The sequence below is a fragment of the Diospyros lotus genome, chromosome 13 (genome assembly GCF_014633365.1).
Source record: "Diospyros lotus cultivar Yz01 chromosome 13, ASM1463336v1, whole genome shotgun sequence".
Classification (NCBI taxonomy): Eukaryota; Viridiplantae; Streptophyta; class Magnoliopsida; order Ericales; family Ebenaceae; genus Diospyros; species Diospyros lotus.
Window position 1 is genome coordinate 28,926,081 of NC_068350.1, and position 60,991 is coordinate 28,987,071.

A 60,991-nucleotide genomic window follows, 5' to 3' on the forward strand; every position below is an offset into this window, starting at 1 on the left:
AGTTTCAATTTACTTGATTTAAATTATAATTTTTACTTGATTTAGCATTGATTGCATAAGTAAATCAAGACAAACAAGTAATTAATTAATGGACCACCAAACCCCAAATCGGGATTTTACTTGATTTAATCAATGTTAAATCAAGAAAAAAATGCAACATAAATCTAATGGAAGACATTGAAAGAATCCTCTAAAGAATTTTAAGCTATATTTTACCTCTAAATTGCCTATACCAACCTGCTAGTTTTTGAGCTATATTTTGGAAGTATCATCTTTTGAACTATAATAAGAAATAATCAGATTATTAAAAGATATTAATTCATTTTCTACAAAATTATGTTATTATAAACATATATTTACAAAAATTGAAGGGTATTTTTAATTATCTCTAAAATCCTACGATTTTACGATCCAATTTTATGGACACTTTTTCGATCCCACTTAAAATCCCAATTTTAACAACCTTGATCAACTGGTGGATGAGACATTAGGATACGTGTAACACCCAAGAAATTGGGATTATTTGAGAATAAGTGTTTTATTTAAAAAATGAAATTTCGAGAAAGATTGGTATCTTAATAGCCCAAAAAATTGACCGAATCAACTACAAGGAGTGCCCTGGAGCTGAGATGCCAAAGAAAAATGATATCGCAGTGAAGAGTATTTCGAGGCATGATTTATGGCATCGAAAGAAATTGGATCAAGAATGATTTTCGGTACAGCTAAAATACAACTATGATTTGGGCTACAAAATCGAATTATCGTAGAGGGCTTCCGAGAAGTCAATGAAATCTTGAGGGGGCTCATATTCAATATGTAGGACAACCCTTCAGTGGTTACAAGAAGAAACAAAAGGGTTTGCGGCAAAAATAAAGATTCAAGCCTAAATATAATTTCTCGAAATTGTCGAAGGGAGGCCGAAATGACGTATTTTCGGAATCTTCAGGGATGCAATGGAAATTACAGAACTTGTAGGTCGTATAGCACTATTGGGAAGCTCAAGGGCATCAAGGAAATGACCAAAAGTACAAAATGGGAAGAAGTTGGGGTCAAAGTGCAATTTTACAAAATTACCCAAAAAGCAATTCTGCCATGGCCAACCAAGCTTCCTCCACCACCTCCCATCACTAAATTCGGTGGCGAAAGACTTGAGGAAAGTATTCTAGGATGCTCTTAGGTCGAGCCTAGGCCAGCAATCGGCCTTGGCTTAGTTGAAAATGGCCAAACATTCGACTAAAAGAAACCACATTTTTACCCACTATAAATTGATTTTTAAGGCAACTTTCGGTGGGTTTTGGGCTCATTAAGAGCAAGAGGAGACATCAGAGCCCTTGGGTTGCTCAAGACCTGTTGTTTTGGGGTTCGAATTTAACTATAAATAGAAGATATGGTGGCCGAGGGTTTTGCAAAATTTGAGCTTCAAATCAACCTTGTTTTTGAAGAAATTGAGGCACCAAACCATAGGGATTTTGTTGCCCATGAGGTAAGGATCATTTCTGAAAATTTTTAGAAATTTTGGAGTTTATTTGAGGGGTGATTGGAGGTTCACTGGAAAAATCGAATCTTGTCGGAATCGTACTGATTTTTGCTCGAATGGAGATCTTCCGAGTGTTGTTTCAAGCTCAAATTTAGTCAGTTTGATTTTCCAGCATGCCGGCACCGAAAAAGATAATTGAAGGTAATTTTTATTATTTTTAAATACTAAAAATAAAGAAAAATAGAGTAAAAATAGTAATAAGAGGGATAAAATTCTGGAAAAATGTCTAGAAATACAGAAAAAATGAATAGTTTGCGTTTATGAATTTTTATTTAGTAAATTTCATGAGAAGATAATTATTTTCAATTTTTGAAAGTAAACTTAATTAGAAATAAATAGGAAGAGATTTTGGAAAATTCCCAAAAAAATGTCTAGAGATTAGAAATGTTATTTTGGGAATTTTTATGAAGAAAATGTCAAGAAATTACTTTATAAGGTATTTATTTTGAATTTTGGAAGAAATTATGACTATTAAAAATAGAGAAAATAGAGAAAAAATAAGAAAAAGTCTGGAAAAATTAGATTATTGATTTTTCCTTGGAAATGATTGGCCAGGAAGTGATTTAGCCAAGGATCTTGACAATTTGCATTATTTTCGATGTTGATATGCAAATCGAGACGATGCACGTTTTTTGAGGTATTCCAAATTTTGTGCTAAGGTGAGTAATTTTATTCCAATAACTTATATTTATGATATGATTGTTTTTATATGCATGATATTTATGAATGTTATGATCATTTTGTCATATTACATGGAAGGTCGTGATGTTGCATGACACGATATTATTGGCATATTGATATTTGTACATGGAAATGGGATGTCGTCTCAATAGTGTAGCCATAATTCCCCAAGGACAATTGATGGAGTAACGTTAGGATTATCGTGCCAAAGGTGCCAAGATTCTGCCTAGGATACCGTGCCGAGCTTATGGGCCAGGGAAGTTACACTAGGGCAAATGGTTGTTCATGTTATTGCATCATGCATTCATATATATGTTTTTGGACCCTCGCTAGAAGTTTCATCTTCTAATGGATTATGCCCCTAGAACATTCAAAAGTTCTAGTTGAAACTTGCAGTTTAGGCAAGGAGCAGGTTAAGATATGACGGCACGGGGTGACGTGTCCGATGATTTAGTAGGTGGTTCCAGTAATTTGTTTATCTGGATATGTTTTAGATGAGTTAGGAAATGGTTATGTATTTGAGATATCATTTGATTGCACCTAGGGTGTTTAGATGTTGTCTCGGGAATCTAGTCTCCATGAATTTATGTATTAAGGCTTTTGAAGATATGATGTAATGGTACGGATTCTTATATTGTTATAAAGTGAATTGATTATGTACCATATCAGGTTTCGATTTTAAGCTTTTGCATTTATGATGATTACCTGTCTTAGCTTATTGATTCTTGTTTAGTATACTGGGAAGGTAGAATGGAATTATCGGGAACTGATTTTATATTGAGGAAAAAAAAATATTTTCAAAATTCCTAAATTATTTAACTCTCAGAAAAGCGGGGAAGGTAGATGAATCACATGATAGATCTATGATTCAAATATAAGGACCTTAGTTTTAATGATAAAAACATCTCTCGCTTTTGCAAAATCCTTATTCAAAAGGTCGTAGGTGTCGTTTGTCAAAATAGGTTCCAAAAGAAGCATTTTCTCCAAAATTAGTAAGGTCATCTGTCGACTGGTCAATATAACCTATCGACCATTTTTCAAATTTTGACCCAGTTGTCGACCGATGCTTATGCCATCTGTCGACCGGCAGAATGGGTGTCTTTCGAAAGATATCCATCTGTCGATAGATCGCTTACTATCTGTCGACCAGTCCTTTGTATAGATTTTCATCTATCAACCGATGCCTATGCATCTGTCAACTGGAAGTATGTGTCTTCTGAAGGATAGCTTCATCTGTAGGTAGATATATCATCATCTGTCGATCGATTTTATGTTTTCGCAAGAATCTATCGACCGACAGAATGTCTATCCTTGGTGCTTCTATGGTGGGAAAGCCATCTGTCAATTGATGCATATGCATCCGTCAATCAAATTTTGAAATTTTACTAATCTATTGATCGATGCCTTGCATCTGTCTACTATTTGCTTCGCAGAAACACATAATGGCTAGTTCATCATTTGCACTCAAGTGCTCTCTCCACTAACAACGGTTTGATTCAAACATGGGCTTTCAAGAGGCTATAAAGGGTGTAACCGGTGTTAAGAAAATAGGAAAGGAAGTAAGTATACTTCCAAAAATGCCCTTGAGGAAGTGATGATCCTTGAGATTGAGAATGCCCATGAGAAGGGTATTTCGGTAATTTGGATAGAGAAATCCAATAAAGGGTATTTTGATAAATTAAAAATAATTCCTATGTGGAATTAGGTGTATAAGTGAATAAAAATCCCAATTTGGTATTTATGAGGAGATATGTGGGATTAATAAATTCACAAATAGTATTTGGGAATTTTGGAGTGATTCTATGAAGGAAATTAATTTTGGAAATAGGGAAAATGGTGGATATTAAATTATTTGAGGAGAATAATTATATTTTCCCTAAGTTGGTGAATTAATGTGGTAATGCCACATGGATGTCCAAGATAAAGAATTGAAGCCAAGTTAGTATCTTAGAGTGACACTTGGCATAATCTTGGAAATTAGAGAGAAATATATATATTAGAAATGTGGGAGCATATATATATATGTGTGGATTTATGAGTTGGAGAATGATTAAATTAAATGCAAAAAAGAAATGATAATTTGTCTTTCAAGCATTTAATGAGAGGCATGATTATTTGGATTAAAGGAAAATCCAAAAGAAAATGGTAAATGGTCACCATTAATGCCTTGGAAAATATGAGAATTAAATAAATCAAATGGAAAATGAGAAAATGGTCACCCATTAATGCTTGGAAAATGGTGGGATTTATTTAAATGGAAAATGAGGGATTTATGTCTCTCAAATGTGATGTTGTGAAAATGGTCTCAATTAAATAAATGAGAATTAAATGGGAAATTCAAGATCTAATGGATGAGATGTATTCTTGAAATAGAGAATAAATCCAATGGTGGGGATTTAAAGAGAAGAAATGGCATGGATTGCCATCCTATTAAAAGTGTGCTTTCTTTTAATGGTGGAGATGAAGTCTTGTAAAGGCGAAGGTGATCCAATGGTGGATTTCAAGCAAGACTTAAGGCCATGGATTGTGTTAGTTTGGAGGGTGAGGATTTGTTCTCACCAAAAGAATGGCTAGGATGCATTCTTGAATTTGAAAAATGCTAGTATAAAAGGGGAAGTGTAGGAGACTTGTCTCCCTTTTGGCCATTTGTAGAAATGAAGAAGGAAGAAAGAAGAGAGATAGAAGAAAGTCTCTCATGGAGGAAGGAAATGGAGAAGAAAAGAAGAAGAAGTTAAGGTAAGCCTTATTCTTTCTTTTCTCCATTTTAGTATGCTTGTATGCAAAATAAAATTCTTTTGGAATGCCATCTTAGATGGAAGAAATTGAAGATGGAAGCTCTCTTGAAATGGAGATTTAATATTCAAGAAGAGGTAAGGGTTGGCCCCATGGGAGGGTGGCCTTGCAATGAGTTTTAAATATGTTTCATAAATGTATATGTTGCATTTGGCATGTTCTTTTATGTTCATGAGACTTATGGCCATAGGTTAGTTTGAGAATATTGATGAAATGGTGGGTTGATGCCTCTAACCTTGGAGGGTTGTGAGGGCAAAGAAACCTAGCCACACTTGCATGCATTTGGCATCATATAACTTGTTATGTTCATATTTATTTGGCATTGCACCCTTATTGAGCTTAATAGCTCATGAGGTTTTTATCCTCACATATAGGTTGTGAAAGCATGGAAAAATCAATACAAGGTAGAATGGCATGGGAAAGCATGGGAATGAAGACCCAAGAGCTTGCTATGGCTTATGGAAGCATTGTTGTTGTGTTGATTTAATTATTGTATTTGGTTGGTAATGGCTTTTCTTTTAAGCCTAAAAATTATGGGATGTAATTTCTTTTGTTTGATGATGGCTTGTTAAAGCCCAAGAACATGTGTGTTTGTTATATCTTGGAATGTATGTTTCATTTAGAAGGTGGGTTATTGGATTATAGCTTATGGCATGAGGAAGCCTAAGTCTTGGTGAAATGTTATTTGGAAGGTTTGGAAGCATTAAGAGTGTGGTTTAAGCCTAAATTTTGGAGAAAAATAGGCTAATATTGATGATAAGTGAAGTTTATTTATTGATATAAATTCTGGAAGAAAATTTGGGGTTTTATAGCCCAAAGTAAATATAAAAAAAAAAAAAAAAGGGGAGTGAAAGGGGGGCAGCTGCAGGCTGCTGGAGGCAGCAGCCTGCAGCCCGCGCGCGCGGGCAGGCGCGCAGCCGCGCGCGCCAGTAGGTGGCCGCGCGCGGGCGACCGTGCCAGCGCGCGGGCGTGCGCGGGCAGGCGCGGCCAGGCCGCGCGGCCAGCGCCTAGCGGGGCCCCGGGCGGGCCCCGCCGGCCAAATATTTTTTAAAAAATTGGAATTTTTGGGAGAAATTGGGGCATTTCTTAATTGAATTTGGGCCCCGGAGGAATTTTCAAAATAAATGGATTTTTCGGGTATTTAGGAGAAAATACCAAAAATTTGGAAAATTGAAAATGATGAGTTTTTCCTCCAAAAATTGGTGATCCATCAATGGATTGGTTCAAATGGTGATTTTTTTTTAGAGCCCGGTAAAATTCTTCGATGAAAAAGAATTAACGAGAAAATGGTGATTGGGCGCCTAAAGGAGATTTTCCCTATAGCCAATGCAGTGTGGCTAAAGCCCATTTCCTCTAACGAATCCTGGGATTCAGCGAAGGGAAGGACGAGCCTAGATCCCACCTAGGGCGTTTCATCTTGAAACACGATCCACCCTTTGCCTAAGGCCGGGCAGGTGGACAATTCGGGTGATTGTTCACGAGTAACACCCGTAAGTGGGAGCGGGGCGTTACAGTTTGGTATCAGAGCATGGTTGGAGCATCAAGTAGAGGATGCTTGGAGAAATGTGGTTGAAGGTTGATCGGAAGGCCTTGGAGGTAGAACCACAAGTGACCGAGGACCCTAGGGGTTGGGTCGAGTCATGGAGGACTGTAGTGATGCGAATGGAATGCTCGGATATTTCTGCTATGGGAATAGGGAAAATATCATGTTTGAGATGATATGCCGTAAAAGATATACGGGTCGAGCAGTGAGGAGTGAAATGCCAAAGTGTGGGTATTGGTATTAAGAACCCGAATGTGGAAATTTGGGTGTTCATGAAGCATTTTAAGGATGAGATTTCCTTATGAGTGGAGTGTTGAGGCTTGTGTGGGGACACGAAGCCGAATCATGACAAGAGCCATGAAAGGGCCTGGAGGCTCGAGGTATAACTAATCCGTGAATGGGTTAGCGGAGTATCCCTATGTTGGGGATATGGTCAAGCATGTGTAAGGGAATGGAGTTGTTCCCGTATGGATGGCGTGTTAAGGGTTGTGTGCTTGAACTAGGGTGAGCTAAGGTTGAAATTAGCTTGAAACCCAAAGAAAGAAATTGTCAACAGGTCGTGTGATGAACTCCGGGAATGGAGCAAGCTAAAGTTGCTTGTGAAGAGGCTCGAGGCGAAGCAAGCATGTGAGGTGTATGCCAGTCATGGCCAGAGTGGGGTGACGTTGGTGGCTTGCAAAAAGACTCCGAGGGGAGTCGGGTGTGTGTTATGCATGAGGGATGCATATGGTCCGAGGTGATCGTATGGTTATGGAGATCCTGGATGGGACGTGCCTAGGGTGTGAGTGGACCCTAGTTGGTTTCATGATGAAACAGTATATATCCTAAGAAAGGATAGCAGTGTGGCAAATGGACCCTAACGGGTGCTTGTGTGAAATGGAAATCCCAAGTGAGTCGAGCTGGAATCCAAGGGAATCCAGAATTGGGATAAAGGAGTTGGGCATGTATAGATATGCGTGTGGGAGCCATGACTCCTAATTGTGAAAGGCCAAGTGACCGTTCATGTGAATGATGGATGATGGGCTAATTAAAACTCTCATTGACGCTTGGGGTCAGGCGAGACGCCTAAGGTCGGAAGATGAGAGGTGAATAGACCCTCGTCATGATGCCTAGGGTCGAGATGACGCCTAAGGTTGAGAGACCCTTGATGGGAGACGCGGAGGTCGCCCAGTGAAGGGTATGAACGGTGAGTGGCCGAGGGTAGTAAATATTGGCAACAGGACATCCGTGGACTAGGCGCGCATAAGAAATGCCAACTTCGGATGCCAAGTGGGCAGGGGCACGTGAGCAAGGTGAAAGCCCAGGAATTTTAATTCCAAGTCAAGGAAGCCCGATCGAGGCGTGCGGAAGGCCAAGCCGGGCGTAGTGACTGAATTCATATGTGAATGTGCATGGAGAGACGAGAGGTCTTAATTTACCTAGAGGGTAATGCGAGGCATTCCGTGGTTATGGGTGCAGGAGCTTGAGGTAGGCTTAGCGTGCCGGTTGTGGACTGAGAGAACATTGATAACCAAGCTTGGGGATGAGCTAGGTGATGAAATAAATCATGATGGTTTGAGTTTATTGCCATGGAAAGTTGGAACTTCCAAATGTGGAATGAGAGCCGTGAGATATGATCTTGTGAGGTAAGATCATGAGGCCTCAAAATGCGAAGTGGTCTGAGAGTCCCTTAGGTGATAAGAGATGTAAAGACTTGAGGAGCAGGGCTTATGGTACGAGCTTGAGGTTATCAAGGCAAGGATAACCAAGCGAGATGGCTCGGGTAAGGTGGTGGCAGAACCATCGTAGCACGAGAGGCTTTAAATAGCTTGGATGCTACGGGTGCAAAGCTCGGTGTGATGGATCTGATGCTATGACCGTGTGGCAGAGGACTAATGAGTTGGCTCTTGTTGAGGGCAAGTGGCCCGTGGGCCTGAGCGATTTAGTGAACTGCAGGTGACGGTCGAATGTCGAAGATCTGGAGCAGCACCTTAGGAAAAATTGGTCAAGTGAGACCGAGAATCTCCTATAAAGGATTATATTTAGAGTAGTCCTAAGGAGGAATCGCGGAACGCGTAAGGGATCTGATAGATTTGTTGTCGAGTAGGACGCTTGGTAGGTATAATGGCTGCGAGCGTGGCGAGGTAGTCATGCGGAGATTCGATATCAAAAGTGTGACTGGAAGGCTGAAAGTCACACTACGGGATGCGAAACAGATCAGAGTGAGACTTGAGCCATGCTGTAAGAAACTGTTGTTGGGCCAGTGTAAGGGACAACACGGTAATAATGATTAGGTGTTGACTCTCCGAAGCACAGGGCAACACGATGGGGAACCAGTGTTGGGCCAGTGTATGGGAGTGACACGTGATTGGGTGTTGACTCTCCGAAGCATAGGGCAATACGATGGGGAACTAGTGTTGGGCCAGTGTATGGGAGTGACACGACGATGGTGACCAGGTGTTAGCGCGCCTGAAGCACAGGGCAACACAGTGATTATGCAGATGGCCAAGAACTGAAGATCTACGGGATGTTTGAGAAAGAAACCCGAGGAAAAAAAACGGGTCTAGCCAAGGAATAACGCTACGGTTGATGCCTATTGTTAACGGGTCTAATGCTAGGGACCACTAGATGCAGACGGTTAGTCCACAGGAGGGACTGCAGCCCTCTACGTGGAGTAACTCGTATGTAGTGGAGACAATTAGACGCCGAAGACCTGGGGTATGCTGTAGGTTATGCCTGAGCCAGACCTAAAATTCCGTAAGGGTTGAAGTATGGTGGTAGCGCTTTTGGTGTCAAAGCAGCAAGAAGATTTGTGAATTAAAAGGGGTGATATCTTGTGGTGTGATAGCAAGATGTGTGGTGATGCTCCTTATTAAAGGATGCTAACGAGGTGGTGGTTAATTTGATCGAAGTTGATTGGGTAAATCGAGATGATGAACCCTGTGAGACCTTGCGGTGATGCAAGAAGAAGGATTGATTGGTGGAGTCGGTGAATGGCTCGAGAATGTTACGTAAGTGCCGTGGAAGGAAAGACTTACGAGTTGAAAGCTAACCATAAGATGGGAATATTAAAGCGCGTGGAGGCTTCGAATAAAGGGATCTCTAACCCAGTGAAGTGAGTTATGGTAGGCTGAACATGTAGCTAAGGCACGGTTTGAAATCTGTGAAGGTGCGCAATTGCACAGACTGGTGTCAGTCCGGGTCGTGTCGATGTGAAATGAGGAAGTGTCCTCACGTGGCACTGGAAGGTTTCCAGTTGACGACAGACGACCAGTTGCCAGGTGGTAGCACTTAATGGCAATGATTGGAAGCATGAGGCTTAAGGACTATGAGGTAAAGCCTTAATAGTTGTTGTGTATGCAATATAAATTTTTAGCGGGCCCTAGTGGTTAGTCCAGGCGAGAAAGAGACCCGAGGTGACAAAAGATGGTTGGATAGGGCAGAATTGTGTTGCTTAAAGGAATGTTGTTCCGTAATTAGGACTATAGATGGTAGTGTGAAATGTGTCCTGGGAAGAACTTGAGATGTTCTCCTAAGAGAAGTTGAGCATGAGGCAACAGCGTGAGATGAACTTCCTAAGGCGCTACAACTTCATCAGGAAAGATCACCTGGGGAAAAGCTAGCGAAATGGCGAGTGCCTGAGTAGGAAGGTGAGTCCTACGGCATCAAGTGGAAGCGTGAATTCCACAGGAGTAGCTGGGGTGATTTCCAGTGGGTGTAGTTTATATCGAAGAGGTAGTCGATGGTTGCAAGAGTAGTGCCTAGAGGAAGGTTGTGTTGGCTGTGAGCCGGGCGGTCCGGCTAGAACTAATGAAGTTGGTTAGATGGAAGTTGTGGCGAATTTAAGATGTCGCCAATGGGTAAAGAAAGCTCGAAGAAAGAGCTTATGGGACGAGATTGGTTTCCAGTAGTGGTGTGGAGGTGATGAAATCACCGAATGGTTGTGAGTGATGCAGCTAAAGGGATACCTTAGTGTGTGGGCAATCGATGAGAGTTAACCTCGTGTCTAAGGTTAATGGTTGTGAAAGGAAATTGGCTAGTGAAGCTGTTGTGGTGTTAGAGCCATGTGGTTGCTCACCGAGAGGTGTGAGTTAGCTGTAGTTAAGTGTATAAGAAATCTGAGAGAAGCCAGAGTCTCTCAGGGAACTAGCTAGCTGCTATAACTATAGATAGTGATATCAGGAAGGCGGCCTGAGAGTAGGGTCGTGCTGGTTATGGTGACCAGTGAGATTCAAAGAGCAGCAAGTCTTTTGTGATGGCATGGTGGTGTCGTCGTCGCGGTTGGGGAAAAGATGTTGTCAGGAAGGTCAAAGGTAGCCATTGTGCATGGTAGGACCTCAAGGCCGAGTGTGAATTGCCATGAAGGCTGATGCCTATGGAGTTTGAGATGCAACGACCATGGGGGAGAAATTGTTGTTGTCGTGGTGTTGTCCTTACTGAGGAGGACAAAAGGGAACCATTATGAATGGTTGAAATCAGTTGCGGATTGAAAATGAACCTGAATTAGGAGGGCTGGAAGTGTAATACCTCAAGAGTAAGAGGCTCTATTGAGAAATGATGAGGTTTGTAAGTCCCAATGAAATTGAGGCTGGGTGAGTGAATTTGGCTAAAGACCGCTACAAGAGTGGGGAAGTAACCAAGTTAGCTTGTTGTGGTGCGGACCAAAGGCACGAGTCATCCTACTGGTGCGATGTAGTAAGTGATTGTGCAGATGGTAACAAGCCATTCACTTGTGCCACGCACCGTGGGTGATGATGAGGGCTGATTAATAGTCCTGCGACCTAAAGCGCAATGGTAGGATCCTGGACTCGTGGTAGGGTAAATAGCCAAGGTAAGGCCTAGCATGGGGACATAATTGTAAAATCTGAAATGGGGTGAAGAATTGAAGAGAGGTTGCTCAGTGAAGAGTTCCCTTGTATGGGTAAGAGACCCCTACTAGCATGTGATATCGGCTAGTAAGTACCTTGTGTGCTTAAATGCAAAGAACTCCTGGTTGAGAGAAGGAGGTGGCCCGAGCATGGTTAAGCTCGAGGTGAGATTGTAATGGTGCGTGCATCGTCAAGCTCGAGTTGGACTCGGGTAATGCACGTATGGTTGAACTGTGTAATTACCTGGCATGGTGTTAGGTAAGTTGATTTTGCGTAATCAAATCGAAATTGAGGGTCGGCTGGTCAAGGTAGAAGGCCATGTATGAAATGGTCGAAGTTGGCAAGGTAGGCCAAATGGGTGCTTCCCGTGTAGTACTAGCACGATAAGTTGATCGGTAATGAGAGGTTGCCATGAGGATCAACTTAGACTATGCGTGCATGTGATAATGGCGGTATGCCATGATGAATGGGTGTCGGAGTGTCTTGTGGGCACTAAAAGAGACATTGCGGTGGATGATCAGTGCTAAAACGTTGCTGGTTGGACCAGCGTAAAATCGTGGCCATGTGATTTGGCAGTGTGAAACGTTGCCGTGTGTGATCGGCGTAAAACCGTGGTAGACTGATCAGTGAAGCAATGTTAGTGAAAGTTGTTTGATTGATGGAAAATGGAAAGTGGACAGCAAAGTGATGCTTCAAGGCAGGGAAAATCCATCTGTAAGATGGACAACGTTGCAATAAGCGAGACCAGCGACCAAAAAGTGCGGTTTGGCGGGAGGCCAAAGCGGTATTCGATCGGTGAAGGTCCTCGAGAGTCGGAGGATCAAAGGCCTAAAGTAAAGCCTTGAGGTAGGTGTAACCCAAGGTAAATGTGAGAAATGAATAAGCTATGAGGTTCTCGAGCACGAGAATTTGCCATGTAGCCCGAGAATACGATTATCTTGGGCAGGAGATTATGGTAAGGTGAATTTCGAGGACGAAATTCTTTTAAGGAGGGTGGAATGTAATACCCGGTGTAACCGGTGTTAAGAAAATAGGAAAGGAAGTAAGTATACTTCCAAAAATGCCCTTGAGGAAGTGATGATCCTTGAGATTGAGAATGCCCATGAGAATGGTATTTCGGTAATTTGGATAGAGAAATCCAATAAAGGGTATTTTGATAAATTAAAAATAATTCCTATGTGGAATTAGGTGTATAAGTGAATAAAAATCCCAATTTGGTATTTATGAGGAGATATGTGGGATTAATAAATTCACAAATAGTATTTGGGAATTTTGGAGTGATTCTATGAAGGAAATTAATTTTGGAAATAGGGAAAATGGTGGATATTAAATTATTTGAGGAGAATAATTATATTTTTCCTAAGTTGGTGAATTAATGTGGTAATGCCACATGGATGTCCAAGATAAAGAATTGAAGCCAAGTTAGTATCTTAGAGTGACACTTGGCATAATCTTGGAAATTAGAGAGAAATATATATATTAGAAATGTGGGAGCATATATATATATGTGTGGATTTATGAGTTGGAGAATGATTAAATTAAATGCAAAAAAGAAATGATAATTTGTCTTTCAAGCATTTAATGAGAGGCATGATTATTTGGATTAAAGGAAAATCCAAAAGAAAATGGTAAATGGTCACCATTAATGCCTTGGAAAATATGAGAATTAAATAAATCAAATGGAAAATGGGAAAATGGTCACCCATTAATGCTTGGAAAATGGTGGGATTTATTTAAATGGAAAATGAGGGATTTATGTCTCTCAAATGTGATGTTGTGAAAATGGTCTCAATTAAATAAATGAGAACTAAATGGGAAATTCAAGATCTAATGGATGAGATGTATTCTTGAAATAGAGAATAAATCCAATGGTGGGGATTTAAAGAGAAGAAATGGCATGGATTGCCATCCTATTAAAAGTGTGCTTTCTTTTAATGGTGGAGATGAAGTCTTGTAAAGGCAAGGGTGATCCAATGGTGGATTTCAAGCAAGACTTAAGGCCATGGATTGTGTTAGTTTGGAGGGTGAGGATTTGTTCTCACCAAAAGAATGGCTAGGATGCATTCTTGAATTTGAAAAATGCTAGTATAAAAGGGGAAGTGTAGGAGACTTGTCTCCCTTTTGGCCATTTGTAGAAATGAAGAAGGAAGAAAGAAGAGAGATAGAAGAAAGTCTCTCATGGAGGAAGGAAATGGAGAAGAAAAGAAGAAGAAGTTAAGGTAAGCCTTATTCTTTCTTTTCTCCATTTTAGTATGCTTGTATGCAAAATAAAATTCTTTTGGAATGCCATCTTAGATGGAAGAAATTGAAGATGGAAGCTCTCTTGAAATGGAGATTTAATATTCAAGAAGAGGTAAGGGTTGGCCCCATGGGAGGGTGGCCTTGCAATGAGTTTTAAATATGTTTCATAAATGTATATGTTGCATTTGGCATGTTCTTTTATGTTCATGAGACTTATGGCCATAGGTTAGTTTGAGAACATTGATGAAATGGTGGGTTGATGCCTCTAACCTTGGAGGGTTGTGAGGGCAAAGAAACCTAGCCACACTTGCATGCATTTGGCATCATATAACTTGTTATGTTCATATTTATTTGGCATTGCACCCTTATTGAGCTTAATAGCTCATGAGGTTTTTATCCTCACATATAGGTTGTGAAAGCATGGAAAAATCAATACAAGGTAGAATGGCATGGGAAAGCATGGGAATGAAGACCCAAGAGCTTGCTATGGCTTATGGAAGCATTGTTGTTGTGTTGATTTAATTATTGTATTTGGTTGGTAATGGCTTTTCTTTTAAGCCTAAAAATTATGGGATGTAATTTCTTTTGTTTGATGATGGCTTGTTAAAGCCCAAGAACATGTGTGTTTGTTATATCTTGGAATGTATGTTTCATTTAGAAGGTGGGTTATTGGATTATAGCTTATGGCATGAGGAAGCCTTAGTCTTGGTGAAATGTTATTTGGAAGGTTTGGAAGCATTAAGAGTGTGGTTTAAGCCTAAATTTTGGAGAAAAATAGGCTAATATTGATGATAAGTGAAGTTTATTTATTGATATAAATTCTGGAAGAAAATTTGGGGTTTTATAGCCTAAAGTAAATATAAAAAAAAAAAGAAAAAGGGAGTGAAAGGGGGGGCAGCTGCAGGCTGCTGGAGGCAGCAGCCTGCAGCCCGCGCGCGCGGGCAGGCGGCCGCGCGCGGGCGGCCGTGCCAGCGCGCGGGCGTGCGCGGGCAGGCGCGCGCGGGCGCGGCCAGCGCCTAGCGGGGCCCCGGGCGGGCCAACGGGCCCCGCCGGCCAAATTTTTTTAAAAAAATTGGAATTTTTGGGAGAAATTGGGGCATTTCTTAATTGAATTTGGGCCCCGGAGGAATTTTCAAAATAAATGGATTTTTCGGGTATTTAGGAGAAAATACCGAAAATTTGGAAAATTAAAAATGATGAGTTTTTCCTCCAAAAATTGGTGATCCATCAATGGATTGGTTCAAATGGTAATTTTTTTTTGGAGCCCGGTAAAATTCTTTAATGAAAAAGAATTAACGAGAAAATGGTGATTGGGCGCCTAAAGGAGATTTTCCCTATAGCCAATGCAGTGTGGCTAAAGCCCATTTCCTCTAACGAATCCTGGGATTCAGCGAAGGGAAGGACGAGCCTAGATCCCACCTAGGGCGTTTCATCTTGAAACACGATCCACCCTTCGCCTAAGGCCGGGCAGGTGAACAATTCGGGTGATTGTTCATGAGTAACACCCGTAAGTGGGAGCAGGGCGTTACACACGTAGTATACCCCATGTCGTGATTTGTCTCATGTATGACACATGCTTATGCTCATGGAATGCAAGTGGCCTTCAGGCTCGCACATATCTGTATGTTCAACCATATCACGCATAACAACCATATCGTGCATAACATTAAATCCCATAACCCTTATCAATCGTCATGCAAAAGCAACTTACTCAATACACATACAAGCACATAAATATCATGTCATGCATGAACACATGATTTCATATATTTTATGCACCTGTCCAAACCAATTAACACACACAGTTGATGTTATACATCATTAAACCCATATCTATATGACCCCGATACACTTATGGCATTAGGTCCTAACCTAATACTTACATGTCGACACGGTAATATTTCACATAATTCCAGGGCCAAGTTATGAACCCCTATATGGCCTAAGTATTTGTGCCACTTTATCCCTAGGAATAAGGGCAACGCCTATCACTATTCACACTACTGACTAGTCTAGAGTACTCAATAATATCAAAGATTAAAAGGAGGCTAGTCAGTTGACCATCACCACCATATGAGGAAGTCATGTGGTTATATCGGTATTACCCTAACCACACCATGACTCTCTAAGAGCCTAACCCCACATCAGGTTGACATCATTCCTAGGGAAGTGGGGCGATATAAAGCCCCATGGTGGTTAGAATTGAGTATTGCAAAAATCCATATATTTAACTTAAAATCACCATCAACAAACTCATCGACAACTCACAGGTTATAAAATGGTTACCACGTGTATTCCCAAACTTAATACGTGAAACCGGAACATAGTAAGGGAAGGGTTAGATTACACAAAAAGGAGTCTCACATGAGAAATAAAGAGCATGTCAAGGGGGTTTAGAACTTGCCTGAACATATCAGATTCCCGCCTTTCTCTCAGTCCCATTGCAAAATAATATGTTTACAATGAGTAATGAGACTATGGCCCCCAAATAATTAAATCGTGGCCTAAAACTCACATCCAATTTGTAGAAAATTCTTAATATTTATTTTTTCACATACCTGGCTTCTCTAAACTTCAATTATGCAATTTTCCCCCTTGAATTTTCTTCCTTTTCATGGTTGTTCGGTGTTGTCCCCTCATTTCCCAATTTCCTTCCCATTTTTTTTGCTTGAAAATGACCCGATTTGGACTTAAAATTGCAAAATGGATGGCTGGAACGCGGCTATGTGGCGACCACTGGATCCACCGTTGGGGCAGTCACTGCCTCCCCAAAACGACGTCGTTTCGGTGATGGCTTTGCTGGAAAAAGTCTAACATTTTCCCAGCCTCGCGTGTACCCCCGCCTCAGCTCGAACCTGAGACAAACCTCACCCACCATGCGCGCGTATGCCGCTTGATCTATAGCTTCCTTCAACATATATACGACCCCACTAAATTTAAAGTGATTCCGCAGCCTTTTCCAAAAATTGCACATAACACCCATAGTTTTCGTTAATCAACGTACTCTCCACCACATTAATATCACTTACACTCCAAACTTTTGCAAACTCTCAAATGCACCCCTTTCTATAAATTCAGTAATTTCATAAATATGCTACCATATATTTGCAATTCCATAAATACCCCCAAATAAAATAATTAATTATCTTGATTTCCCAATTCACCACCCAATATTCAATTTCAAAAAATTACAAATGGACATGCTTTGTCGTCATTTTCCAGTATAAATTCATCGACCCTAAAGCATCTCAACGAGCTATCAGGAATCCCCCAATAAATTATTTCCAACACTCAAAATTACATGTTATTATTTTCCCAAAATGCTGGGATGTTATAAGCTAGATTCATAATAATTAATGGAACTTTATACAAAAAAATAACCTTTAAAACACCCTTGTTAAAATGTTTAGGTCCTTAAGAAGCGAAATATGCCCTAAATGAAACACATGAAAGGATCTGTGGAGAACATCTAGGGGTAAGAGCCCTTGCTGCTAAGTTAATTAGGGCAAGATTTTTTTGGCCAACACTACAAAAAGATGCCCTTGAAAAGATAAAAAGATGTGACAAATGCCAGTGACACCCACATATACAATCTGCCTCAATAGAAATAATGCAACACATATATCAACTTACTTCTTTTGCACAGTGGGGATTGGATATTTTAGGTCATTTCCCACAAGCCACGGAATAAAGGAAATTTCTCTTAATTGCTACAAACTACTTCACCAAATGGATAGAAGTGGAGGCGTTAACGCTGATAACAGAAAAGAATATGGAAGCGATGGTTTGGAAAGATATCATATGCAGATTTGGCGTACCTAGAATTCTTAACACTGACCATGGGAAGCAATTCAATTGTGAAGCGTTCCTAATATTCTTCAAAAACCTAGGAATCCAACTCTAGATAACCTCAATATCCTACCCACAAGCTAATGGATAAGGAGAGGTCAACAACAAAACTATCCTACACAGGTTGAAGACGCGACTGGATAATGCTAAAGGCACATGGGCAGATGAATTACCATCAATCTTATGGGCATACCGAACCACAAGTTGGGTTTCTTCAAGAGAAACCTCGTTTAGTTTGGTCTATGGAACAGAGGCATTGATCCCCGTAGAAATTGGGGCCAAATCCCCCCAGTGGAGTAGCTTCGATGAAAACGAGAATAGCTGGGCATTATCAGAAAATTTAGACATGATGAAGGAAAAGAGAGAGTGGACAATCCTCAAGCTAGCTACCTACCAATGAAGAGTGGCCAACTACATCAACTCAAGGGTCAAAGCTCATCCATTATTAGCAGTCAACTGATGTTTTATCCTAAGTCGACTGAAGTGAGGCAAAATGGTTCACTACAAAAATTTGAGAGATTTACTCACACGTAAATATGGGTAAAAATTACCTTATGTGTCAACTATAATTTTTCTTCACACATAATACAAATGTCAAGATGTGTGGGTAAAGGGGGGTTAGAAAATAACTTTTACCCACACATATATTTATGTGTGGATAAAGCTTAATAAATTACCCACACAAATATGTGTAGGTAAATATTTCTATATGTGTAGGTATTTTTATGTCAAGAAGTTGTAATTGTGACGTGGCTGCTGACGTGATTGATGATGTGGCTGCTGATGTGGTTGATGACGTGGCTTTAATTGGATGATGATGTGGCATGACACATATATTTGTTTATGTGTAGGTAAAGTTAAGATTATGTGTGGGTAATAATATAAAAAATAATTTTTATATGTGTGGGTAAAAATGTTATGTGTAGGTAAAAAAAATATTATGTGTGGGTAATAATATAAAAAGATTTTGAATATGTGTGGGTAAAAAAGAATAAAATGTGGGTAACAAACATATTATGTGTAGGCAATAATATACAAAATAATTTTCATATGAGAGAATAATTTGCATATGTGTGGCTAAAAAACATATTATGTGTGGGCAAAACTAAAATTTTATATTTAAAATTTCAATTGTTGCAACATCTATTACAATCCAGTTCAAACATATACGCATCTAAAAAGTTATAAAGACAAAATAAGCATAAAATCATAAAGTCGCCTAAAAAGTTCAAACATATATAAAAAAAAAAGTATAAAACAAATTATTAAATCTCGTCGCCAAACTCTTGTCGCAGCATGTTTATGTCTCCCTGAAACTCTTAAAAAGAAACTTGTACTTGTTCAAATCTTCAACCAATTGTTGGTAGGTTAGACGACTGAACTCCTTACTAGTGCATATTGTCTCGGAAGTACTAGGAGATCGCCCCTAACCAAACAAACAGACAAATTGTCATCCAATGAACTTCTCTAAGATATCCTTATCAATCATTTTATCTAGAGGATGATCTCGCCCCAACTGCATCATTTGTTTCTGTAAAAAATGCAACATATTCTTAATCAATTATTTTTAAATTAAAAATATAGTCTCAATTATGACAATGCAAAGCAGTTGAATCATCAAAATCGGCCATGATTTTTCACAAGCAATGTTCCAATAATCAGCAAAAAAAAAAGTAGATGATGTGATGCTACTATGTCTAATAATTATCCAAAGATTTCCGTTCTTGACATGAGCTTGCTTCTTGTACCAACTACATCCATTTCTCAACACCATAAATAAAAATCTAAGCATATCCACTCAATGCTATTCATACCACTGACATAAATATGATAGAAAATCCAACAAATGCTTTCTACTTAAGTAATAACTAGATCTACACAAGAATAGTAATAAACACATTTAAAATATTAATCTCTAAATATTCAAAGCATATATAATTAACAAGATAAATGTCAAACTATACTAAAAAATAATTGAACCATATTTTCATAGTAAATGAAATTCTATGTTGTTCAAATTCATTGAGAGTTATAAAAGTAAATTGGCTATCAACTAGACTTCACCAAATATAAGGGGTAACTAGCCCTTATATTTGGTGAATTTATTTCAATATATGATAATATCTGATTGATTTAGGATATCAAGAGAAGATAGACATGATTTATGTATTTACTATTATAATTATTTTAAATTTAATAAGTATGCTTTACTAATCTTAATTATAATTGGCTCATGCAAAGAAGGCTGATGGTATAAATTAATACAAAAAAGATTTTGGCCCTCATATTTGACAATCAATTGCCTAATATTGCTACTCAAACAACAAAAAGATAATCTTATAAATGTCCAATACAACTTCCATTCTAACTTTTAAGGGATTTTACCCTGAAACTCATGATCTTTTGATCCAATAAATTAGAAACATGGGATTGTGCACTAGTTGACATCATATATATATATATATAAGACAAAATCTAATCTTAAGTATAATGTAACATGGCAGGGTAAGATAAGGCACATAAATCCAATTCTTGCTCCATCCTAGACAAGTTCCTGATCCCTGCTCTAAACTCGACCGATGACTGTTGCCCTTGGCCCCAATCAAATTCAAGCATAACCCAACTTAAATTGTCACCCTTATTTCTTCCAATGACCAAATATAATGTCGCCAAAGTCGCAAATCTGCTCTTCAAAAGGGTAATACTTTTTAACAAATATTGATATTGTTATGTTGCTAGTTGTTTTCTTTCTGTATTTCTTTCCATTATACAGTTAGAGTACGTAGGGTTATTTTCGTCTTTTCATTCCTATTGTATTTAAGTTTGTTGCAAGGTAGCTTTGTAAACATGGAGAATATTTCTTTCTCCCGAGGTTCTCTCTCTGTTCTTAATATGGTATCAGAGCACTTTCATCGCCTCCGCTAGTTTCTGTCACTCTCGTCGACTCCCGGCGATCTAGCTATCATTTTTCTTCCGGTTAGATCTTGTTATTCTAACCGGATCTCGTTGATTTCTTCTTTTCAGGCGATCTTGTTGTTTTGTTTCGATTTATTCAAAATCGAAACCCTAGCTCATCGATTTGTTCGAACTCGTTCAGATCAAAACCCTCGCTCATCGATTGGTTCAATCTTTTTGTTGTTTGGACAGATCTGGTTTTCTATTGGTTTTCTGATCATTCAAACTTTGTCCATGGCTGCATTTGCACTCAATTCTTCTTCCTCGTCGATGAACAATCCTTCCGTCGACGACGGATCTAGTCCTTATTTCCTCCACCATTCCGACAGTCCTGAACTTGTTTTGGTGTCTCAGCCCCTGACTGGAGAAAATTATACGTCATGGAGTCGTGCAATGGTGATCGCGCTATCCGTGAAGAATAAACTAGGGTTCATAAATGGTTCGATTTCAAGACCTACAGGTGATATCTCTCTTACTAATGCTTGGATAAGGAATAATAACATCGTCATATCTTGGATTCTCAATTCAGTTTCTAAGGAGATTTCTGCTAGCATTATATACTATGAATCTGCATATGACATTTGGACTGATCTTAAAGAACAGTATCAACAAAGCAATGGTCCTAGGATATTTCAATTAAGGCGTGAATTGATGAACTTAAATCAAGGCCAGTTGTCTGTTAGTACTTATTTTACGAAACTTAAAACTGTTTGGGATGAGTTGAGCAATTATAGGCCTGTATGTACATGTGGGAACTGTTCTTGTGGTGGAATTAAATCTCTTGTGGATCATTATCAAATGGAGTATGTCATGTCATTTCTAATGGGATTAAATGATTCTTTTGCTCAAGTACGTGGTCAATTACTGCTCATGGATCCTATTCCCCCAATAAATAAGGTTTTTGCCCTAATTTCTCAAGAGGAGAAACAAAGAACTATAGTGGATTCTGCTAGTGGTAGTGATTCAGTTTTATTTTCTGTGAAACATGATGCGACTAGGCCTAGTCATGGTAAAAACCAAAGGAGAGACCGGGCTATATGTACACACTGTGGATATAATGGACATACAGTGGAAAAGTGTTATAAGCTTCATGGCTATCCTCTAGGATATAAGCCTAAGCAGAGGACTAATCCTAATCAGATAAACTCTAATCATGTCAATTCTGCCCTTACTAATCAGGTGAATGATAATAACCTTAACCAATGCAAGAAATCAGATGTGGGAGACTTCATGCAGTCCTTAAATCATAATCAGTATCAGTAGCTCTTGAATGTGTTGAGTTCTCACTTATCTACTGCTAAGACAAGTACAGAAGCTGACACTTCTCCTGATCAGGCATCAGGTACATGTTTTTCCACTTCTATCAGTCCTAGACTTAGTTGTCCTAGGTTCTGGATTGTTGATTCAGGGGCCACCAGTCATATATGCTATGATCAGTCTTCTTTTGATCAATTGAGACCAATTCATGATGCTTCTGTGACATTACCTAATCATAGCAGGTTTTCTGTTTCGTTTATTGGGACCGTGACCTTATCATCTGATATAGTGCTAGAGAATGTGCTATATGTGCCTCAATTCAAGTTTAATTTGTTATCTGTAAGTGCATTAGCAGCGAAGTCTTCTTTATGCCTTAGTTTCTTATCTCACACCTATGTTATACAGGATGTGTGCCATTCGAGGATGATTGGCAAGGGTGATCTCATAAATGGACTGTATGTCATTGATGCTGGTTCTTCTCTCTTTGATAATAAAGTTGTTGATAGGAGCTGTAATTCTACTAATACGGTTGCTCATGTAATTAGTAGACATACCTGGCATAATAGGCTAGGTCATGTTTCCTTTGAGAAATTGGACAAATTGAGTGGTTTGCTGAAATTTCCCACTGTTAATAAAACTTCAGCTCATGTTCCTTGTTCAGTGTGTCCCTTAGCTAAACAAAGGAGATTATCTTTTATTTCAAATAATCATTTGTCTCAAAATGCATTTGATCTTATACATTGTGATACATGGGGTCCATATCATATTCCTACTCAGGCTGGACATAGGTATTTTCTCACTTTAGTGGATGATTGCACTCGATACACTTGGGTCTTCCTAATGAGAAAAAAATCTGATGCTCGGACCATCATTCCTAAGTTTTTCACTATGGTTGAAACTCAGTTTAATGTTGTGATCAAGAGGTTTAGGTCTGATAATGCTCCGGAGTTATCCTTCACTGATTTCTTTGCCTCTAAAGGGTCCTTCATCAATTTTCTTGTGTTGAAAGACCTGAACAAAATTCAGTGGTAGAACGTAAACATCAACATCTTCTTAATGTGGCTAGGGCTTTATTCTTTCAATCTCGAGTTCCTATTAAGTTTTGGGGGGAATGTGTTCTCAGTGCAGCTTTCTTGATTAATAGAACCCCAGCTTCTGTTCTACAAAACCAGTCTCCTTATTACCTGCTGTATCATTCTCCTATGGAATATGATTCTTTTAGAGTATTTGGTTGTTTATGTTTTGCATCCACATTACTTTCTCACAGGAATAAGTTTCATCCTAGGGTTACAGCTTGTGTATTCCTGGGATACCCACCCGGAATGAAAGGTTATAAACTTTATGATATTTCTAATAAGACTATATTGGTCTCTCGAGATGTAGTTTTCTATGAGGATGTATTCCCTTTCCACTCTGTTACTACTTCTGATGAAATGGTGGATTCTTTTCCAAATTTTGTTTTGCCTAAGCCAATTTCTGATTTCCCCCATTCTTCATTACAATCAAATGATTTTGTATCCTCATTTGATGTGCCTAATGATGGTATGCCAATCCTTTCTTCTAGCCCTAGTCCTTCTCCTATGCATTCTATTCCTGTTCGCAGGACAGTCCGAGTGACTAAGCCTCCTTCATACCTTCGAGATTTTCATTGTAATCTGTTAGACAACAGATTACCTATTGATCATACACCTTACCCTTTGGAGCATTACCTTTCCTATGACAAGCTCTCTGCTTCTCATAGCTCTTTTCTATCCACAGTCTCCTCTACTTTTGAACCTCAACATTATCATCAAGCTGTTAAATATCCTCATTGGCAAGATGCTATGGATGCTGAGCTTGATGCTATGCAGCAAAATCAGACATGGTCCGTCATTTCTCTTCCTCCTTCCAAACATTCTATTGGGTGTAAGTGGGTGTATAAAGTTAAATACAAGTCTGATGGATCTATTGAGCGATACAAAGCTCGGTTAGTAGCTAAGGGTTACACCCAACAAGAGGGCTTAGATTTTTTTGATACTTTTTCTCCAGTGGCAAAATTGGTCATTGTCAAGGTTCTACTTGCCCTAGCTGCCATTCACAAGTGGTCTCTTGTTCAGCTTGATGTGAACAATGCTTTTCTTAATGGGGATTTGTTTGAGGAGGTATACATGGACCTCTCACTTGGTTATAAACCTGCTGGACATGATTTGTCTAAGGGGGAGAGGCTGGTCTATAAACTACACAAGTCCATTCATGGTTTAAAACAGGCTTTTAGGCAATGGTTCTCAAAATTCTCTAGTGTTCTTGTTCAGTATGGATTTCATCAGTCTCAATCCGATTATTCTCTTTTTACTAACGGTACCGGTAGTTCCTTTGTGGCCCTCCTTGTATATGTAGATGACATAATCATTACTGGTCCTACTGTTGGAGTTATTAATTCTCTCAAGAGTTTTCTTCATAGTCAGTTTAAGTTGAAAGATCTAGGCCGATTGAAATATTTCCTTGGGCTGGAAATTGCTCAATCTTCTTCTGGTATATTTTTCTCACAGCGACATTACACTCTCCAACTTCTTGAGGACATTGGTTTTCTAGCCTGTAAGCCATCATCTTTACCTATGATTCCTAATTCCAAACTTTGTTCCTTTGAGGGAGAGTTATTGGCAGATCCATCCTTATATAGAAGACTTGTTGGTCGATTATTGTATCTCACAGTTTCTCGGCCTGATATTACATTTGCTGTGCACAAGCTAAGTCAATTTGTGTCTCAGCCTCGTCAGCCTCATTTAGATGCTGCTCATCACCTTCTCCAATATCTTAAAGGCACTCCCGGTCAAGGTTTGTTTTTTTCTGCTTCTTCTTCTCTTCAGCTGCGGGCATTCTCTGATGCTAATTGGGGATCTTGTTTAGATTCACGGAAGTCTACTACTGGTTTCTGTATCTTCCTTGGTGACTCTTTGGTTTCTTGGAAGGCCAAGAAGCAGAACACTGTTTCCCGTTCTTCAGCTGAAGCTGAATACAGGGCTCTTGCCATGACTGCCAGTGAACTTACCTGGCTTACCCAATTGTTATCAGATTTTCAGCTCAAGGCTTCCATCCCTGCTCTCCTTTTCTGTGACAACCAAGCAGCAGTTCATATTGCCACCAATCCGGTGTTTCATGAACGCACGAAACACATTGAGTTGGATTGTCATTTTGTTCGTGAGAAGATTGTTGCTGGATTTATTCGGTTGCTTCCTATTCGCACTCAGCACCAGCTAGCTGATGTGCTCACTAAGCCTCTGCCAGCAGCCCAGCTTTCATCATTGTTATCCAAGATGGCTATCCTTGACATCCATGGTCCATCTTGAGGGGGAGTAACAAATATTGATATTGTTATGTTGCTGGTTGTTTTCTTTCTGTATTTCTTTCCATTATACAGTTAGAGTACGTAGGGTTATTTTCGTCTTTTCATTCCTATTGTATTTAAGTTTGTTGCAAGGCAGCTTTGTAAACATGGAGAATATTTCTTTCTCCCGAGGTTCTCTCTCTGTTGTTAATACTTTTTATAAACAAAAATGTTAAAGCAAGTTAACGATATCTATAAAAAAATAATATGAAATTGACTCATAACAACAAGAAAAGGTTTCTCAAAATTAATCACTTCTTGAGTTTTCCTTTGTTTCCTCTCAAAGACTGTAACGACCCGCTCCCACTTACGGGTGCCACTGGTAAATAATCGACCAAATTACTCACCTATCAAACCACAACTGAAGGGTTGGACTATGTTTCAAGAGAAACGCCCTAGGTGGGAATTAGGCTTCGCCCTTCCCTTCGCTCCACTCAGGAATCGGTCCTAACTCAATCAAAAAGACACAGCGGACTGAGACCCGAAACCCGAGTGAGCTTCACCTCTCTTCAGCTCGACCCATAGCAAGCCAGAGGTGACCCAGGCACAAGCTAGCATACAAACACTTCGCTGAGTATTGGGGATTTATGAGAACGTACCTTGCTGATCTTTACCTGGTCCGAAACTCATCTTGGCCAACTAAGACATATCCAAAGAACCATCTCACAATCATTTATCACACTACGATGATTATAACAATTAAATACATCTAATGCTCAATATCGCTTACACTCAATTACATGAATACGTATAAAAGTTTACAAGGGAATACACAACAACACATCTCGGGCAACAAATTTAATTGCCACAACAGCCTCCCGGCGCCATCCTTGCTTGCTTCTGGACTTGCAATATCTACACATGAGGTAAAACCTCATGAGTCATAAAGACTCAGTAAGGGTGCAATGCCTGTAAATATGAATATAATCATGTTTATGTATGCCAAATGCATGCAAATGAGGCTAGGCTCACACATCCTCACAACCCACTAAGGTTTGAGGCTTTAACCTATCAGCCCCCACCACTAGTCCTCCATATGGCCACAGGTCCACTAGTTCTTGCATCACACAAGATATAACCACTACATGCCAATGCAACATAAAAACATTATCAAACACATTTACCAACTTGCAAGGCCACCTCCACATGGGGCCGTCCCTTACCTTGCTCGAAGCCTCTTCTCTGCCTCGGCACGAACTCCAGCCTGAACCGCAAGTTCCTCTAGGATCACTGCCTTCCCGGTCGAACCTAGAGGCAAAACACACAAAAACCCAACCCATTAGCATCCGGCATTAACCCAATGCCCTCAATTTCGCCACATCACAAAATCACCATCAACACTATCTCCAAACAACCCACCATGGCATACATCAGCCGTTTAATAATTTCTAAACAACCCCACCCGAGGGTTCAATTCAATCAATACTACGCAATTCAGTATCTCAAATAAGGAGAAATTTACTCGAAAAGAAATTTAATTAGTTACCTTAACCAATTTGGAGGACAATTTCGAAAATGCCCAACCCGGCAATGCCTCATGGGAAGCCACCTTGTGCTCAAAAGTCCATTTCCAAGCTTCCAACACGCTCTTCAAGCCCCAATTTAATTTCGAGAACTTTTCTCCAATTTTCTGGAATTTTTCGAGATTTTCCCCCTATTTTCTCATTTATTTTCCTTTTATTTCTTCTTTTCTTTTCTTTTCTTTTCTTTTTTCTCTTTTATTTTCTTTTCTGCTCACTGTCTTCTTCCCGTGCCTTCTTCTTCTTCTTCCCAGACCTCGCGCGCACACAGCGCCTGCGCATGTTGGCCAGCCACCTCCATTGGCTCGTCCGGTCGCTGCTTCCAGCACCGCCGGTCGCTCTACATTGGCCGACTGACGCCGCACACCACCGCTATAGCAGCACCGCGCGCACCTCTGTGCGCTGCCATGGCCGACCTTGCTTGCACCTGCAACTGCCACTTCAAGTCACATGCTGCCATCAACCGGGCCAGCCATTGGCCAGCTACCTCCCCCGAGCCCCCTCGTGCCACCGCTGCTCGCCTCGACCGCCGGCCATTAAAGCTCCACCGCTGCAACAGCTGCTCCTATTCGTCGGCCATGGCAGCTGCTGCCATGGCCAATTGGCTATCCTTCTTTCTCTCTCTCTCTCTCTCTCTTTCCAAAATCTCTCGGCCATAGCTTCCTCTCGGGTTCAGCTCTTTCGAGCCTGCTCTCTGTTTCTCTGATTCGACCATCTAAACGGCAGCCATATCCGTTGCCGTCTCCTACACCTGATGCTCGACGATCAGCCACCATCGCCACTCAATGGTTGGCCCTCTCCCTCAATTTCAATCTCTCTTTCTCCCTCTCAATCGCTCTCGGCCTCTCCCTCACATTTGAAATTTGATTTCAAATTTTACAGCAACCTGGCTCCAGCGCGCCTAAATATATATATATATACATATATATATCTATAAATTACACACTAATCCCTCCAATTTATCATAATTCCACTTAGGGAATATAATAATCACACTTAGGGATTTTCTATAATTGCTCTTGGACCCTCCCAAGGCTTTAAATTATACCACCAAGCTACACCAAAACTTAATTTATCAAAATTAATAATCGACCGCTACTCGGGAATACCGACTTCGTCCCTGCACCTGCACGGGGCCTTTATTCGATCCGAAAACACTTAAGGGTTGCCCTACTCAGAAAACCGAACCACCCCTAGGGTCCCCTCAGCTTCCAGGAGGTCCCTTCTGATTATTCGGTAATGGCACCCGCTCGGGCTTATACAGAATTTATTCGAAAATTATTCCCGATCAGACTGCTTTCAGCGCCATTATCTTCATTCCGAGATGCTCATCAATCTCTTGCCCTTTTCCCTGGACATCCAAGTCCCGAGGCACTCCCAGCTGCCAATTCGGCAAATTCATTAATTAATTTCTCGAAATTTAACTCTTGAGCTTCCCGGACCACTCAAGATCCTTTCAAAATAATCAAAAATTATTTATTTTCAACACCATGTAATACCGGGTATTACATTTCACCCTCCTTAAAGAATTTCGTCCTCGAAATTCACTTTACCTTACTCTCTAGCCCAAGATGATCACATTTTTAGGCTACTTTCCGAATCTCCTACACGAGAATCTCATAACCGAACCATTTCTCGGCCTTTACCTTGGGTCATTCTCACCTCAAGGTTTCACTTAAGCATTTAGTCCTCCGCCTCTCCTGGCATTCACCAACTGAACACCGCCTTGGCCTTCAGCCAAACCGCACTATTGGTCGCTGGTCATGCTTACTGCAACAATGTCCATCACCAGATGGATTTTCTCTGCCTCGAAGCATCGCTTTGTAGGTTTATTTCCCATTTCCCTTTTTTTTCACATCAACCGAAACAACTCTCACTAACATTGCATTACTGATCAGTCTACCACGACTTTACGCCGATCACACACGGCAACGTTTCCAACTGCCAATCACACATGGCCACGATTTTACACTGGTCCAACCAGCAACGTTTTAGCACTGATTATCAGCTGCAATGTTTCCTTTAGTGCCCACAAGATACTCAGACACCCATTTATCATGGCACACCGCCATTTATTACAAGCATGCAGAGTTTGAGTTGATCCTCATGGCAATCTCTCATTACCGATCAACTTATCACGCTAGCACTACATGGGAGGCACCCATTGGGCCCACCCTGCCAACTTCGACCATTTCATACATGGTTTTCTACTTTGACCAGCCGACCCTCATTTATTGATACGATTACGCAAAATCGATATACCTAACACCATGTCAGGTAATTACACATTTCAACCATACGTGCATTACCCGAGTCCAACTCGAGCTTGGCGATGCACGCCCATTACGATCTCACCTCGAGCTTAACAATGCTCGGGCTCCAACCATCTCCCAACCAGGAGTTCTTCGCATTAAGCACATAAGGACACTTACTAGCCGATATCGCACGCTAGTAGGGGTCTCTTACCCATACAAAGGAACTCTTCACTGAGCAACCCCTCTTCAATACTTCACCCAATTCAGCTTTCACAATCATGCCCCATGCTAGGCCTTATCTTGGCTATTAAACCCTACCGCGAGTCAAGGATCCTACCATTGCGCTTAAGGTCGCGGAACCATCAATCAACCCTCGTCATCACCCACAGTGCGTGGCACAAGTGATTGGCTTATTACCATTTGCACAATCACTTATTGCATCGCACTTGTAGGATGACTCGTACCTTTGGTCCGCACCACAACAAGCTAACACGGTAACACCCCCACTCTTGTAGCGGTCTTCTAGCCAAATTTACTCGCCCAGCTTCAATTTCGTTAGGACTTTTTAAATCTCACATTTCTTCAACAAAGCCTCTTACTCTTTAGGCACGAAACTTTTCGGCCAACTTAAATCAGGTTTATTCCCAATTTGCGATAAACACTTGATACAAACCATACATAATGGTTCCCTTTTGACCTTCCTGACAACATCTTTTCCCTGATAGTGACGATGACACCACCATGCCATTTCAAAGGTTCGCTGCTCCTTGATTCTCATTGGTCAATGCAACCAGCATGACCCCACCCTTAGGTCGCCTTCCTCATATCACTTTGTTATGCTTATAGCGGCTAGCTTATTTCCTAAGAAACTTTGGCTTCTCCCAGGTTTCTTATAACTTTTGCTACAACCAGCTCACATCACTCAGTGAGCGTCCACATTAACCTTAACGCCATCATCATCAGCTAAGACGATCTCTTGCCATCGCTTAGCGCCACATCCAGCCGCAACCGCGACTCCAGATCCACCAACGCCACTGACCAACTACTCTCATGACGCAACGCGACCATGGCTAGCCACCGCTCGCCGCTGCTGCTATCACCAATTGGCGCCTTTGGTCACCATCAGCTACCCTCAGTTAGTCACCAATCGGCTCCACTAGCCAATTTCCTTTCACAATCGTTAACCTTTAGCCACGAGGTTAAATCTCATTAATTGCCCAAACTCCAAGGCATCCCTCTAGCTGTATTACTCACAGCTTCCAGGTGATTTCATCACCTGAACACCAATCTCGGAACCAATCTCGTCTCACAAGCTCTTCTTTCGAGCTCTCGTCACCCACTGGCGACATCTTAATTTCGCTCTCATCTTCCATCTAACCAACTCGATTAGCTTTAGCCGGATCGCCCGGTTCGACCAACACAACCTTCCTCCAGGCACTACACTTGCAATCATCAACTATGACTTCAATTTAAAGTCCACCCACTGGAAATCACCCTTGCCAATTTTGTGGAACTCACACTTCCACTCAATGCCATAGGACTCATCTTCCTACTCAGGCACTTGCCATCACGCTGGCTCTCCCCTGGTGATCTATCCAGTTAGAGTGGTAGTGCCTTAGGAGGTCCATTTAGTGTTGTTGCCCTATGCTCAACTTTTCTTGGGAGAACATTTCAAGTTCTACCTAGGCCACATTTCAACACTACCCTCTATAACTCCCACTACGGAGTAGTACTCCTTCAAACGGCATAATTTCTGCTCTAACCAACCATCTTTATCACATTGGATCTCCTTTCTCAAAATTTGCCTGGTCCCGCCACCAGGGCCCGCTGAACTTTTATGTACACGGTCAATCAACAAGGCTTTTCATCACAGTCTTCGAGCCTCACGCTCATACCATTGCCATCAGGTGCTACCACCTGGCAACTAGTCCTGTGTCATCAACCGGAAATCCATCCAGTGCTACATAAGGATACTTCCTCATTTTTTTTGCATCGACACATTAGGACTAATACTAGACCGTGCAATTGCAAGCCTTCACGAATTTCAAACCGTGCCTCAGCCACACGTTCAGCCTGCCACAACTCACTTCACAAGATTAGGGATCCCTTTACTCGAAGCCTTCACACGCTTCAATATCCCTATCTCATGGTTGGTTTCTAACTCGTAAGTCTCGCCCTCCACGGCACTTACGTAACATCCTAGAGTCATTTATCGACTCCACCAATTGACCCATCTTCTTGCATCACCGCAAGGTCACACAGAGTTCATCATCTCAATTTATTCGATCAACTTTGATCAAATTCAACCACAACTGCGTTAGCATCCTTTAGCTAGGAGCATCGCCGCACATCTTGTTTTCACACCACAAGATATCATTCAATCGATTCACAAACTTTCTAACTGTCATGCCAATTAAAGGCACTACCATGATTCATCAACCCTCACGGAAATTTAGGTCTGGCTCAGGCATAACCTACAGCATACCCCGGGTCATCGGCGTCTAATCGTCTCCACTACAGACGAGTTACTCCACATAGAGGGCTGCAGTCCCTCCCGTGAACTAACCGTCTATATCCAGTGGTCTTTAGCATTAGACCCGTCAACCGTAGGCATTAACTGTAGCGTTATTCCCACGCTAGACCCGTTTCTTTTCCCCGGGTTTCTTTCTCAAACATCTCAAAGTGCTACAACACCCAAACATTCGCTAAATCGCCTTGACACTACTTTAACGAGATGAAGGGCTTAAACCCCACTTGGGTGCAACACCCTGACAACTCTTATTACTAGCAATTGAATTGTGGAACTGGCCACAACTTTCGTCACCCTACCGCATTTCACAAATCTTTAGCCCCTGACCATCTGCATAATCACTGTGTTGCCCTGTGCTTTAGGCGAGCCAACACCTGGTCATCATTATCGGGTCACTCCCATACACTGGCCCAACACTGGTTCCCCATCGTGTTGCCCTGTGCTTCGGAGAGCCAACACCTAATCATCATTACCGTGTTGCTCCCATACACTGGCCCAACCACAGTTTCCAACAGCATGGTTCAGGCCCATCACTGATTTGCTTCGCACCCGTAGCTTCGCCCTACCAAGCTTCCTACTCGGCAACTAAACCATCAGAACATTTTCGCGCTCCACGATTTCTCCCTAGGACTACTCTAGATGTCCTATCCCTAGCAGGAGATTCTCAGTCTCACCTGACCAAATTTCCTAGGGTGCTGCTCCGAATCTTCGACATTTGACCGTCACCTGCAGTTCACTAAATTGCTCAGGCCCATGGGCCACTTGCCCTCAACGCGAGCCAACTCATTAGTCCCCTGCCACACGGTCCATAGCATCTGATCCGTCACATCGAGCCTTGCACCCTTAGCATCAAGGCTACTTAAAGTCTTCCCGAGCTACGATGGTTCTGCCACCATCTTACGAAAGCCAACTTACTTGGTTATCCTTGCCTTGATAACCTCAAGTTCATACCAGAAGCCTTACTCCTTAGGACTCTACATCTCTTACCGCTTAAAAGACTCTTAAACCACATTTCCTCTTGAGGCCTCATGATCTTACCCCACAAGATCATACCTCAAGCTCTGGCACCCATAACCATAAAGCACCTACCATTACCCTCCAGGTAAATCGAGACCTCTTGTCTCTCCTTGTACACCCACAGTGCATTTAGTCACGACGCCCAGCTTGGCTTTCCAGCAAGCCTCTCTCAGGCTCCCATGACTTGGAATTTAAATTCGGGGCCTCCACATTACTCACCATGCCCATGCCCACTTGGTATCCGAAGTTGGCATTTCCATTGCGCGCATAGCCTATGGATGTCCTGTTGCCACAAACTCATCTCCCTCAGACCACACACCGCTCATACCCTTCATTGGGTGACCTCCGCGTCTCCCATCAAGGGTCTCGTGACCTTAGGCGTCATCCCGACCCCAGCATCACAATGAGGGTCTATTCACCTCTCATCTCCTGACCTTAAGCGTCCCACCAGACCCCGAGCGTCATAATGAGAGTTTTGATTGGCCCTTCATCCATCAATCACTTGAACGGTCTTTTGGCCCTTCACAACTAGGACTTCTAACCCAATGGCTCTCACGCGCACATCAACGCATGCCCAACTCCTTAATCCCAAATCTGGATTCCCCTGGATTCCAGTTCGACCCACTTGGGACTTCTATCTCGTGCAAACACCCGCTAGGGTCCACTTGCCACATGCCTATCATTCCCAAGGATAGACCTCGTCTCATCAAGAAGCCAACTAGGGTCCAGTCATACCCTAGGCACATCCCCTCTGGGATCGCCACAGCGATACAACCACATGGCACCGTATGCATCTCTTGTGCATAACTCACACCCGACTCCCTTCGGGGTCCTTCCTGATTCTACTTACGTCATGCCTTCACTGGCCATGACATACAAATGCATTACATGCACACTCCCCATAGAGCCTCACTACAGGCAACCTTACTCCTAGGAGCTCGTCACATAACCAGTTGACGACTTATTTCCTTGAGTCTCGAGCTAACTCCCACTATAGCTCACTTTATCCTAAGCGCTCAAGCCTTATTGCACCACTTCCCAGGGACAACTTTATTCCCTAGAACCAGCTCGGCGAATCCCTGACATAGGGATGCTTCACTAATCCCCTCTCGAACTAGTTATGCTTCGGCTTTGTGTCCCCACACGAGCCTCAACACTTCAATCTCAAGGAGTCCCCATTCTTAAAACACTTGATATCCTCGAAATGCCACATTCGAGTTTTCTTGACACCAACACCCACACTCGGGTTTTCGGTTCCTCATTACTCAACTCGTATACCTCTCACAAGTATATCTTCTCAATCCAGGGTATTTTCTCATCCCAAGAACAGGAATATCCATACATGCCATTGCAGGCCTCAATGACTTGACCCAATCCCTTAGGGTCCTCAGTCTATATGTCCAACTTTCAAGGTTATCGGACCAACCTTACATTGAAATCTCAAAATTTCAAATCAATTGTTCTCAACCCCAACTCAGCAGTTACGACATTTCGACTTGCATTCATATCATGCCAGACATCCTCTATTCCAAAACTCTGGCAATTTCTCACATTAATCACTTAATCGACCACACCTAACTCCTAAAGTATGCTAGCCTTCCTCACTTATATAGCTAGCCATGCTCTGATACCAACTGTAACGACCCGCTCCCACTTACGGGTGCCACTGGTAAATAATCGACCAAATTACTCACCTATCAAACCACAACTGAAGGGTTGGACTATGTTTCAAGAGAAACGCCCTAAATGGGAACTAGGCTTCGCCCTTCCCTTCGCTCCACTCAGGAATCGGTCCTAACTCAATCAAGAAGACACAGCGGACTGAGACCCGAAACCCGAGTGAGCTTCACCTCTCTTCAGCTCGCCCCATAGCAAGCCAGAGGTGACCCAGGCACAAGCTAGCATACAAACACTTCGCTGAGTATTGGGGATTTATGAGAACGTACCTTGCTGATCTTTACCTGGTCCGAAACTCATCTTGGCCAACTAAGACATATCCAAAGAACCATCTCACAATCATTTATCACACTACGATGATTATAACAATTAAATACATCTAATGCTCAATATCGCTTACACTCAATTACATGAATACGTATAAAAGTTTACAAGGGAATACACAACAACACATCTCGGGCAACAAATTTAATTGCCACAACAGCCTCCCGGCGCCATCCTTGCTTGCTTCTGGACTTGCAATATCTACACATGAGGTAAAACCTCATGAGTCATAAAGACTCAGTAAGGGTGCAATGCATGTAAATATGAATATAATCATGTTTATGTATGTCAAATGCATGCAAATGAGGCTAGGCTCACACATCCTCACAACCCACTAAGGTTTGAGGCTTTAACCTATCAGCCCCCACCACTAGTCCTCCATATGGCCACAGGTCCACTAGTTCTTGCATCACACAAGATATAACCACTACATGCCAATGCAACATAAAAACATTATCAAACACATTTACTAACTTGCAAGGCCACCTCCACATGGGGCCGTCCCTTACCTTGCTCGAAGCCTCTTCTCTGCCTCGGCACGAACTCCAGCCTGGACCGCAAGTTCCTCTAGGATCACTGCCTTCCCAGTCAAACCTAGAGGCAAAACACACAAAAACCCAACCCATTAGCATCCGACATTAACCCAATGCCCTCAATTTCGCCACACATCACAAAATCACCATCAACACTATCTCCAAACAACCCACCACGGCATACATCAGCCGTTTAATAATTTCTAAACAACCCCACCCGAGGGTTCAATTCAATCAATACTACGCAATTCAGTATCTCAAATAAGGAGAAATTTACTCGAAAAGAAATTTAATTAGTTACCTTAACCAATTTGGAGGACAATTTCGAAAATGCCCAACCCGGCAATGCCTCATGGGAAGCCACCTTGTGCTCAAAAGTCCATTTCCAAGCTTCCAACACGCTCTTCAAGCCCCAATTTAATTTCGAGAACTTTTCCCCAATTTTCTGGAATTTTTCGAGATTTTCCCCCTATTTTCTCATTTATTTTCCTTTTATTTCTTCTTTTCTTTTCTTTTCTTTTCTTTTTTCTCTTTTATTTTCTTTTCTGCTCACTGTCTTCTTCCCGCGCCTTCTTCTTCTTCTTCCCAGACCTCGCGCGCACACAGCGCCTGCGCATGTTGGCCAGCCACCTCCATTGGCTCGTCCGGTCACTGCTTCCAGCACCGCCGGTCGCTCTACACTGGCCGACTGACGCCGCACGCCACCGCTATAGCAGCACCGCGCGCACCTCTGTGCGCTGCCATGGCCGACCTTGCTCGCACCTGCAACTGCCACTTCAAGTCACATGCTGCCATCAACCGGGCCAGCCATTGGCCAGCTACCTCCCCCGAGCCCCCTCGTGCCACCGCTGCTCGCCTCGACCGCCGGCCATTAAAGCTCCACCGCTGCAACAGCTGCTCCTATTCGTCGGCCATGGCAGCTGCTGCCATGGCCGATTGGCTATCCTTCTCTCTCTCTCTCTCTCTTTCCAAAATCTCTCGGCCATAGCTTCCTCTCGGGTTCAGCTCTTCCGAGCCTGCTCTCTGTTTCTCTGATTCGACCATCTAAACGGCAGCCATATCCGCTGCCATCTCCTACACCTGATGCTCGACGATCAGCCACCATCGCCACTCAATGGTTGGCCCTCTCCCTCAATTTCAATCTCTCTTTCTCCCTCTCAATCGCTCTCGGCCTCTCCCTCACATTTGAAATTTGATTTCAAATTTTACAGCAACCTGGCTCCAGCGCGCCTAAATATATATATATATATATATATACATATTTATATCTATAAATTACACACTAATCCCTCCAATTTATCATAATTCCACTTAGAGAATATAATAATCACTTAGGGATTTTCTATAATTGCTCTTGGACCCTCCCAAGGCTTTAAATTATACCACCAAGCTACACCAAAACTTAATTTATCAAAATTAATAATCGACCGCTACTCAGGAATACCGACTTCGTCCCTGCACCTGCACGGGGCCTTTATTTGATCCGAAAACACTTAAGGGTTGCCCTACTCAGAAAACCGAACCACCCCTAGGGTCCCCTCAGCTTCCAGGAGGTCCCTTCTGATTATTCGGTAATGGCACCCGCTCGGGCTTATACAGAATTTATTCAAAAATTATTCCCGATCAGACTGCTTTCAGCGCCATTATCTTCATTCCGAGATGCTCATCAATCTCTTGCCCTTTTCCCTGGACATCCAAGTCCCGAGTCACTCCCAGCTGCCAATTCGGCAAATTCATTAATTAATTTCTCGAAATTTAACTCTTGAGCTTCCCGGACCACTCAAGATCCTTTCAAAATAATCAAAAATTATTTATTTTCAACACCATGTAATACCGGGTATTACAAAGACCATCAAGCTTTCATGCCTTCTCTAGTTCTTCCGACTTTTTTTTTTTTCCTCCTTCTGACAGAGGGTCCAATATTTGAACTTGAACAACAAAGAAGAATTATACAGTTGTTACATATTAAGAGGCTATGGGCCACACCAACGGTTGTTACATGTTAAGAGGCTATGGGCCACAAAATAGGTCTCTATTGGGGAGGCAGGCTCTATTTTCAGAATTGTAAAAAACAAAAATTGAATAGATCATTTAATAAAAATATCTATTTTATATGTTGAATAAAATAGATAAAATAGGTCAAATTAATAAAATAGGGCTTATCTATTTTATCTCTCTGCAATTCCCAAGTGGGTAGATGATGTGCAAATGATACTACCAGTGGTGCTTGCACTAATTGATTTACCTGCTCCCAGAATCAAGCACTAATTAGATAAAGGAAAATAAGATGATATCTTACTAAGGACAACCATTGTTTATAAATGAAAAGATAAACCAAATTAAAAATGCCTACAGTCCCCTAAATTCCATTTTCTCTTTTCGCCCAGTCTTTCAAACTCAAAATGCAACAATATGCCCCCAATCATAAATAACACAAATGTCTTTAAAAACCTTAGCCTTTTGCAACTCTATTTACTAACTTCCTCCCAATACCATATCTGTATATCTTATTTCAATATTTGACTAACAGCGTCTCAAATCCCATTACAATATCGGATTTGACTACTAGCATCTTAACTACATAGCAGATTTAACTAACAATGGCATCAGATTTAACAATTTATTGATTTTGACTGTATCGCTCAAAATAAAAATAAAAAAAACAAAAACATTTTAGATGCAATAGGAAATGAGGAACAAAACACTCCAAGAAAGTGATTAAGCAAAATTATACACAAAATCAAAAATTAAAAAAATACAGAATAACATTTTAATCCAACTATGCAAAAGGGCATGGAAACCTGATAAGATTTTATTGTTGATGTAATCACATCCCTGAAAGATGTAATAGGAAGCCGAGCCCTTCCTTGAGTAATCTGAGAAGGATCAAACACAAGAAACTATCATTCCAACACAAATTACAAAAATATTGTGTCCCTAAAATAATTCCAATAGAAAAATAAAATTTTAAACAAGTAAATACAACCAAGGATATATTAAAAAATTCAGCAACACAAGTCACCAAACCTATTTCAAGTTTGGGGTCTTTTATACACTTGAAGCAAGCAAATCCAACTTTTTCACAATGTCATCCTTGTTCATTAATGGCTTTAGAAAAAAATCATCGCTTTTTTCTTGTAATCTTTCAGTTTGTCCACTGCATACTGCAACTATCGAATCAACCAAATCTCGATCTTCTGGGGGATACTGGGTAAACAAGTCCTGTAAAACCTTTTGAGCCTCTTCCAAAAATGTGAAAGGAGTAAGGTTCTCCTTCCCTATCACGGTGTCCACTTTCTTCTTAGATTTGTAAACAGAACTTGCCGTTGATTCCCACGCCTACAAAAATTCCAGTCAATGAGAATCAAGAAGTGAAAGATGAACATACTATTGCCTATAAAACTGGAACAATAAGACCAAGGACACTGAAGAAACTAGCCACCTTAAGTGAGATGATATGTTTAACTTTATATAGTAATAGAACAAGACAATGACAGATGCAAGACAACATCACAAATACCAGTGCCACAGTTGTTGCTCACCACAGTTGCAGAGCAACAACCTTATGCCCTCAAGACTAGCACATGCAAATAGCATTCTTAACCAAAACTTCAAAATAGTTTTAAGTTTAGTCAATGAAATGGATCCTCAAAATTTAAGGCAAACTAACATAAATATGAAATAAAACGATACACAAAACAAGTAATCAAACAAGAATGTATAAGGCTAAAGAAATTCAATATGTTTACTTAAATTTTTTGAAAATATTCAAAATGAAGTCACATAATGTGAATATCGAGTATTACTGCTACTGCACTACTGGATTGCCCCAATTGAAACCTTATGACTATCTAAGTGACATCTCTCCCAACTCCCAAGGCTCTGCTGTACTAAATGTTCAAAAATCAGCAGGGATAAGTGAGTAATTAAATGAGATCATCCCTCTAGCATAAACCAATCTAATTTTAGGCTCATAAGTTGCCCAATCGGGTTAGCAGCTCCTGCATCACCTACATCTCTACAAAGATCATCATACAAGTTTGCCACTACGATTCCCCTAGTTCAATTGCTAATCAACTCCAAGCGCAACAGAAGCTCACTAACCTAGCTCTTCAATTGGCAATCTAATTCTCCCTCTATAACTAACCTAAATCGGTAATACACAAGCTTAAGGAAACAAAGCATACCAGCAACTTTTAGAATCGAACAACAGAACGCGACAAGGACGACCGAAGACGAGAATGATGACTGGAGACGGAGATGGAGACAAAGGCGGAGGGGTTGACAGCTGGAGTTCAGAGAGATAGAGAAAGAAGGGGGGGAGAGTGAGAAAGAGAGAGAGATAGGGGGGAAGAATGGGTGACTTAGGGTTTTGGTAAAGGGGAATGGGAAATAGGGGAGGGAAATAGTTTTTTTATTTTTTTTGGTTGAAATATTTAGTTATTAAATATAAAATAAAATAATTTAATATTATGATAACTAATGAAATTATTTAAATTATGATAATTTTTAAATAATTTAAAAATTAGAAATTGGGTAGGGATTTTGTTTTAGGGAAGGCGAAATTTTAGTGTATAGATTTAGTTTTAGGTTTATTATTTGTATTTATAAATAAAATAAAAATAAATTATTTTAAATTATTATTATAGAAATTAAAACGACGTAATTTTTAATTTAAGTATAAAATCATAGATACATGGAAACCCACACATATATAACATTTGTAATTATATGTGGATAAGTTTATAAATAATTACTCACATATATATAACATTTATAATCATGTGTGGACAAGTTTATAAATGATTACCCACACATACGTAACATTTATTAATATGTGTGGCCAATATAATCTAAAAAACTGCCACATTAGCTAATGCGTAGATACCTACACATATATAATATTTATAATTATGTGTGAGTAAGTTTATAAACAATTATCCACACATGCGCAACATTCATTAATATGTGTGGGTAATATAATCCAAAATAAATGCCACATCAGTTAAAATTTTATCAAAAAATATTTCATCAATCTCTAAAAGTGAAGGAAATTTTTTTCACCAACATAAGTGTGAGTATATCAATTTACCCACACATAATAAATATAGATAATGTAACGAGTTTGTCTAATTTAATCACCCACACATATTACCATTATGTGTGGGTAAATACCCACGTATAATATGTGTTGGTAATTTATGTGTGGATAAGTTTATAAATAATTACTCACACATACGTAACATTTATTAATATGTGTGGGCAATATAATTTAGAAAGCTGCCACATCAGCTAATGAGTAGATAACCACACATATATAACATTTATAATCATGTGTGGGTAAGTTTGTAAACAATTACCCACACATGCGTAACATTTATTAATATGTGTGGGTAATATAATCTAAAATAAATGCCACATCAACTAAAATTTTATCAAAAAATATCCCACCAATCTCTGAAAGTTGAGGGAATTTTTTCCGCTAAAATAAGTGTGGGTATATCAATTTACCCACACATAATAAATGTGGATAGTGTAACGAGTTTGTCTAATTCAATTACCCACACATATTACTGTTATGTGTGGGTAAATACCTACGTATAATATGTGTGGGTAATTTATGTGTGGGTAATTTATGTGTGGGTAAAACCCTCAAATTCTTGTAGTGTTGTATCTCATCGTATGCCTCTTAAGTCAACTGAAGTTTATCTCTAGTCGATCGAAGATGGTCAGAATGTTTTTCCTCTATCTTAAGTCAATCGATCATTCAATCGATGTTATGAATAAGGTTGTTGGATGAGTTTGGTCGACTGAAGTTGTGTGTTCAGTCCACTGAAGTTCAACGGTCGATTTTGTTTTGTATTATTTTTGCATCTCTTTTTGTTGCTACCCATGGATAGTTTCTTATATATGCTATCACCTTCTTCCTCATTTTTTTTTTTTTTTTGTTTGTTTTCATTCAAAAAGTATATTTGAATTAAAGGTAGGTTATCTTTAGACATGTCTCTTTGTTTTAATCCTTTTGTCTCAAGATGCTTATGTTTGAATTTTCATCTCTTGATAAACATATTTTACTCATGGGTTGTTGGTTGACATGTCTCCTTGTTTTATTCCTTGTTATTTGTAAATATCATAAAGATTTTTTTTTGAATTTCAAACTTCATATTGTTCATTTCTATTACAACTAGTTTTTGGTATATATACATATATATAGGTTATGAATGAAGGATGAAGAATGTAGAACAAACTTGATAGAGCATTCAAATAAGAGTGAGAAGACTCAAAGTGCTGGAAGTGTGCTGGCTGGTGGAACTCTCAATCGTTAGTGACTTGTTTGTAATTGTCTCTGATTGTAAGTTTGTTATTTTTACTCACTTGTTGTGTGAGAGATTTTATTTGCTAACAGTGTGTTAGTGGTTCTTACTTAGGCAAAGGAATGAATGTTGGTTTTAGCTCCAATTAGAAACTAGTGTTGATTCTACACAGTGGAATCTCAAGCTAAGTCTTGAGAGAGGGGATTAGGCTCCTTAAAACTGAACCTCAATAAATATTCTCTTGTTTTCTATGGTTGTTTGATTTTATTGTGCTTATCTATATTGTAATTTGTAACATCCCGATATTTTGGGAACATATAATATTATTAATTTATGTATTTGAAGTGATTTGCGATTTATTAAAGTTTTGTGGATTTGAATAATTTAGTAGGAGAATTAATTATTGTATTTGAGGTGATTATTGACTATTTGTGTATTTAAGGGAAAATATTAATTTATTTGTTTTAAAGGAAATAGGCAAGTGTCTGTTGAAAATTTTAGGGTATATAAGTTATTATTAAGTGAGGTGTGTATGGTAATTTTTGGAAGTTATGGGTCTAGGTGCAATTTTTGGATACTATGGTAGAGTTTCTTTATAATTAATTATGTGTATATGTTGAGGGAGCAGCTAAGTGAGATGGCACGTGCGCGCAAAGGGGAGAGGCTGGTCATGGGTTTGAGGCTGGGGTCATGCGATGGTGCATGCTGGCTGCCACGAAGCCAGCCTCTAGCCATTCATTTTTTTTTTCCACGTGTATGCCACAATTTTGTTGTATAAAATGGATGAAATTGGTAGTGTGTTTAGGCAACAACAAAAGGAGAATTTGAAAAAGAAGAAGGCTTAAATAGCAGCCGAATAAGGGGGAAAAATCCAAGAAAAATTGCAAAAAAATTATACCTCTAAAGTTTAAAGTGGTCAGGTAAATGAAAAAATATACTAAGAATATTGTATGTTTGGAATTTAATTTAGAAGGCAATTTTATTAATCTTCTAGTAAAATTATAATATCTGGTAGCGTGTATTAATTAATTTAGAGATGTGTGGGCAAGAAAACACTGAAATCCGTTGTTGAAAGGTTAGCTCTTTACGTCCTTTGTGAGCTTCCTTCATTTTTTGAATTCCATTTCCTTCTTTAATTCAATTCAGTTCCAAGTATTATTTATTTGAGTTGTGGATTTCTTCAGTGTAGTTTAAATTAAACTAAATAAGAGATTTGCTAGGATTTATTTGGTAAATGCTTGTAGGGCATTGTATTACCCCTATTTTCTTGGGAATGATGCTAAACCATATCTGAGACTAGCTTCCTTGAGGTTGGGATACAATTTTGGGTCCCTCAAGTGTGAGCAGTCGTAACAAAGGCAGTATTTATCGAACAATGAAGCAAGTGTCGACCGTTGGTGACGCTAAAGCGAACTGTCGACCAACTCGTGGAAGGTCATTGACCAATTGCTCTTAGTCACGGACTATTGACCGATGCCCGGTCACGGTTGACCAACTTTGCCATTATATGACATACTGCATGGCATCGTAACGCATGGGATTGGACTTACATCATTGGGGGGTACATAAGATGTGAATGCTTTGACACAAACATTTTAGTATGACTAGGTGCACATGCATTGCATTGGATATGTATTCCTATGTAGGTGAAGCATCGCCCGATGCCTGGCTTATAGGGGCTAATTTATCACGTTGATACTTAATACACCATTGCATTTATTATTTGTTGCATTGCATGGTTCCGCTATGGTGTGGTCTGGAGTTGACCCTCGATAGCTATGAGTGGAGTTAGGCTTTGGGTAGTTATGACTCAGGAAGTCCGACATGTGGATTATATTGTGAAGGCCTCGGGCTCATGTGAATTATATTGTGAGAGCCTTGGGCTCATGTGGTTTATGCTAGCCCGTTTATAGCTGCGACAGGTTTATATGCTAGGACTTGGGTGTCAGGTTGGGCATTTCTTATGTGGGTCCTAATGACCAATGCGTGCATTGGTATATTTACATTGAGAACTGGATATTTTAGTGCATGCCTCGGCATGACATTATCATTTGCAGCATTGCATTTTGTGGGACATATTCTAGGTGAGATTTATTCCTAGTTTTATCATTATTTTCCCTATTATGCTTGCAGAGCCTTATGGCTCACCTTGTTTTAACATCATTCCAGGTGTGGGAGCTGATGTTGAGGATGGGCTTATGGCGTGTCAATCTTAGACGTCTATGTGTACAAGGCAATCCCAACTGAAAAGATCTTTGGGTGTGAGTTGTGGTTAGGGGCTCAGATATTGTGGTTGTTATATTTGATTGATTGATGATTTGTTATGTAAGGAATTGCCCTAAAATGTGTATTTATAATTCATTTGCTTCCGCTGTTGTATAATTATAGGGCAAAATCTCAACCCATGTACTTGAGTTATTAGCTAGTTGTAAATAAAAATTAAGAAAATTTTGAGATTTTACACAATCACTTTGTATTAAGATCACAAATTCAAGGGTTTTCAACAAAAACTAAAATTAATATTTTTCAAAAAACCCAATTCATCCCTCTCTTGGGTAGTTTTTTGGGCAATAGTTTCGATCTTTATTACTAGAATAAAGAACTTGTTTTTTACCTGCATACATATATCCTTTATAAAAAGTGAAATTTATAATTTTGAAAAATCAGCATTAGCATTTTATATCTTCATAAGTGTTCTTGCTCATTCTTACTTTCAAATGTTTCACTTCATCATTGCATATATTTTCTATGACTAAAAATTTGAATTTGGTTTTCATAAAACATTCTTTTATTTTATACAATGTATTATCATCATTATCAAGCATTTCTGTAACAGTTCTCATTGCTTGCATAAAAGTTTTCCAAACATCAATTTTCATTGCATAAATAAAAACTTTCTAAATCTCTCAAGTTGCATACTTACTTCTCAATGCATATATTTAAACTCATGTGTTTTGTATATTAGAAATTCAAAATAATTCTTTTATAATCCAAAAAGTCTTCTCAATATACTTCTTTAAATCCATTCATCTTTATTTGTATAAATTCATACATCATGCATTTGAAGTATCACAAAATTATCTTTATAAAAAAAATTTCTATAGTGCATATAAACTATCTACTGTTGCAACCCCTTTTAATTTAAGAAAAATGCTATTTTTAAATAAATTTACTACATCATAGTTCAAATATTATTAAAAAATATTGAAAACATCTAATTTACCCCCATTTTGGATGATCTTTCACAAGTGAAGATCAAACCTTTACGACAATCCTTTTATGGGTTCAAGATCATAACTAAATTCTTTTTTAGGATAAAGATTAATCGCAACCTTCAACCCACTAGTTTTTCTCTTTGTACAAATTAGAAAACCTAATACCTAAGAGCTATACCTTAAACTCTTTAGCACCCCACTCAATACAATGATAGAAGTTTAGTTCACAAGGTTTTACAACCTTTCTCTTACAACAAATCGTCTCTAGGATAAATTTACAAATGAAGCTATTAGATATTGATAAGAAAGACATTTGAAGCTCACATAAATAATTTCCTAATGTATTCTTGCATCTCATCATCTTTATAAAGGCCAAAAGTCTTGTACTTATAGACTTCAACCTTCCATATAGAAAACTAGTCGTTGGAGATCAAAATGACAAAAAGACAATCCGTAAAAAACTAACCATCAGTGATTTTCCTGAACACAGTCGATCGATTGTTTTATAAAGCAATCTACAGTTTGTTTGGAATTTGATAAATATAGTTGACAATTTTTCTAAAGTGTAAAAGGCAATCGATTGTTTGATGGAATTAGTTGGCAGTCGATAGTTTAAGATTCAAACAATATGTATTAAACTTTTGTGAAAATACTCATCATCAAAACATCATTAAAATCAAGTCAACATAACAAAACCGAAAACTAAATTGATTGATTGAGGTAATCTCATCTATTGAGAAATGTAGAGTGTGCACCCAAAAAGGGGGTGAATTGGGTATTTTAAAACTTTCTCAATTTGATAAAGGTCTTATATAAAAAAAAAAATATGCCTTTTTTATTATAACTTTGTAATTAATATTGTAAAAATAAAATAAAAGTTCTCAAAATATGAAAATCAAAAGTAAGATAAATAAAAGAGACAAGCACACAAAATTTAGAGTGATTCAATTCAATCTTGCTTACTCTACTATCTTGGCTACTCACCAAAAATTTTTGAAAATCCACTAATTAGTGCCTATTTAAATAGGAGCACTATCCTCTATTACAATAGCTTTTGCAAGGTTCAACTATAACCTTTTACTAGAATAAGACGCTAACACGTTTGCTTTTTAAATGGACTTAGGAATAACCCTTAGCTTGTCACCAACGATTTCAATAATTCACTTACTTTTTATAGGTTTAGCTATAATTTCAACTTTTTACAGCAGCAACTATAACCTTTACTTTTCACTAAATTAGTAGTAACCATTTACCAGCCTTTTCAAGGGATGAGGCACTAACCCTTACAAGAAGTTTAGATTAGAAAGCTCAAAGTGAAGCATAAATAACCCTCAAAAAAATTGAATGAACACTATAAGAAATATTAGTTTTTGCTATGAAAATTTTCGTACCCAAAAGTTCAAGAAACGTCACTAAAAGATTTTAGCTACATTTCTAAAACGTCACCAGAAACGTAGCAAAAGCCCCGTCACAAAAAGTCATTAGCGACATTTTTTGAAAAACGTCACCTTACATAATCTTTTCGCTACGATTTTGGAAACGTGGCTATAACTTTTAGCTACGATTTTTGAAATGTAGCTATAACTTTTAGCTACGATTTTGAAAACGTAGCTATAACTTTTAGTTACGATTTTAAAAACATAACTATAACTTTTAGTTACGATTTTTTGAAACATAGTTAGAACTTTTAGCTACGATTTTGGAAACGTAGCTATAACTTTTAGTTACGATTTTTTGAAACGTTAGAACTTTTAGATACGTTTTTGAAATGTCACAAAAAATATAGCAAAAACCCAGTTGCATTACATTAATATTTCACTACTTTTTTTTTTTTTTTGTCCATAGCTAGAGAAAATTGCAGCCAAAAATGCTAAAACCTTTTGTTACGTTTTCAAAATCATCATGAAAAATATGTTTAGCTACGTTCCAGTATAAAACATAGAAAATGTCACTAATAAATTTTTTTGCTACATTTCTCTTTTTTGTGGCATGAAAGACCTTTTAGTTATGTTGCTAATCGAATGCAAGACCTGTTTTGCAACGATTCTATTTTTTTTGTCATTATATTTAACCTGTATTAATATAAACATGAATTTCATTGAAATTTAAACAAAAAGGCACAAAATAAGAAAAATATAAACACATTAATATTTACAAATGGTCAAGTCATTAAAACACACCAATGACCATTTCAACGTCTCAATGTTCAAGTCGTCAACAAAGATAACAATGTCAACACAGATGCATAACATCATTTGCCAAAAGTATACCCACTTGATGCACGAATTCCATTCAACTCTTATGAAGTACTTGCATCTTCATCAACCCTATGCAAAAAAAGAAAAAAAAAATGTTTGAAATAAATGACTTTAAATTTCTAAATGGGCAAACACAACACAAACTTTAAGAATCTTACCCTTCATCCTCAACGAAGTCATCATACTTGTCTCCAAGCAATTTTCTGAACAATAAATCATGTTTTGCCAATTATGCACGTGTTTTTTCACTTTTGGCAATTTCAACTTCTAATGCAGTCTTTAAATTGTTATTCTCCTCTTGCAATCTTCTAATAACTGTTTGATTTGTGGATGTAGATGCATATGGCTTGGGACCATAGCCTAGTCCATTAACATAACCTGACCGAGTGCCAAGGACTTGATCACATACCTCATCCACACTAAGCTCTTTATCTTCTTCTTTTGATTTCTCCATTATTGCTTGCATATTATTCTTGTACAATTGTAAGCACAAATAATAAATAAATTTAACTAGCACAAATCTCAAAATATAAGAAAATAAGTAAGACTTCTCAACTTACATAATTTTCTTCTGTTTCTTGAGAAGACCATCCCTTACCCACCTTAAAATGAGTGATTTTATATAGCATGATCCTATCACATTGTTCCCCATTTAATTCCTTTTGACCCTATTGATTAAAAAAAAAAATTGAAGTTATAATGAAAAGATAATATGGTTCAATATTAATAAAATTGAGATAACACTAATAAATCTTACATATTCATTTCCAATGACAACAAATGATTTTGAACCTTGGAAATGCGGTGTTTTCATATGTGATCTACTTTGTTTTGCCTTTTCACACCGTTCCTAAATTAAGAAAGAAAGAAAGAAAATTGGTTAGTTGAATACTTGTCATCAAATAACACTTGTTTATTCATATAACTTTAAGCATTTAATCTCAAAATATTCAAACCTTCACTTCTGGTTTAGACCAATAATCACACAAACGTTTTCAATTATCATCAGTCAATGTTGATGGCTTGTGTTTTCTTGCTTCCTCATCAGAAAGAAAAGATTTGTAGTACTTGTGCAACTTGTAACGTTGATCTCTTGTCCTCATTTTCAATAATGAAGTAACATGTTTTGTAACTTGTGGGTCAACTTTGAGATCCACAACATTGAGTTTCATCTATAACAAAGAAAATATGTTGACTAATGCACAACTAATTGAAAAAAAAAAAGAAAATAATTCTTAAAGATAGTAAAACTTACATCAAGTTTATCAAATGCAGGATCCAATTGATTATCTTTCTTGAATTCCTTTACATGGATAGGACATGGAAAATCATTTCGAACAATAATTCCTAATTCAATTGATAACTTTGCAAATTGGACTTTGTCTAATGGACGACCTTGATCTGGATCAATATGTATATCTAACTTTTGATTCATTGCTACATTCATTCTTTGTAAATCATGACCTCATGTCTTATCTCTACTTCATTTGTTAGTAACATTAGATGCTTGATTTAAAAAAAAAAAAAAAAGAAGACATATATTAGATGAAAGATAAAAATTAATAATACTTCTTTATAGGTAAAAAAAAAAGAACTATTGATTAAGAAAAACTTAAATAAAAGGCAAAAATTACTAACCTTCACTGCTTGCTTCAATGGATTGTGCTTGCTGCAACTATGTTGATGTCCCCACATGTCTAGTTGGTTCAATATTTTCAAGTTGCAGATTATTTGGTCGTGTAACCTCAGCTTGAGCCTTACTCCGACTGGTTCATCCTGGAGCCATTGAATTTCATGTACCTATTACAATAAATCAAGAATAGATTAGTACATGGATATATTGTAAAATAACTTATATGTGATTGCAAATGAAGTGTATTACAATTAGAAATTATCTCATAAAAAAAATTTCATTAACAAAAAATATAAGTACAAAAGACTATTAAAAACCTTTAAATTATGTAGTCCTTTAAACATTTAATCATCATCATCAAGGGAAATATAGTTGTCCTCTTCATCACTACAATATTCAGCTAATGTTTTGTCTTCTTCAATAAGTTCATCTTCAAAATAGTCTTCCTCTCCTGTATCTTTCTCAATGTTGCATTGCACTTCATTTTCTTCCACTATGTCAGGAACAATATCATATCTATGCAAGGATGATATATCTTCAATCTCCATAAAAACTTCATTTCCATTTGATTCATTCTCTTGATATACTACATTATTGACATTTGACCATTCATCAACATTTGTTATATCATCTTCATCATCTTGGATGTCAAATAGGTGCCGATGCTGAAACTTTTGCACCACTTGCCAATTTTTTCCCAAAGTGGTTTCGTTGAGATAAAATACTTGTTTTGCTTGATTTGGTATCACGAAAGGATCATTTTCATACCAAGTGCCACTAACATTAATACTTGTGATCTTTCCATCAACCTTTATACCTGTCCGTTTATCACCAAGATTAAACCATTTACACTTAAATAGAACACACTTCCTTTCCTTGATGTAATCTAACTCAATAATTTCAGAAACTACACCATAAAAGTCAATAAAGTCATCCTTATGGTTTCCTTCAACAATGACCCCACAATTTTGACTTCTAAGGCGACTGTCTCTGTCTTTTGTATGAAATCTAACTCCATTAACAATGCATCCTGTATACTTTTTTCCAAAAATGTGAGGCCCACATGCTAAGGAATACAATGCTTCAGTTGCTTCAGGGGATTTATGATTGTACAATTGTACTATCTGCAACACAAAAAATGCAAAATAATAATAATAATAATAATAATAATAATAATAATCAACCATGAACTTGAGACATTCTTATAACATTGAGAATGTGAGTCACTTACTCATCTTCTAAACCATAGAGGAAAAGTTTTCTTATGCCTTTGTTCCAAATTTGTTACACATTCTCTTTTAAGTTCCTCTTGGTGCTCCCTAAATAAGAAAAATATGATTATTGTTGACTATTAGTTGGAGACTGAAGCAAACTAGAACATATGGATATACACTTACTCAACGTATGGGTCTACTTCCTCGCAATTGTTCAAAATGTACCAATGACCCATCTCACACTCCTCATGAGTTAACTCCACATATTTTCCTGCTCCAAGTGATCTAATTTTTTGTGAAAATACTGACAATCCACCATTTTTGTCAATATCAAAGTTAAGCTCTTCTCTATTAAATTGTGTTTCGATTCCACGTAAATACATTGAACAAAATGTTAAACATTCACTTGACACATATGCTTCTGCAATCGAACCTTCAGGCCGAGCTTTATTGCGCACATAACGCTTTAAAGTACCCAAAAACCTACATAATGATATACGTAAATCAAAAGTTAAGTTTATATATTAGTTACCAATAAATATTATATAAAAAAATTATTACCTTTCAATTGGATACATCCATCGAAATTGAGTTGGACCACAAAGTTGAGCTTCATATGGCAAGTGAATTGATAAATGCACCATTACATCAAAAAAAGATGGATGGAATATCATTTCAAACTTGCAAAGTATGAAAGCAATGTCCTTTTCCATTTGTTCCAGTTCATCTAATTTCAATGTTTTGCAACATAACTGTTGGAAAAAATACCCCAATTCAACTAAGGCTGTTGAGATGTCTTTGCGTAAATAGCCATGAATTCCATTTGGAAGCAATCGTTGTAAAAGAACATGGCAATCATGGCTCTTCAAACCTGATATTTTCCCATCACTTATATTCACACAACGAGCAATATTAGATGCATATCCATGAGGGAACTTAACTGATTTTAGGAACTCACAAAAATCTTGTTTCTCCTTCTTTGACATTGTGTAACATGCTGGAGGAACCAAATATGACCCATCTCCATTCCTTTTCAAATGTAACTCTTTTCTTATGTTCATGTCTTCCAAGTCTAATCTTGCCTTAATTGTGTCTTTTGACTTTCCATCAATGCCTAATATTGTTCCCAAGATATTTTCACAAATGTTCTTTTCAACATGCATGACGTCAAGATTATGCCTCAATAACAAATCCTTCCAATATGGCAATTCAAAAAATATACTTTTTTTAGTCCAATTCAACTCAGTAGAAGTTCGCTTCCTTTTTCTATTATTTATGTGTCTTCCAGGTACAATATCTTGTAGTTGATATAATTGTTTCAATATGTCATGCCCTGACAACTGGGAAGGAGCTAATTTATGTTCTGATTTTCCATCAAACAATTTACTTTTCCTCCACCTATGACCACGTGACAAGTAACGACGATGTCCCATATAACATATTTTACTATGCAACTTCAAGAATGTGTTTAGTGATTGCAAATAGGGCATGCCATGTATCCTTTGGTACTCCATCCAGACAAGTTTCCATAGGCTGGAAAGTCATTTATACTCTAAAGGATTGCAGCATGCATGTTAAATCGCTCTCATGAGGCAGCATCATAAGTACTTAGTCTAACTTCCCATAAATCTTTCAAATCATCAATTAATGGTTGCATGTATATGTCAATGTCCTTTCCTAGAGCTTTAGGCCCTGGGATAAGTAAAGATAACATGAAAAATTGCTCTTTCATACACTTCCATGGTGGTAAATTATATGGAATAAGAATTACCTGCCACATGCTATAAGTACTACTCATATTACCAAATGGATTGAACCCATCAGATGCCAACCCAAGCCGAACATTACGACAATCTGCTGCAAACCATGAAAACTTTTCATCAAAATGTTTCCAAGCTTTTGACTCAGTAGGATGGCGCATGACATTATCATCCTCAATGCGTTTTTCTTTGTGCCACCTCATATCTTTAGTTGTCTTTTTTGACATAAACAATCTCTGAAGTCGTGGTTTAATTAGAAAATACCTCAATACCTTGTGTGGAATCTTTTTCCCATTTCCATCATTAACTTTCCATCTTGACTCACCACAAATAGGACAGACCTGAAAATCTGCGAACTCCTTCCAAAAGAGTGCACAATCATACTTACATGCATGAATTGAAACATATCCTAAACCTAAATCCTTCAAAAAGCTTTTTGCTTCATAATGAGACTTTGGCAACTTTTCACCATCTGAAAGTACTTCTTTCAACAATTCTAACAACATGTCAACAGATTTGTTGGTCCATCTATTATACACCTTCAAATGGAGCAACTTCACAACAAAAGACAAAAGAGAGAATTTTGAACAACCCAGATATAATTCTTCTTGAGCTTCTTTTAAGATCTTCTCAAAACTTGATTGTGAAACTGAGGAATATTGTCATTAACATTATTATTTTCATTTATGGTCTCCATGTAATTTCCAAAATCACCTAACATTTCATGAATGCCATCATCTTACTCATCATTGCAGACACCATCATCATCTATTTCATTGCCAACATGAGACATACTTGCACCTCTATACTCAGAGCGCTCACCATGATAAATCCATCGAGTATAGAACTTGTCTATTTCTCGGATTAGTAGGTGATTGTACACCACGGGTTAACTTTGATTGTAAACATTTAGACAATCCACACATGGGCATCGAATATCACATTTTGAACCTATATGATTTTTCACAAATTTCATAAACATCTCCACGCCTTCTACATATTGAGTTGACCATTTTCTCATAGTCATCCAAGTCTTGTCCATGTGGCTATATCTACACCTACACATACAAATCTTTATTCAAGGTAAGATCAAATAAATTTATCAAAATAATAAACATAAACATGCATGCACTTCAGTTTAATAAAAACATGCCTAAATATCATAAACATGCTTCTTTACTATCTACTGAAATTTTCTACAAACCAAACACATTTTATCAACAATGAAAAGAACCAAGAGCACTATAGTAAAGGAAAATAGTACTTATCTATAAAAATAAATTACGCAAGAAAGAGATGACAAATTCAGCATACCTTCTATCAACAACATTCAGCTATCATCTTTCTCATAAAGAGATAACAAAGAAATAACATAATCACCAATGTTAAGGGTAAACAATGAATGAAAAAGTGTTTAAATACGATGCGCTAACGGGCTACAGACTCTAAACAGACTAGACCTTACAGAAATATGACATTTGGCTACCCTCTCTCTATCTCTCCCGTCTGTCGCACATCTCCATTGCTCCGATCTACAAGGAAGTAAGTCTCTACCACAATGCTACAAGAAATATGACATTTGGCTACGTTTTTTTTTTTTTTTTTTGGCTACGTTTATGAAAACATAGCTAATAGTCCACATTTTGCTACGTTTTTAAGTTAACGTAGCTAAATATTTCAAATATTGGATGTAAAACTTTATGTGATGAAAATTTTTTATTAGATACGTTTTAAAACATTACTAATACCTAGATCATAAGGCAACGTTTGGAAAATTGTAGGTAATTCTAGAGCGACCAATCAAAAACATAGCCAATTCTATCATTAGTATTAGCTACGATTCTTGAAACATAATCTATATTCTCATATGAATTATCTGTGGTTTGATTTTTATTTTAGCTACATTTTAGAAAACGTAGCTATAGTCACGTCGATTGATTTTCTCTTTTTTTTTTTTTTTGCTACATTTTCGAAAACGTAGCTAATAGTTAGTTTATTTTTTTTTTTAAAGGAAAGATGGGTAGGGGCATTGAAAATAAATGAAAATAGATGTTCCACCTTCAGTGAGGGTCGAGTAATCTCGGTCACAGATGGAGGCACAATAATAACGGCCACACGCGGTCGTCACTGAATGTTTCACCTTTAGTGAGGGTCGGGTAACCATACATTGAACGGTGGTCACAAATGGAGGCACAATAGTGACGGCCACACGCGGTCGTCACTAAATGTGCCACCTTCAATAGTGACGGCTACACTTGGCCATCACTAAATGTGATATATGCTAATTATCATTAAATGTATAATTTTATGGATTAAAAAAGAATCATCAAAAAGAGTTGCACATTAATATATATATATATATATATAAATTTAACATGATTTAGTCTTAATATACTTAATTATGTAATTTTAAACTAATAAAATGAATCCACTTAAATAGCGATGGTGTAGTTTTTGAATTAAAAAAATATATAGGTATACTAATGTCTTCACACAAATTAAATTGTAAATTTATATATTTTTTAACTCTAGATAATTAATCACTTTTTCATTAAAATAATTGGATATTTTGAGTAATTTTATTTATCTAGTCACAACAATTCTTGTAATATACAAAAAAATAATTAATCAAATTTTTTATTCACTACAAAAAAGTTGTTTCAAGTGTTTTTATTTAAAACAAAATCCAAACTCAAAACACATAAAACAAGTTTCATTTTCAATATTTATTCATATTTTATTATTGTAATGGGAAAAATATTACAAAATTCACTAACTTTAAAATGTATATATTTTTAATATTATATTAATATTAAATATTTATAATTTATTGAATAATCAAATTTATAAAGCACACAATATATAACTTTAAAAACTTTCAATTAATCACATAAAATACTCAAAACATAATACTCATTCCATATGTTTAATACAGATACAGGAGATCAAGCCATACAATTACTCAAAAGAAAAAGTCAAACTATATAACTGATAATGTTGTCGATGCTCAGTGACGACGATGATTGCCAAACACGATGGGTCTTAACTCATCGATGTCGTCCCGGGGTGGCATCTGACTACCGCTAGTGTTATTAGGGTAAGGTAAAGAAGTAGCCTCGGGAAAACTAGGGAGCAAGGCATTTTCTAGAATGATGGGAAGATCTGGGCTCCAGTTTGGGTTTGGATCGGGTTGAGGAACAGGTTGGGGATATGAAGAATAGTGTGCGAATAGTGAATCCTGCAATAGAGCTCAATAAGCTTGCAAATCACTAACCTGCTGTTGAAAGGCAAGAATCTAGGATACACAACCATAGACGGGGTCTTGAATCCGGGCTTGAGCTTCAAATAAGAGTGTCATAACAGCTCTAAACCAGTCACTTACCGGAAGATGGGTCAGGAGGATGGAGGCATTTCTGGCACCAAAAATACTGTGGATGGCAGCAAAATAAGTGGATCCTTACTCATGACAAAAATAAGGAGCAAAAATGCATAGTGGGGTACACTGTCTTCTTAAAACTCTATAGGTACCGTATTGAAACGGGTCGATCCTTGGCATGATAGATCTGAGTCGGGTCGAGTTGGTGGATCTGAGTCAGGTCGAGTCGGGTCGGTGGATCTGGAAGGCATTGGAAATTATTGGTTTGACAAATTACAATAGCCATCGGAAATTATTGGTTGGCATGAACCATTAACTATAAATTTGTAAGAGAAACAATAACAAAAAATGCTAAGTTTTTTTTTTATTTCATTTTTTTATTATTATTATTTTATTTATTTTTTTTCCAGGAAGGCGCAACCATCTTATTAATAATCATAAGAAATTTTATCATTTGGGATAAGGGTTTTACTTACAAATAAATTGAGCTCTAGATATGCACAGGCAATAGTGGGGAGCAAGGAACAGTTAATGGAGAAAAGAGGAATACTCCTAAAGATAGACTAAAACAGAGAAGAGCGAAGGTTAAGTAGCATGAAACATGAGACTATTGCTTAACTATAGCCTAACGACACATAGGTATGAGGTGGGCGTATCGGGCTTTTTCATCTTTTCAATTTTGAATTCCCTATAGCTTTACAAAGGGGATAGTTGACAAAAAATATGTCAACTCAAAGCATGTTACAGTGCATCATTGATTGGAGATAAAAGGTTGCAATAAGGGGCTGAAATCTAAGGTATATGCGCCTTGATGTGCCAACATAGAGGGAAAAAGGGGGGGGGGGGGGGGGGGGGGGGGGGGGGGGGGGGGGGGGGGGGGGGGGGGGGGGGGGGGGTAGAGAGAGAAAGAATTGGTAAATTTAATATCTTGAGGTCAGGATTGTGGGCAGGAAATTGCAACCCCTATGGGTACATTTGTCCAAACAAACCATATTAACACTTAGACCAGTAAGGAAGAGAATTAGTTGCCAGGACAGAAAAAAAAATCACAATTTGTTTCTTTGTTAAAAACCCTAATAGTAAAGATTAAGTACTATCAAATTATTACTATCAAAATCCTTTTGCCTCTCCACATGCCACAACCCAAAATTCAAATTTTTTTTCTTTTAATTTCTTTCTTTAGAGTCAGTCAACATGAAGAGTTTTGTTAAAAAAATACTATCAAATTATTATAATAGGAATTAACATTTTATTATGATAATAAACTATTTTATGGGTGTTTTTCTTTCTAATTTTACATATAATTACCTATGATTTATCTGTGCCACCAAATATTCAAAATAAAACTTTTCAGTTGCAGACAAGATGAGTTGGGTGCTGAAGCATGCTTAAATAGATGGCAATATAAATCCTAATGATTTTCCCAGAGCAAAATCATGAGAACCACAAAACAACGCATTATCTATAGCAATTTCATTTGATAAAGGCCCAAGGAACATGAGATTTTTCAGATCCAGAAATGGTGGCCTGGCTAAACTCAAAAGTTTTTCCAACTAAAGAAAGGTAAGTTAACGTAAGACATATGACAAGATAGTTTTCAAAGCAATGGCACCGAAACATTAATATATATATACACACACAATCAAAATGATAAATCTTAAACCCTAAATAATATATGTATAATCAAAATGATAAATTTGAGATACACTTGAAATCATTGAAATTTCACAAGTTAGATTAAGTGTTTTTCTTATTTGATAAGTTTTTTTTTTAATTTAATGTTATTTTATTTTTAAAAAAAATTGAATTGTAATTCTATATTTTATTAGTAAATATATATGGTAAAAACTATTATTTTATTAAAAAACAAAATAATATTCAAGTTTAATTAAGATTCTAGTTCATGTCATCCTATGTTATGTTGCACGGAAACACCTCATAGGAGCCGTTTTCCCGTTTCTGAAACGTTTCCTATGCCCATTTCGGACCCTATTTATGCCTATTTTTTTTTAACAATATTCGTTTCTACGTTTTCGTTTCCTATCGAAAATGTTTCCCGTTTCGTTTCCGTACAACATAGATCCTATGTATCCATCATTATTAACAAATTAGATCATAAATTACGCTTATATATTAGATACATTAGCTTAATCTTTAACTTTCTAGGACATGAATTATGACAACCCCTACCTAGCCCTCTCAACTACTTGCAACATCAACAAATTAATCCTAATCCATGGGAAATTGAAACCCAAAAATTTTCGTTGACCATATATATTAGCAATTAATAGACTGAAACACTACTTGGAGTTAATACTAATTTCAATTTGGAGGCATTAACATTGGATGGTTATAATATATATATATATATCATACATATAGTAGCAAGCATATTCACATAGAGATACAAGAAGAGGGAGAAAGAGTTTGGGGGATTTGAGCAATGGGTTTGGGGGATTTGGGCGTTAGTCTAGGCGGATCTAGAGAAAGAGAGTTTGGAGAGGGGGGAGATCTAGGAGATGGGTTTGAGGGATTTGGTTGCTAATCTGGGCGAATCTAGAGATAAAAAGTTTGAGGGATCTAGGCGATGGGTTTAGGGGATTTGGGCGCTGATCTGGAGGGATCTAGAGACAGAGAGTTTGGGGGATGAGAGATGATGGGTTTGGGAGATTTGGGAGCTGATCTGGGCAGATCTAGATAGATAGTTTGGGGGATTTGAGCGAAACTCACACAAAATATATATATACACATATGTAGTTTTTTGTTCATAAACTTACCAACAAAGGTGCGAGGAGGCGGTGGAGGCGATTCAACAAAGGCACTGAGGAAGCAGCGATCAAGCACAGCAAGATGCAACCTAGGATGCAACAGAGGCAGTAAGGAGGCTACAATCGAGCTGATCTGGGAAATGGCAGAGGAAATTCAACAAAAGGAAAAATGAAGATTAAAGAAATATGGCAGGGGAAAGAGGGAAAGAGGCGGGGCATCTCCGCCTCTTTAATTATTTTTTAATGAATTAATAATATTTGTTAAATATTATTTTTTATTACCGAAAATATTATTTTTTATTAAAAATATATTTTTTAAATTAACTTATTAAATATTTTTTAATAGTGTATTTATTATTAAAAGTATTATTATTTTTTTTAAAATAATTTAAATAATTTTCTACAAATCTGTATTGAAGGTGATTGGTATTTGGTTTTATGGGCATAGAATTTGCATACGGTGTCCGTTTTCAGCCCATAATATATGCTTTTGCAGTAGCTCGACGAGCCGAATTGAACTAGCCATTTCGCTACTACTATTATCGTGTTTTAGCCATTTGAAATTGCCTTTTATGATTTTTTACAATTTCTTTATTTTACATTTCGGTTATGCTTTTGATTTGAGCCTATTCTGTAAGACCTAGTCTGTTTAGAGTCTGTAGCCCGTTAGCGCATCGTATTTAAATACTTTTTCTTTCATTGTTTACCCCTAACATTGGTGATTATGTTATTTCTTTGTTATCTATTTGTTAGAAAGATAATAGCTGAATATTGCTGATAGAGGATATGTTGAATTTATCATCTCTTTCTTACGTCATTTATTTTTATAGATAGGTACTATTTTCCTTTACTATAGTGCTCTTGGTTCTCTTCATTGAAATTTTTTTACTTTCAATTACCTACGATTTTCTAAATGTTACCTTATCATTTAGGTATTACCGATATTTTAAAACGTAGGTAATAAAAACTTTTCATCACATAAAGTTGTCGCTAATATTTGAAAGATTTAACTACGTTAACTTAAAACGTAGCAAAATCTGAACTATTAGTTATGAAAGTATAGACTACGTTTCAACAATTGCATTTAATAGTAATATTAATAATTTTATTTATGTTTTAAAAACATAGCTAACATTATAATTTTAACTATCTAGCCCATCTTCTCTAAAAAAAAATAATAATAATAATAATAGAAATGTTGGCTACATTACGCAAAAAAACATGGCTACATGTTGACTATTAGCCACGTTCTAAAAATATATAACTAAAAAAAGGAGCTTGCATCTATTTTCAATGCCACTACAGCCATCTTTTCTCTAAAAAAAAAATAATAAACTAACTATTAGCTATGTTTTCAAAAACATAGCCAAAAAATAGAGAAAATCAATCGTGTGACTATAGCTACGTTTCTAAAATGTACCTAAAAGAAAAATCAAATCGCAGATAATTCATATGAAAGTATAGGCTACGTTTCAAGAATCGTAGCTAATACTAATGATGGAATTAGCTACGTTTTTGGTTGGTCGCTCTAGAATTACCTACGATTTTCCAAATGTTGCCTTATGATCTAGTTATTGGCGACGTTTTAAAACGTAGCTAATAAAAATTTTTCATCACATAAAGTTTTGCATCCAATATTTGAAAGATTTAGCTACATTAACTTAAAAGCGTAGCAAAATGTGGACTATTAGCTACGTTTTCATAAACGTAGCAAAAAAAAACATAGCCAAATGCCATATTTCTTATAATGGAAAGAATGCGAGTGATTAAAGAATTACAATAAAGATGGAGAAAATAAAAGGATAAGAATGAGAAACACTCCCCCTCTCTCTTGTACAAGATAGGAGAACAAATGAATCAAAAATCAAATAAATCAAACTGTAAAAAAATCCAATTGAAGTATAGATTCTAGAATGTGTATGGTGATCACCCTAAAATTTACCGCAAGTATATAGATCAAATAGGTAATATAATAATGAGTAAGAATATCGTTTCCACGAGGAAAAATTTTAAATACCAATTTTTTGAACTTTATTTATTATTTAGACAATCAGAAATTTCAGATTTAATAAAGAACAGAAAAAAAAAAAAAGTAAATTAATTAATTAGATTAATAAAATAAAATGATTTAGAAGACAACTTGAATCAAGGAAATCAGTAGATTTTAATAATTAAGGCACAAGTATGAACCTAGTTATGTAATGCAAATCATATATTTTTATGCAAATGAATTCATAAATTGAGTATGTGACGGCAAAATCTCCTAACGTATTCGTTATCCTATTTCTAAGTTATAACGAGTCTATTTTTATTTAATAACTTCCTATATTTTTATGAAAGTTTAATTAAATAAAAACACATTATAATTTGTGAAATTCTTAGTATATCGTTAAAAGCCGCACAAAGAAATCGAATTATATTTCTAGTCAAATTTACTTTATGGTGTATGATATCTACGATGCAATCCCCAACCTATCTCCTTTTAGTCTCAAGATTAAACATCAAATCATGTAAATAGTAATCAATTATTCACAACTATTAAATTCAATACCACACAGTTCAAGATAACTCAATTTATTCAATCACATAAAATTATAAAAAATACACCATCATAGTTTCGGCCAATTCATGATCTTAGTTTAACAAATTAGTTCATAACATAATTAATTAAAAGTGAAAATATAAGAGAATTTATTAAATAAAGAAGAAAAAGATAGAATTCCCTAATCAAATCTATTCCAGATCTATGTGTTGGATGTGCGTCGCGTCAGCTGCCGCCCATGAGTCCCTGCTCTCAAAAATCCCCCTTATGTTATTATTATATATAGAGAGATTGAGTCCTAAGACTCCACGTTCACACCACTTAATTTAATAAAATAATATATAACATATATGCATATGTTGCCCAAAGCCCAATTTCACGCCACTTCACACACACATATTAATATATTATACTCAATATAATATATAATAGATAATATAATATTTAATATTTAATATACTATTAATTATATTAATTTTAATTAAATTATAATATTAATTATTTATAATGTTTATTTTTTTATGTATATTATACTATTAATTTAAAATATTAAATTTATAATTTTTTATTCTTTATTTTTATTTTATTTTAAATCCAAACATTAAATAGTATTCATGCAAATAACAAAAAATATTAAAAATTAATATATATATATATATAAAGGACACTCAAAACACTAGATAATTCTAAGTAAAATATATATAAAAATAGATATGTAAATAAATTTTCACATGGTATGGGACCAAGGTGCAGTTGGAAGTTGTAACATTAAATTAGTTTAAGCCGGTCATAGTAGTAGTCGGCTAATCAGGAATTAAGTAGCGAAAAGGAAAGGAAGAGGCCAACTTCAATTCCCTCCCATACTGGGAATAATTAATTAATACAATGGGGCGCTGCCACGTACTGCTTTCTTGGTCTATATAAGGATCTCTGCCACGCCACCTGAATTAAGAACACTCCACCATGGCACTTATCCATGCAAAGACTG

At 37.7% G+C, this 60,991-nt stretch overlaps 1 long non-coding RNA gene across 1 annotated transcript; it reads right to left on the minus strand.

The window, feature by feature from the left end:
* Window positions 1-37,724: 37,724 nt before the first annotated feature.
* On the minus strand, window positions 37,725-39,293 carry LOC127789169 (uncharacterized). Its single transcript, XR_008020510.1, has 2 exons — window positions 39,111-39,293; window positions 37,725-38,262 (listed from the first exon to the last, which is right to left on the minus strand). It is a non-coding gene; the product is annotated as an uncharacterized LOC127789169 (long non-coding RNA).
* Between the last annotated feature and the right edge of the window lie 21,698 nt (window positions 39,294-60,991).